We start from the raw sequence: 64,327 nt of genomic DNA, 5'->3' as shown, positions 1-64,327 counted from the left end.
CAGCTTTCACATTTATTGGTTTGACATATCCTTGACCAACCACCTTACCCAAATATGTCACAGTCGCCTTGCCAAATTCACATTTGGCAAGATTTATCGTCCAGTTGGCTTTTGCCAAACGCTCAAAAAGTTCTGTGATTTGTACGAGATGTTCAGACCAAGACGAACTGTACAAGACAACGTCGTCCAAATAAGCCTCACATCCTGTCAACCCAGACAACACACGATTGATTAACCGCTGGAAAGTAGCGGGAGCATTTCGAACTCCAAAAGGCATGACTGTGTATTGCAGAAAACTGTCAGGTGTAATAAAAGCAGATAACTCTTTAGCATGAGATGTTAGAGGTACTTGCCAATTACCTTTCAGAAGATCGAAGTTACTGACAAACTGCGCTAAACCCACTCGATCTACACAGTCGTCGATTCTAGGCAAAGGAAAACAGTCAGGTTTTGTCAAGGTGTTAAATTTCCTGTAATCTGTGCAGAAACGATAAGAGTTATCAGGTTTCCTCACTAAGATACATGGAGAACTCCAAGGACTAAAACTAGGTTCTGCTAAATCATGAGCAAGTAGATAGTCTACTTCTCTCTGCAGCAACTTCTTTTACACGGTACGGATGTTGCTTCACTGGTTGAGCAGCGCCAACTTCAATGTCATGCTCAATGACATGAGTTCGAGTAAGAATGTCGGAAAAGAGAGAAGGAAATTAGTTTATCACATAAATGAGATAAATGAGAACTTAAGTTAGTAAGAACCTCAGAGTTAGTTAGACGACCCTCCACTGCACCTCGAGAAGGACCAATCTCATCCAGATTGTCAACCCTCTCCACGGATGTTTCTGTAACACTCAGATCTACATTATCAGTGGATGTTACAATATCAACAAGCAATGAAGGTATAGGTGTCACATAAGGTTTCAGCAAGTTAACATTGCAAACCTGCATTTTCTTCCGACGATCAGGAGTATTTAACACATAATTGTTATTATGGCAACACTTGATAATGGTATACGGTCCAGCAAACTTAGCCTGGAACGGACTAATTAAAACAGGTAACAAGGCCAACACTTTTGTAGTGTATGGATCATTGAGAGGAATACCATAAACCCCCCCCCCCACTGGTTCCTTGACTGCCATCATCAAAGGGCAAACCCTTTTGCTTCTCCGTGGGGTATTTACTACTCCTAAGCTTCAAAGCAAGCAAAAGGACATATGAGAAAACTCTGTTTGCATTTGTAGTTTGTCCAGAGTCACTTATCAAAATCAAAAGAATTTCAGCTAAGTACCCCCATCACCTTCCACAGACAAAGACAAGTTACTTTCCCTCCAAAGGTGCCACCGTTTGATTGGGTCAGTCACAGCTATAGGGCGTGACCTCCTCACAACTTAAATAAGAGATCACTTCTCTCTTCGCTCGCTCTTCCTTGTTTTTCACCTTTGGACCTGCCTCGACCAGAAACCAGTTCTTGGAGTCTCTTCGGAGATTGCCTTCACCCCCATCGGGGGGTGGGAGAAGGAACAATGGACTGCGGCCTACCACTGAGCCACGAGGCCAGAACTTTTCCATCGAGATCGCATCCTGAAACCAATTGCAACCTTGCCATCCCTCCAAACGCTACGGATACAAATACAGCACAGAGCTCGCAAGTATTCCGTCCTATTCATAGAATAGCTGCGTTAAGTTTGTGCCTCTGTTAAATATGTTTTATTGTTGTTCAGATGCTACTCTCCATGCTACTCTCACAATCTATTCTTCTCACATTTCTATCTCTCCTCTCTCCATATGTGTATTCATGTTGTGTGTTTGTTTGTATTTGCGATCGTTAAGTGTACCATTTAGATATAGTTTAATAAACAACCATATATTCATCTGTGATGGGTTTCTGTGATCAATGCTCACAACGCAAAGTCAATTCAACCGTGTTAGATCCAGGCTACCTCTGCTCCAGCCTCTGTTTAGTGAAGTAACGTAACTTATGGCCATGAGATAACGTAAAGTGTATTAATAACTGATGCATTCGCTGGACGAATGAATACCAATATTGTTATACTGTACATTACTAATCAGAGACTGTAAAATATGTATATTTAATAACGATTATTATACATATTGTACATTGAGCTAAACTAATTCCTTGACTGTACTGATGTTTAAATAACTCAGTTCATTAATTTGATCTAGACAGATCTGGTGGAGAATTTATTTGGTGAGCTAAGCTCGTCATTATTTTAACATGCAGCTAAAACCGCTACACTTTATCACCCACTTGAAACCTTCTAAGCTTGACTTTTCGGTCAAACAACCTCTGCATCTTCTCTTGTGACCTATTAAATTTTCTTAAAGCAACAGCTTTGGCTTCATACAAACTGTAACAAAAACTACCAACATAATCTGACACATTTTCAGGAGGATGTGATGTCCACTCATCCGCCAAGACAGCAATGGGACCTTTAACGGTATGTCCAAATACTAACTCATTCGGACTGAAGCCTGTGCTCTCTTGCACAACTTCACGAATGGCTAGCAGCATCCAGGGTAGTCCTTCCTCCCAATCACTATCAAGTTCAACACAGTATGACCTCAAGAGTGATTTAAGAGTCTGGTGGAATCTTTCCAACCCTCCTTGACTGAAAAGCACTCGAGACATTGTGTTTAACTCTTAGTTGATGCATGGCTTTAGAAAACTGTCTAAACATAAAGTTTGAGCCTTGGTCAGACTGAATAACTTTTGGAATGCCAAAAGTAGTTATAAAATTCGTCAAAGCCTTTAATATCATTTTCGTAGTAATAGATCTCAAAGGATAAGTTGCAGGATAACGTGTGGATTGACACATCACAGTGAGTAGATAAACATGCCCAGCCTTAGAACGTGGTAATGGACCCACACAATCCACAATCAGATGTTCGAAAGGATTGGCCACTACAGCAATAGGCTGTAAAGGAGCTATTGGAATCTTTTGATTTGGCTTACCTGTCATCTGACTTGTGTGACAGGACCGTGTATACTGAATCACATCTCTCTTGAGTCTAGGCCAGCACAGTTTTCCCAGAATTCGATCATACGTCTTCCATACACCCATATGACCCGCAAGTCCTTGATGTGACAACTGGAGGACAGCTTGACGAAAAGAGAGAGGAACTACAATCTGGACTCTAGAATCAAGTGAAGAATCAGAATTAGCTTGTTCCCTTTCTGTCGGTCTCTCGACGTTGTGTCGACAGAATGGGGTTTGACTTGAGAACCTACCTTCTCTGACTGACTTGAACAGGCCAATGAAAATTGGCGAATGAAATTTGCATGCCAGACTCCGCCCCCGGATATCCGGGTATATAAGGGAGCCGGCGTGCCGCATTCATTCACCTTTTGTTCTTCGGAGCCTTCGCATCCTGATGCTGACGACTCTGCAGATACTATCTACGTGTTGCTGGTCTTACGACGTGGTGCAGCAGACTCATCGAGGAAGGGGACGGACACGATGTCTGCCTCAGGTGTCTGGGATCCCAGCACGCTGAGGCAGCATTTGTGGATTCATCTTGCCCGCACTGCGGGCAGATGGTGATTCAGACGTTGCGGTCACGGGTAGCTGTGTTCTTGCGAGAATCAGCCGCCACCTCGAGTGCTTCCCGTTCTGCGGCAGCAGCGGCATCAGCCCTGCCGTCCGCTTCGGCAAGCACTGAGGGTGATCGGGGAATTACCGTGAGCCTCAATCCGTCAGCCACCGGCTCGCGGACCGTTCACGCCCCGCCTCGCTCGTCTGGCCGTCCCGGAAAAAGCGGTACGCCGCCTTGTTCCTCCGTCACGTACTCGGACACGGGGCGTGACGACGATGAGATGTCGCTCGCAGCATCGGAGGGCGACCTCCTGGCATCCGACCTCGACGATTCCTTGGAGCTTCCTCCCCCGGGGGGTCGAGCTCAGGATGAAGCGGACGTCGAGATGTCAGCCATGCTTTCCCGGGCCGCCGCGAGTATTGGGCTGCCAACGCTCGCGGTTGGATACGTGGTATCTTGGGGCCGGCCGTGACTCTAAGCCACGGTCAGCACCGGTACCATTCTTCCCGGAAGTGCATGTGGAGCTCAGTCGGACCTGGAACGCCCCCTTTTCGGCGCGTGCACGTCAGACTAGCTCGGTCGCCCTGACTTCCCTCGATGACGGGGCAGCTAAGGGCTATGTCGGCATCCCTCAGGTGGAACGTGCAGTCGCGGTGCACCTGTGCCCGCAGACAGCTGCCACCTGGAGGGATCGACCAAGGCTCCCTTCCAAGGCTTGTGAGTTTTCGGCATCGCTGGTGTCGAAGGCTTACAACGCTGCGGGTCAAGCTGCCTCGGCTCTTCACGTCATGGCCATCAGGCCAAGGCGTTGAAGGAGTTGCACGAGGGAAAGTCCGACCCGGGGCTAATGCAGGAGCTCCCCACTGCCACTGACCGCGCTCTTCGTGTTACGAAGGTGACGGCGCAAGCCCTGGGTCGTACGATGTCCACACTGGTGGTCCAGTAGAGACACCTTTGGCTGAACCTTGCGCAGATGCGGGACGCTGAGAAGGTTCGCTTTCTCGACGCTCCCATCGCGCAGGGTGGGCTGTTTGGTGATACGGTCGAGGGCAGCAGTTCTCGACTGTACAGAAGCAGACGGAGGCGATCCTGCCCCGCCGCGACCCGGCCGCCTATCGTCCGTCGAGGTCCCGCGCGGCATCTGCTTCCCAGCAGCCCCGCCCCTCTCCGACTCAGACTCCGGCTCCAGCGCCCCCTGCACAGGCGGCCCCCCGGGGAAGGATGTCGAAGAGGCGAGCACCATCCCGTCACCAACCTCCGCGGAAGCAGAAGTGTTCTGACGGGGTGAACCCAGGGAGATCGAGTTCACCGGGCCCGACCCAAGCAACTACATCGCTAGAGGATCGGACTGGGACGGTGCCTGCCCCGTCCCAGCAACACCAGCCGGGCCCCTTTCAGGGCCTGGTGCCCACATTCTCGCAGAAAGAGCTTTCTCTCTCCCTGGGTCTTTCTCACAGCCGTTCTCACCCTCCGCAGGACGGTGCTCGGCAACCCCACGTTGTGCTCCGGCGAGACACACGGTTGGGTGTAACTCTCAGTGGCCACCAGCACCCTCAGTCAGACGGTGCGGTGTGCCGCGATATCGCCCGACAGGCACCTCGGCAGAGCCGCTCTCATCCCCCGGGTCCCCCCCCACGACGACGGAGCCGTACTGCCAGCCATCGAACCACCCCCCACGGTGGCAATGAATCAGATCGAACCTCTGGTCCCCCTGTCTCGGTACCTGGGAGCCTGGTTAGCTCTTCCCAAACCAGCGCGGTGGCTAGAGCGAATGATCCGTCTCGGCTATGCGATTCAGTTCGCCAAGCGCCCACCCAAGTTTCGGGGCATCCTCTTCACCTGAAGGGTAGATGCTCCCGTGCTTCGGGCCGAGGTCGCTACCCTTCTGGCGAAGGGGGCGATCGAGCTCATCCCTCTGGCCGAGATGTACTCCGGGTTTTACAGTATTTCATTGCACCCAAGAAAAGTGGCGGGCTGCGCCCCATCTTGGACCTGCGTACCCTGAACAAGCACCTACACAAGCTGCCGTTCAGGATGCTAACGCAGAAGCGCATTCTGACGTCCGTCAGGCGTCAGGATTGGTTCATGGCGATCGACCTGAAGGACGCATACTTCCATGTGTCCATCCTCCCTCGTCACCGGCCGTTCCTACATTTCGCTTTCGAGGGACAGGCATATCAGTATCGCGTCCTCCCATTTGGTCTGTCCCTGTCTCCTCGAGTCTTTACGAAGGTCGTGGAGCCCGCCCTCACTCCCCTCAGGGAGCAGGGGGTGCGCATACTCAACTATCTCGACGACTGGCTCATCTTGGCGCACTCGCGAGATCTGTTGTGTACACACAGGGACCTGGTGCTCCGGCACCTAGACCATTTGGGGTTACAGGTCAACTGAGAGAAGAGCAAGCTCTCCCCTGTGCAGAGCATCCTCTTCCTCGATATGGAACTCGACTCTGTCTCCATGACTGCACGTCTTTCTTCCGAGCGTGCCCAGTCAGTGCTGACCTGCCTGAGGAACTTCAGGCAGCAGCCAGCGGTCCCGCTGAAACTTTTTCAGAGGCTCCTGGGACACATGGCGTCCTCGGCGGGGGTGGTCCCCCTCGGGTTGATGCACATGAGACCGCTACAGCACTGGCTACAGAGCAGAGTTCCTTGGAGTGCGTGGCCCACCGGCAACAGGCGCGTCGCGATCACGCCCTTCTGCCGGCGCACCCTAACCCCGTGGTCTTCAATGACCTTTCTGCGGCCAGGGTCCCTCTTGGGCAGGTTTCGAGGCGCGTCGTGGTGACGACAGACGCCTCCCTGCAGGGTTGGGGTGCGGTGTGCAACGGGCACGCAGTGTCGGGTCTCTGGACGGGCCCTCGCCTGCGCTGGCATAACAATCGCCTAGAGTTGTTGGCGGTGCTGCTTGCACTGAGGAGGTTCCTTCCCCTCGTGCAGGACAAGCACGTGCTGGTGAGACGCGGCGCTATCTAGCCTCCCCTCTTCCCCCCACGTGGGTGAAGAGTAGGCATTCCATCCATCACTAAGCACTCCTCGGCGGCGGGCCCGGCGGAGTGGCCCTGCCTCCCTTGGCCTGTTTCTGAGCTCTAGCAGTGACTCAAACAAGGCCTAGTGCTCCACACGTAGTAACCCCCCCACAGGGCGGTTCCGTCTATTGTCTTCTCATGAATGGCTCTCAATCGATGGCCCATGGTGTACTCTCCCAGGTGTACTTCACCTGCTCGCGACACCCTCTCGTGTCTGCATGTCTCCCGCGTGCTCTCCCCTATCCGGTGAGACCGTGTGTGAATCTCCACTAAAGCTCCTCCCTGCGGTAGGAAGTGGTCTCCGTAGCGCGTTCCCTCAGGGGGGAATGACGCTTCCCAGTGGCCCTTACGGTGCCGGGCGGCTTCTCGCTGTTAAGAGAACTAGGCCGCCGTCCGTGACGGCCGGTGGAAGGGGCTCCCATCTTTTTAGGAAAGCTCTGGGCTCCTTCCCTTCCACTGGAAGGTTGCAATTAATGCTAAAGCGCTCACGTCTGACACGCCCAGGCCAGTCAGCGTCGCTTCGCGAGGAATTGTGACGCGGCACAGCGCTGTCGCGTTTTCCGAGGAACCCCATTCTGTCAACACAACATCGAGAGACTGACAGAAAGGGAACGTCTCCTTCATGCCACAACACTGGCCGCCCGCTGCAGCAGTCGGGGCAAGATCCTCAGGCTCCTCAGCACAAAAGGTGAATAAATGCGGCACGCCGGCTCCCTTTTATACCCGGATATCCGGGGGCGGAGTCCGGCATGCAAATTTCATTCGCCAATTTTCATTGGCCTGTTCAAGTCAGTCAGAGAAGGTAGGTTCTCAAGTCAAACCCCATTCTGTCGACACAACGTCTCGTTCCCTCCATCAGGGAACGGAGGTTACATACGTAACCGAGACGTTTTCTACAAAGTAACCCATCCTGTAAAAAATAGGAGACGGTCAGAGAATCCTTTTTTCCTTCCCCAGCAACTAAAAGAAATAGTTCTTGGAGTGTTTCATCCACCTGTTGGGCTTTAATCAACTCCTCTCGAGTCACACCCTGAAGTTCTGACAAAGAAAAAGTGTTAGCAGGAACACAACCTGAGCTATCAGGAATGGAATCAGTCTTGCGATCATCAGATGGTACTTCTTTCACAGGACACCCATCTTCAACTTGTCCACACACAGTACTAGATTCAAGCTGAGAAGAATTTGTCACAGCAATAAAAGTATTATTAAGATCACATTCAGTTTCATCTGACATACTTTTCTTTTCTTTGAGTTATTGCACAGGCAGGAAATAAATGAGGACAGACAGATGACCTGTTTAGTTTCTCATCAGCTGAGACTACTACAGGTGGCACACCTCCATCAGATTTCTCCCAGACATTACCTCCGGCCAAATCGTTTCCAAGGATGAAAGTAACACCAGGGACAGGAAGCATGGCACGAACTCCAACTACCACGTCTCCTGAAACAACCTTTGAATTAAGATAGACATGATGTAAAGGAACTTCCATGTAACCCATCTCAAGTCCTCTGACCAGTACATGAGATCCAGTGGCAGTGTGTTCTGACAAAGGTAAAAGTCCTTCCAACAAGAACGACTGCCCCGCCCCTGTATCTTGAAGAATACGAACAGGCACAATTTTATCTCAGCCAGGCAAAGAAACTCTCCCTTCAGTGAGAAATGGCATAATATCATTGTTTTTAACATTCTCAGTCTCATTGCTATTCAGCAGTTCGATCTGTTTGTTAAATTGAACAGGAGCACGATTTACATTCGACATCGCAATTAAACCAACATGTTTAACAGTTCTCTCTTTCTTTTTGAGAATAACACAATCTGAAATCTTTTGTCCTGGTTTTCTACAGTAAAAGCAAACCATTTCACCCTTTGAGGGCATAACTGCAGTATTATCGGTAGATTGATTTAAAACATTCTGGCACGCAACTAGCGGTTTACTTTTACCGGAGACACTCAACTTAGACCGATCACTGAAGTGACATATCTGAAATATGGTCAGTCAGAACAAATTCATCTGCCATAAGAGCAGCATCTGATACTTTAGTCACTTTGTGTTCATTAAGATACCTAGCAACAGCACGTGGGACACCGTTTTTAAACTCTTCTAAAAGAATAAGCTCTCGGAGTTGTTCCTTAGTTATAACTTTTAAAGAGGAACACCAACACCAATGAGTTCTCTAGCGAACTCAAAAAAAAGTGCCCTTCTGAGTCTTGAAATGACTCCTAAATTTTTGGCGGTATGCCTCAGGTGCCTACTCATAGAACAGCAGACTTAACGACATCATAGTCACTACTTTGTTCCATAGTCAACGCTGAATACACTTCTTGTGCTCTACCCACTAATACACATTGCAAGAGTAATGTCCAAAAATCTCTTGGCCATTTCAACGACTCTGCAACGCGCTCAAAATGTTGGAAATACTTCTCTTCTTCCTTCTCTAAAAACGGCGGCACTAATCTAATGTTTTTGCAACGACATCTCGGTAAACTTCACGTTTCGATCGGGACCATAAAGAGGAGAGGTTAAAGATACATCAGGATCGATAACATGAGCTCTTACCTCCAAAACTGGAGACATTTCTGCAAAAGAGGCAGTTGGACAACAACAGATACACACGCGATGCCACTAACCTAGCACATGCGATACCGCTAACCTTAGAGCGTGAAAAATACAAATCCCATCGGCCACCTCGTCAGAAAACCGTCATATAAGCGCTCCAAATCAAAGCCACCTAAGTTATAAGATAAATAAAGACTTACCACAAGTAATTTCCGCAAATTATCTTCAACCTCCGCAGGCATCAAACACAGATACAGAAAAAAACAACAACAATAGTGCCCTCTTATATATGTAAAATTAGAGACTCCAGCTAACTATAAACCCACCAACTAACTAACCTACCTGATCTTCAAAGGTGTACCGGGCTCGAGGCGCATTTAAACTGTCAGGGTTCTGCCACGAAGTGTCAGGTTTTTCTAGTCTTCGGGCAGGATCTTGACAGTATCATGTCTTTTGTGTGCGTCTCGTCTTTGGCCCCGCCCCTCTCGTTCTCTCATTAGCGTCCCTTTAGTGTTTCAGTCCCCACACCTGCCTTGTATTAATTATCCTTGTTAGTCTCCTTATATATTGCCTCTGTGTTTGCTGTCCTGTGCTGAATTGTTTTGTATTACTTTCATGTCGTGTGATCTTGTTGCCTTGCCTTGCCGTGTATCCTGTGTTCTCGTTTTTGCCCTATTGTGGGAAGTCTTTTGTTCTTGTTTATATTTAGTTTGGTTACATCTTTACCCCATCGTGGGCTTTATTTTATTATTAAATACTCCATTTATGCACTGCTGCCTGCGCTTGGGTTCTTCCCCTAAAAATCCCTGACAGAACAATTCAGCCAGAACCGAACCCAGCAGGCAGCCATGGACGGTGCAACCACTTCGCGGTGGCAATGCACTTCCGATCCCGAGTGGTGGGAAGCAATCACCTCTCAGTCTCATGCTGGAGGAGGTCCATTCCCCGCCCAGTGCCAGCGCCCCTTGCTGGACTATGCCCGGGACGTCGAGGCAAGGAAGGCGTCCGTTCCTGACGTGCTGGTCCGGGCATACCTGGTGGCCGGGATGGACGATCCTCCACCCTTTCCGGAGCGGGAGGAAATGGTCTATCAGCCGTTCTCGCACCTGGTGGAGCGGCTGCAGCGTCGAGAGGAGCTAGGGAAAGGCTTCTCTCCCAGTTGCCGTCCAGTCTCTCGTTCCGGTCTGGTGTCCGTCCCGGAGCACTGTGCCCTGGGTGTGGTCACCCTGGGGAGCAATCCACCACCAGCTAGCCTCCGGGGCAGACGCGGACGGAGAAAGTCGTGGGACTCCCCGTCCGACTCCTCCGGAACGGAGGTAACTGGGTCCAGCATCGCCTCTCTGCAGCCGGCAATACGTCCCCTCGGCCGGTCGAAGAGAAAGAAGCCGAGGAGGGGGTCGCGGTGTCCCGTCCAGCAGCCGGTATCCACTCAGGCCGGCGCATCCAGTCCTTTCCAGTCGGCAGAGGTGCCCGCGATCCAGTCGGCAGTCGAGGTGCCGGCCGTCCAAGCGCCGATTCAGCCGGCCGTCCAAGCCGCGATTCAGCCGGCCGTACAAGCCGCGATTCAGCCGGCCGTCCAAGCGCCGATTAAGCCGGCCGTCCAAGCGCCGATTCAGCCGGCCGTCCAAGCGCCGATTCAGCCGGCCGTCCAAGCGCCGATTCAGCCGGCCGTCCAAGCGCCGATTCAACCGGCCGTCCAAGCGCCGATTCAGCCGGCCGACAGCCCAGTGCTGGGCGGCCTTGGTCGGGTCCCGGGGCCTCATGGAACTCTTTCTCTTGCCCCGGGAGCACAGGACATTTTCCCCTGGACTCTAACCTGTTCAAGGTCCCCACGGGCAGGCCACCTCAGGCTGCCCGCTCTCGCCCTATGTCCTCTCGGGCAAAGACATTTTCTCCCTCTGGCCCGCGGACTCCTTTCCCCCAGAACATTGTTGTCCCCCCACCCCCCCTACCCTGTTTGTTATTTTTATTGTGCCATCCTAACCCGTTTATTACCATTGCCTGTTTGCCTTTATTAATTTTTACAATGTTCTGCTGTTTTTTGTCTGTTTCCCAGTCTGTCATGTCTGGTCAGTGATGTTCCCTTAGAGGACGCCAGGGGGCGTCCTTTTAAGCGGAGGGGTACTGTCAGGGTTCTGCCACGAAGTGTCAGGTTTTTCTAGTCTTCGGGCAGGATCTTGACAGTATCATGTCTTTTGTGTGCGTCTCGTCTTTGGCCCCGCCCCTCTCGTTCTCTCATTAGCGTCCCTTTAGTGTTTCAGTCCCCACACCTGCCTTGTATTAATTATCCTTGTTAGTCTCCTTATATATTGCCTCTGTGTTTGCTGTCCTGTGCTGAATTGTTTTGTATTACTTTCATGTCGTGTGATCTTGTTGCCTTGCCTTGCCGTGTATCCTGTGTTCTCGTTTTTGCCCTATTGTGGGAAGTCTTTTGTTCTTGTTTATATTTAGTTTGGTTACATCTTTACCCCATCGTGGGCTTTATTTTATTATTAAATACTCCATTTATGCACTGCTGCCTGCGCTTGGGTTCTTCCCCTAAAAATCCCTGACATAAACGCTGAACTCAAGGACAACTGGTAATAAAACCAAAGCCTGAAGTGTACCCCCAACAGAGATTCAAAACCTCCGCCCAGAATAACCTTCAAAATTAAGAAAAGAAAAATAACAAACGAAAACAACAAATAGTGTCTCGATGGAAGGATTTCAAACCCAGCTGAGAACACTCTAACTTACAGGAGTCTGCTCATTTACACAAGTGAACACACTGAAAATATATTGCATTTACCTAAGCATGTAGCATCTCGGACGAGCCTCCAATTTTATGTTACGACCCGCTCGTTACAAGTCGCAACATAAAAGGGGGATCGGACAACAAAGTCTGATGAATGAAAATTATTTAATTTAATTTAATTTAAATAACACAACAAATAAGGAATAAGAACAAACAGAAGTCTAGGGTAACCAAGAAACAAGTAAATTTATAACAGAAAATAAGCATGCTACATGTCTAAGGAAAACTAAATGCAAACAAAACCAAAAGAGAGCACTTACACCCTGGGGAAGTCTATCCCACAGAGAGCGTCCCTATAATAATATAAATCAGTTTTTATATGTTCTGGTTAATTGGGAGGAGCTTCCGATTGGTCTTCCTGTTAATTGACATTCTGCCCAATAGGAAAACTCAGGGTCGTCACAGTACCATGACTTCAAAAGAATGTATTTAGGATTAGACTTCTTGGAAATGCTAAAAGAGTTACGGTAAAGTGCAGCAACACCTCCCCCTCTGCCTTTTAGGCGAGACTAGTGTTTATAATAATAATCTTGGGGGACAGACTCATTTAAAGTAATATAATCATCTGGCTTTAGCCATGTTTCTGTCAGACAGAGCGTATCTATTTTATGATCTGTTATCATATCATTAACAAAAATTGCTTTATTAGAGATAGATCTAATATATAGCAATCCAAGTCGTATTTTGTTCATGTTTAGTTAGTTTAACGTTAATTAAATTACCTTTGAGAGGTCTACGCATTATTTTATGTTTGCTAATCCGGGGGATAGACACAGTCTCTATTTTATGATGTTTGTGTCATGAACACGGGTGGTGAGACACGGACAGAGGACCCAAGCGCAGACATTAAATAAGGGACCAAATCAAGAAGGGAACAGGTGTAGGGCATTAATCAATAACGAGGTAATGAGAGGATGGGAACAGAGACGAGACCAGAGAGAGTGTATGGAAGGCCATGACAATAATTGCCTCTCTCCACATTAAACATGAGGTTCTGTCATGATCCTGCCACTATACTAAGAGAAACATGACAGAAGCCTCTCCTTAAGGAGCATCAACCTGATGAGCTCTGTGTGAACTGTGCACTGGAGTGGATGCGCTTTGGCTCGGGAAAGTCCTGCACAGAAAGACAGGGTGACACATCTGCAACTTTTGCATTCTTTTTAAGGGTGAGTGGCTTTTCAGTAGGATTTACTATTTTGACTGGAACCCAGCCATCTCCCCATAATGAGGTGACAACTCTCCCCAGTAGAATTTGAGCAGGTCTGGCTTTGGACTGAGTGGGCTTGATGGTGACTGTACTTTCCACTGTAGAAACATCAGATGCAGGGAGTTTAGCCCACACCAAATGTTCAGACATTGGTTGTAGTTTGACACATCTCTTGAGCTTTGCCATGCCAATTTTAAGCGGCGTTGCTCCACATTTGTCAGTGTAAGACAACAGAGATATTAATTGGGGCAAGTTATCAGCATGGGCACTACTTACTGGGGACGTGATATTTTGGCTCCCAACAGTGTCTTTCATCTGTGAAATGAGCTACTTGATGGTGTTACTGCCAAGGATCATGTCATCGGTTTGGCCTGGCACCACTAGAACAGGAATTATCACCTTATAGCCATAAACTGATGCAGTCATACACTGCGGTCATACATGGAAGGTGTGACCAGACAACCCCCACAACCAACAATAACAAAGTCCACAGCAGTTTTTACTTCAATGTTAGGAATAGACTGTGAAAGTTTTTTGTTGGCTGTTTCACTTACTGTACACGCCATAGAGCCACTATCCAGCAGTGCTCTAAGAACATGACCACAATCAGTAGACACATCTGTGTAGAATAGGCTATCAGTTTTTGAAAGTCTTTGCAGGCCTTGCACAATCAGTGTTTTTTGTGGTGGCACTACGCAGCTGTAGGCGTGACACAATGTTTCATAATCATTAATGTCTGTCAAATCCAAGTTGGGAGGCTCACTCACTTGATCTGCGCTGTCCTCCCTTGTGCGTAGATCATTCAGTTTCCCTGCTGAAAATGTGGAGGAGGATGTCTCCCCTCCGGGTGTTACGACAGAGAGACACGGAGAACAGAAGTCTGAAACACAGAAGGGTTTATTAATAAATAAACTTAAGACCTCACGGAGGAGGATTAGGGATGAGCAAAACAGGAACCAGGGAGGACACCGGAGACAGGAGACGAGGCGGATGACGAGGAGGAGGACGATGAGGAAGACGAGGAGATATACCAGAGCTTTGGAAGCAGGTTTGCCGTTTGCAGGAGTCCTTAACATTACGTGTTACGTTAACGAGACCGGACAGGGAGTGAGGGAATCTGTGGTGCTTAAGTGCAGGCAGTGATGAGGTGATGATGAGTTGCAGGTGATCGTGATCAGAATTCGGGGGAGGTTGCTTGTGATGCTTGGGTGGAGCCTGGCGTGTTCGTAACATTACCCCCCCCTCCACGGCCCGCACCCGAGGGCCGAGGACCCCGACGACGTGGTGGTCGGCCTCTGCCTCGAGGTGCTGGTCGATCCGGGTGGGATGCATGAAACTCTTCGAGCAGGTTGGGATCAAGAATGTCATTTCTGGGTACCCAAGATCGTTCTTCGGGACCATACCCCTCCCAATCCACCAGGTACTCGAGAAGACCACCACGCCGCCGGGAGTCCAAGATCTCCTGGACCAGATAGGCTGCGCCGTCCTCCATGATGAGTGGAAGGGGGGGTTCCGGGGTTGCACCAGACTCTGGGGAAACAGAAACAGACGGATGGTGAGGTTTGAGAAGGGATACATGGAAGGTGGGGTGAATCCGATAGTGAGGTGGTAGTTTGAGTTTATAAGTGACTGGGTTGATCTGCTGGATTATTGGAAACGGGCCAATGAACCTGGGACTCAGCTTTTTGCAAGGTTGACGGAGACGGATGTCCCGGGTAGACAGCCAGACCTTCTGTCCTATTTGAAAGGGTGGAGTGTCTGAGCGGCGAAGGTCGGCTGTCATCCTCCGTCGTCGGAGAGCACGTTGCAGTTGTTGGTGTGCTGAGTCCCAGACCCTCTCACTCTCCCGGAACCAGTAATCCACAGCTGGAACATCCGATGTCTCCCCATACCAAGGGAACAGCGGAGGTTGGTAACCGAGTACACACTGGAATGGAGTGAGACCCGTAGAAGGTTGACGAAGAGAATTTTGTGCGTACTCGGCCCAACCGAGGAACTGGCTCCAGGAGTTCTGGTGGCCGTGGCAGAAGGTACGGAGGAAGCGACCGATTTCCTGGATTTTCCTCTCTGTCTGCCCGTTTGACTGTGGATTGTATCCCGACGTGAGGCTGACGGTCACACCTAGGAGTTGAAGAAACGCTTTCCAGACTTTAGAGATAAACTGGGGGCCTCGGTCTGAGACAATATCTTCAGGAATGCCGAAATACCGGAATATGTGGTTAAACAGGAGTTCTGCCGTCTCCATGGCGGTGGGTAACCCCTTCAATGGAATCAGGCGGCAGGACTTGGAGAACCGATCCACCACTACCAGGATGCAGGTATGTTTCTCAGAGGCAGGGAGGTTAGTTAAAAAATCTACTCCTAGGTGTGACCAGGGTCGATTAGGCACAGGCAGAGGATGGAGCTTGCCGGAAGGAAGGTGGCGGGGACTCTTGGACATGGCACACTCCTGACATCCTTTCACGTACCTTCTGACGTCGAATGCCATACGTGGCCACCAGAAGCGCTCTTTTAGCAGCGAGAGGGTCTCATTGACCCCCGGTTGGCCAGTGCCCAAAGAGGAGTGAGCAGAATGAATGAGGGGATTACGACGAGTGCGGGTGACATACTGGAGATCTGGAGGGCAGCCCGGCGGGGCATTTGTGGAGGTATTGGAGGCGGGCAAGGTTTCTTTGGACCAGATAATGGGGCTGACAAAAACTTGGTCTGGGAGAATGGGTTCAGATTCTTCCTTTCGTTCTTCTGGGCTGAAAATACGGGACAGGGCATCTGCTTTCACGTTCTTGGATCCAGGTCGGTAGGAGATGTTGAAATTGAATCTGGTGAAGAATATTGCCCATCTTGCCTGGCGAGGGTTCAAACGCTTAGCCTCTCTGAGATATCCCAGATTCTTGTGGTCTGTGATTACTAAAAAAGGATGTTTAGCACCCTCCAACCAATGTCTCCATTCTTCTAAGGCCAGCTTGATGGCTAGTAATTCTCTGTTTCCAATGTCATAGTTTACCTCCGCCGGGCTGAGTTTACGGGAGAAGAAGGCACATGGGTGGAGTTTACTAGGGTTTCCCTGCTGCTGGGATAGGACCGCTCCCACTCCGGTGGTAGACGCGTCCACTTCTACGACGAACGGGATCTTGGGGTTGGGGTGGACGAGGAGGGGAGCAGTAGTGAAGGTTGTCTTCAAAACGTCGAAGGCTTTTGTGGCTGCTGGGGACCATGACAGAGACTTGGGTTGGTTGCGGAGAAGATGAGTGAGCGGACTAGCGATGGAGCTGTAATTCTTGATGAACCGTCTGTAGAAATTGGCGAATCCTAAGAACCGTTGTAACTGTTTAATGTTGATGGGAGTGGGCCAGGACCGGATGGCTTCCACCTTCCTCTCGTCCATCCGGATGCCACTGTGATCAATGATGTATCCAAGGAACTGTACTGAGGATTGGTGGAATGAGCATTTTTCTGCTTTCAAGAAGAGCTGGAAGTTTCTCAGGCGTTGGAGGACCTCCGCAACGTGACGGCGATGTTCAGCCATGTTTTTGGAGTAAATCAGGATGTCATCTATGTAGACGAGTACGGATTTGTGGAGAACTTCTCGAAGCACCTCGTGGATGAAATCCTGGAATACAGAAGGGGCGTTGGCCAATCCATAAGGCATGACAAGATATTCATAGTGGCCCGTGGGTGTCACGAATGCGGTCTTCCATTCATCCCCTTCACGTATCCGGATGAAATTGTACGCGCTGCGGATGTCCAATTTCGTGAATACAGTGGCACCACGGAGATGTTCCAGCGCAGCAGGGACGAGAGGAAGTGGATAACGGAATTTTACGGTGATCTTATTAAGAGCTCTATAGTCGATACAGGGTCGTAATCCTCCATCTTTTTTTGCCACGAAGAAGAAGCTGGATGCAGCAGGGGAAGTAGATGGACGGATATAACCTTGTTCTAGTGCCTCCTTGATGTACTCTTCCATGGCCTTCTCCTCCGGTCGTGATAATGGATATATCCTTCCACGGGGCACTGGCTCGCCTGGCAGCAGATCAATGGCACAGTCCCATGGCCGGTGTGGAGGAAGCTTGGAGGCACGTGTGGGGCAGAAGACGTCCTTGAAAGGATTATAACAGGCTGGGATATCTATGGACCGCTTCTCAACAGGACTTTCGATTGACGTGGAACAGAGGGATAACATTGTGGGTACAGGAAGCGTCTTGAAGCAGTCTGGAAAACAGCCGTCACCCCACTTTAAGATTTCCCCGGTCCTCCAAGAAATCACTGGATTGTGCTGTTCCAACCACGGGCGCCCTAGAATGATGTCAGCGGTGGATTCCTCCAGAACCAGTAAGTATTGTTGTTCCTCATGTAGAAGTCCCACTGTTTGTTGTAACGGACCCACGAAGGAACGCACTTGTCTGCGGCTGAGAGGTTTTCCAGTTATCGAGTGTACTTGATAGACGGATGGGGTGACTTTCGTCTTGAGTTTAAGCTGGCGGCAGAGAGGTCCCGAGATGAAGTTCCCGGCTGACCCAGAGTCGAGGAGGGCGACAACTGTAAGAGATAAATCAGCAGCAGTAAGCGTTACAGTGGTAGTGAGGGGTTTCATCTGACGAAGAGAAGGGATGACGGCACTTACCACTGGTCGCGAAGGACGGATGGGACATTCAGTGATGAAATGTCCCGATGCTCCACAGTATAAACACAGATTCTGGGTCAGCCGTCGTTGCCTCTCTGCCATAGATAACCGGGAGGAGTCTATTTGCATGGGTTCGTGGACTGGTTCTGGAGGGCTGACAGAATCTGGTCGGCGGAGGACCGGCATGTGGAATTGCTGGCCCTGTTGTTCTTCCACACACGACTGCATACGAGTGGCGAATCGTATAGATAGCTGTATGAAACGCTCTAGCCCGATGGTATCCTCGTATGCAGCGAGATGCAATCGTACCTGAGGATCCAATCCTTGATGATATGACGTCAACAGGGCTTGTTCGTTCCACCCACTCGTGGCGGCTAGAGTACGGAACTTTACGGCATACTCCGTTATCGGGTTAGAACCTTGTTTCAATTGATATAGTTGTTCACCTACTGCTGAATCCCACGAGGGTTTTCCAAACACCTCCTTGAAGTGATCGATGAATCCAGAGAGGGAGCGTGTAACGGGATGGTCTTGAGACCACAGGGGTTCTGCCCACCGGAGAGCCTTGTCAGATAACTGGGAAATGATGAATGCCACTTTGGATTTCTCAGTAGGATACAGGTGCGATTGCATCTCCAGGACCAGCGAGCATTGGAGTAGAAATCCATTGCAATCCTCCGCCGAGCCAGAGAAGGGCGCCGGTTTGGCCATGGGACTGGCGTTCACCGTAGGCGAAGGAGGCATGATGTTTGTGCTAGTGGTGCTCGTTGATGCTGAGACGGGTGGAGTGGTGGTGAGTGTTCGCCGGAGGACTTCCACCAATTCTCGAAAGGGATCAGTGGCACTCATGTCGACACTCTGTTTTTTGGTCCGGTCTTCTGTTACGACAGAGAGACACGGAGAACAGAAGTCTGAAACACAGAAGGGTTTATTAATAAATAAACTTAAGACCTCACGGAGGAGGATTAGGGATGAGCAAAACAGGAACCAGGGAGGACACCGGAGACAGGAGACGAGGCGGATGACGAGGAGGAGGACGATGAGGAAGACGAGGAGATATACCAGAGCTTTGGAAGCAGGTTTGCCGTTTGCAGGAGTCCTTAACATTACGTGTTACGTTAACGAGACCGGACAGGGAGTGAGGGAATCTGTGGTGCTTAAGTGCAGGCAGTGATGAGGTGATGATGAGTTGCAGGTGATCGTGATCAGAATTCGGGGGAGGTTGCTCGTGATGCTTGGGTGGAGCCTGGCGTGTTCGTAACACCGGGCAGTTGCGTCTTTAATGGCCGGGTAAGTGACAAAGGAAACAGCCCTCAATCTGTGGAAGTCTGCTGTGGGTATTTGTTTTTTTATTGGCTCGAGCATAACCTGGGCCCTGAAGCAAAACTTTATCTAACATTCCAATCAACCTCTCTAGAGTAGAGGTGTCTTGACTTATAGCTGGTTTCTGTTATGGGATGTCTGAAACTAATGGAGTGTTAGGGCTAACCTCAACTTTGTTCATGCTGATTTGTCTACTCCTTTCAGTAGAAGACCCGAGTCCCTTTTCCAGGTGGTATTCATCTAGCACTTCCTGAACCTCACGAGCTGACCACTTATCAATCGTTTTGGACTTAAAGGCAAGAGCTAAATCTCTACTGGGGCAGTGTCTGATGAACATACGTGTGACTTCAACACTGGGGTTGTCAAACGTTTTACCCTGCTCTCTAATGCAGATAGCAGCATCATCAGCAGCTCTGTTCAGTCTGAGCCAGTACTCATAGGGTCCTCTTGGTCATTTGGCAGGGTAGAATAAAAATCAGCTGGGGCATTGAGGAGCAATGGCTTGAGCCAAAATGTTTGCAAAGGAGCCCATAGATGGCCTGTGGGTTATTCTGGACATCAATGACGAGATGTGTGATGATAATGAGGATGTGGATGGTGTTGAGGTGGACTTTGTAGAGGTCACAGCTGTTTTAGATGAAGATGATGGCTTACAGTTCCAACTTCCGAAACATCATCGATGTGCCTGCCACATATTAAACCTGGTTTCCACTGGTGGACGCAGCAAAAGCCTGTTCAAATGAAGCTTACAAGAAGTTGTCCCGATCAGCATTCTCTAAGTGTCATGCACTATGGAATAAGTGTGGCAGATCTGCTGCTGCTGCAGAGATTATAGAAGACGCTTGCAAAATTCAGCTGATCCGCCCCAATGCAACAAGGTGGAATTCTTTATTTCTCGCCATTGAAAGAATGCTTAGAATAATTAAAGATCAGGGAGAGGGAGCTATCAGAACCGTCTGCTCTTCACTCAAGTTGCCAATGTAAGTGCTGTTGATGGTTTTTTTTCTTTTAATTTCTTTAAATTCATGTTCCAGTAATGTTAATGGTAAAACTGCTATTTTTTAATGCATTACTTTGAATAGTTGCTTGACTACTCAATGCTCAGTAAGGATCAGATAGAAGTAGATACAGTACAGGGAGAAATACAATAATTTATCTCCTGAGGGCCTAGTAATTCCACTGTTTCTAAAATGACATGAAATTATTAATTGTTGTCGTTTCAATGTGTGATAGGTTGAGTCCAGTTGAAATTGCCTTTCTGGAGGAGTATGCCAGAACCATGAGCCCCGTTGCCAAAGCCCTCAAAATTCTTCAGGCTGAAATTGATGTTCAGATGGGATGGCTTCTGCCAACTCTGACCCTCCTCATCTCGACCGAATTGGCATTACCTCCAGGTACTGCAAACCTCTGGTTGATGCCCTCCAAAAAGGCCTGCAGCAGCGCTTTGGAGACATGCTGGTAGAGCCAGAGTTTATTGCGGCTGCAATCCCTGTCCCAAAATTTAAAACATCCTGGACATCAGATGAAAACATTGTCAAACTAGGTACGATAATTTTTACTTTTGAAAAGTGTCATTAGTTAAAGATTCAAAGAAACTAAGCCAAGTGTTATTTTGTTTTTAAAGATATACAACTAAAATTTTATCTTGACATTCTCAATTTGTTAAGATTAGTTTTAAATGCACATTGGAAATACATGGGGCAATACTGTTCTTTTGATATTTTAATCTGGAGAAATGTATGATTACAGTGAAGTTTTGATTCTAAGCATCTATGGAAATGTCCATTTCAGGCATGGACTACATCAAGGACCATCTGGAGGAAGAGACTTTGAATCAGCTGCCAGTTGATGGTTCCAGTGGCTCTGAGGAAGAGGACTTCTTTGCGAGCATGAAGCCTACTCGTGGTCAGGAAGGTATCAAGAAGTTAGATGGCTACCTTGCCTGCAAAGCTGATGACAAAAACATTCTCAAGTCCTTCCCATCAGTCTGTAAGTTGTCTTTAAAGCTCAATACTGCTTTACCCTGTCTTTTCAGCACAGCAGGGCTTGTTTTCAGTCCCAGGAGGGCAAGACTGGACTCAAACAACTTTGAGAATCAGCTCCTTCTCAAGCTGAATAAAAGTTATTGCAACTTTAGTTAGGAAGTTAAGTAAGATCATCAGTGCCATACCGTGCTAGCATGCTCACCAAAAGCACAATTAATGCTAATTAATAATGTTTACTGCCACATCCTAAAATAGCAAGCCTCAAATGGCAATGAACGCTATTGTTCATTGCCATTTGAGGCTTGCTATTTTAGTATGTCACTGTGGTGACACCGGTCCCGCATCTTATCACTCACGCCACCGGCCCCGCGTCACGGCTCTTGTCCCGCCTTCCTCACCACAGTCACCTGAGTTGACAGGTTATTTGTTTTGAGATGTGTTTTTTTTTTGAGTGTCTCTTAAAGCATCTTATACATTCACATACCCACAAAATGTTTCTCTTTTGTTCCATTGCAAGTTTAAGTTTAAATAAAAACCTCTCAAGTCCTGTTATTTAATTGAGTTCTAAAGGAAATAGTTTGGCTTCAAGGTTTTGGGCTTATGGAAATTTAAATAGACATCAGTGTCTGTCTGACTAATTAATGTAATTGTATTAATAGATTTGTGTGTCAAGAGTGACATTAAAGTCTTCACATAGACTGAGTTAAGCAAGAGTCTTGTGACAAAAATGATAATAGGACATTATAGCCATCAAAAAATCATAGTACTTGGATACTTGAGTACATTTGAAGGCAAATACTTTTGTACTTTTACTCAAGTGAAAGCTTAAAGGCAGCACTTCTACTTTTACTTGAGTAATATTTTACCTTGGGTATCTCTACTTTTACTCAAGTACATGGTTTGTGTACTTCGTCCACCACTGTCCAGTATACACTTTCCCGTGCTCTTGCACTGATATTGTACAGTCTCTTTTATTTTTTAATCGTCCTTGTAAACTTCACAACAACGTTAGAGCTAGAACAAATGAATAAACAATATTTCGTAATTTGGCAACATTTCTTAGGTGGAAAACGTCTCGGTTACGTCTGTAACCTCCGTTCCCTGATGGAGGGAACGAGACGTTGTGAGAGACTGACTGGGGTTTGATCTTGAGAACCTACCTTCTCCGAGATAATTAATTATAAAACGCCAATGGGCTTGGTGAATGGCAGGCGCACTCCAGTCTCCGCCCCGTACATACGGGTATAAAGGAAGATGGTGGCGGTCATTCACTTGCGCTTTGTACTGAGGAACCTGAGATGGCACTCCCGGTCACTGCAGTGATTCGGCACAGCGTTGGGGCATTAAGACACAACGTCTCGTCCCCTCCATCAGGGAACGGAGGTTACAGACGTAACCGAGACGTTCCCCTTCAGTCTGTCTCTCGACGTTGTGAGAGACTGACTGGGGATCTATCTAAACGCCACAGCGCTTGCACCGATATCACAACCTCCAGCGGAGAGCGACCCTGACTAGGCTACAAGTCACAAGAGTGCTACAGCGAGATGTAATCTTCCAGTCACATAGTATTGGTCATACTGAGAAGCCTATACTGACGGCATCACGGACAGTGGTGTACGCCTCTAGTAGCGAGGAGCTGTCCGGAGCCGAACCCTGGGGAAACACTGCTCTCCTCTTGAAGAGTGTGTTACGGAGGCCACATCCTACCCGGAGGGGAGGTTACATGTGGAGACACTAACATGGTCTCACCGGCGGGAGAACCACATGCGACAAAAGGTGTCAGCCCGAGTAGGGGGACAAATCCAGGTGGGATTACCACCAGCGGGGAGGTCACAGATTCACCAATCGGGAAATCAGGAGTGAGGATTACAACACACGGGACGACCCAGAGGGGAGTCACTACGTATGGGGCACTAGCCCTAGTACAGGGGTCTACCTGAGTAGGGATGACTCTACCTATACTGGACCTGGTTCCAACAGACAGCTCCGCTCCGTCTGTTACCAAATGCCAATGCTTAGTGATGGATGGAATGCCTATACTTCGCCACGAGAGGGGAAAGTAGGGAGAATAGCGCACTAGTCTCACCTGGTGAGGGGAGAAGACGCTTTCGCAGGCATACGCCCAAACCAGGAGTCCGTCCTACACGCCGGGGGTGTTAAGGACATGGGCTGCAACTGGTTCCACGCGGAGATTGTAAAATCTCGCGAAGGTACTGGGCGTAGCCCAACCCGCAGCAGTGCAGATGTCTGCCAGAGAGGCGCCCTGTGCCAGTGCCCACGAGGAGGCCACACTCCGAGTGGAGTGGGCCCTCACTGCAAGCAGGCACGGGCGATCTTGGGACTGGTATGCCACCGTGATGGCATCCACAATCCAGTGTGCCAATCTCTGTTTGGAGACAGCCCTCTGTAACAGACAAAGAGCTGCTGTCCTCTGTAACAGACAAAGAGCTGCTCGGAGCTTCTTAGGCTCCGTGTGCGGTCCAGATAGAGACGCAGCGCACGTACTGGACAAAACACATTGGAGGTTGGGTCTTCCTCCCCTGAGGGGAGCGCCTGCAGGTTCACCACCTGGTCCCGGAAGGGAGTGGTGGGAACCTGGGGCACGTAAACGGGACGGGGTCTCAAGACACCATGAGAATCGCCGGGCCCGAACTCTAGGCACCCTTGGGACACGGAGAATACCTGTAGGTCCCCCATCCTCTTGATGGAGGCGAGCGCACTCAGGAGTGCAGCTTTCATTGACAGATGAGGAAGACTAGCAACTCCGAGGGGCTCAAACAGGGCCCTACCAAGGCCCTGCAGGACCACGTTAAGGTCCCAGGAGGGTACGGAGCGTGGTCGAGGTGGATTCACCCTTCTCGCGCCCCTGAGGAACCTGGTGACCAGGTCGTGCTGACCGAGAGACTTACCCTCCATGAGATTTGCCAAGCCCATTGGCGTTTTATAATTAATTATCTCGGAGAAGGTAGGTTCTCAAGATCAAACCCCAGTCAGTCTCTCACAACGTCGAGAGACCGACTGAAGGGGAAAGGCTGTTTTGTGACATTTGAGATGTGATTTCGAAATGACAGGTTGCTGTCTAATATAACGCCTAAATCTTTTACAGTATTTGTTGGAGTAACAGTACATCCTTCAACTTGCAGTTTATAATCAGAAATATTCGGTTTGCGTGTCTTTGGTCTGATAAGTAATATTTCTGTTTTATTAGAATTTAAAAGAAGGAAATTACAGGCCATCCAATGTTTTGTATCTTCAATGCACTCTGCCAATTTGGATAGCTGGGAGGAATCATCTGGTCTTGATTATATATATAGCTGAGTATCATCTGCATAGCAATGGAAGCTTATTCCATGTTTTTTAATAATGTTTCCGAGGGGCAGCATGTATATGAAGAAACAGCACGGGTCCCAGAACCGATCACTGAGGTAATCCATAGTTTACTTGCGTCAGATTTGACGATTCCCAATTTAAATGGACAAATTGATGTCTGTCTGACAAGTAAGATCTGAACCATTGTAGTGCCTGTCCCTCAATACAGGTATAATTGTGTAAGCGATCTAGAAGTATGTTATGGTCTACGGTATCGAGCGCAGCATTAAGGTCAAGCAGGACTAGGAGTGAGATGTTACCGTTATCTGATGCTATAAGCAGGTTGTTATTAATTTTAACGAGCGCAGTTTCAGTACTATGATGCAGTCTAAAGCCTGACTGAAATTTCTGTGTATGTCATTATTTTGTAAGAAAGAGCACAACTGAGTGGACACTACTTTTTCTAGTATTTTGACAGGTATGGGAGATTTGAAATCGGTCTAAAGTTTCCTAGTTCATTTGGATCTAAGTTTGGTTTCTTGATTAGACGCTTAATGACGGCCATCTTAAAGGGTCCTGGGACATGGCCTGGATTAATTGACGAGTTGATAATGTAATAAATGGGCTCAATTGCAACAGGTAGTAACTCTTTTAGTAATTTAGTTGGTATGGGGTCTAATAAGCAAGTTGTAGGTTTAGATGTTGCAATAAGTTTAATTAAATCTTCCTGTTTTATAGGTGAAAAATGCTGTAGCCTTTCTTTTGGAGCGATGGTTGGTACTAATTCATAGGACAGACTTGGAGGTTGAGTTTTTACTATTTTGTCGCGAATGTTTTTGATTTTCTCTGCAAAAAATATCATGAATTCATTGCTACCGAGGTGCTGTGGAATAGCCAGGTCAGTTGATGTCTGTTTATTTGTCAATTTAGCAACTGTGCTAGATAAAAACCTTGGATTGTTTTTGTTGCTTTCTGTGAGGTTACGGAGATGCTCAGCCTTTGCTGCTTTTAGTGCCTTTTTATAACAATTTGCACTCTCTTTCCATGCCATTTTAAAGACCTCTAATTGCGATTTTATCCATTTGCGCTGTAGTTTACGTGTTTCTCTTTTAAGAGAATGTTTCTCTTTTAAGGGTGCGAGTGGTGCTATTGTACAATGGTGCAATATTTTTCTCATTAATATTTTTTGACCTCGTAGGTGCGACAGCTTCTAATGTATTAGAGTAAATAGTGCCCAATTTGCTGGTGTTTTCTGCTTTGCTAATAACACCTTAGAAGCCCTCCAGGATTTTATAAATTTTGGCTTGGAACAGGTTTTGAGGCCGAATGGTAAGCAGTATCTGCCAAATGGAGTTGGAAATGTAGTTAGAATTTGTGATTCTTCATTCAGGTGCATTGACCAGTATCCAGCTTTTGCATCCAGTTTGCTGAATACTTTTTTGCAAACTTGAACTTCTTCCAGGGTTGGAATTTTGTGAGGACACCTCTTTAAGCTTGCATTACATTTTTGTGGATCCAGACAAATCCAGACTCTTTGTGTCGTGATTCTAGTCCTGTCTTGGTTGTGTGTCCTGTGTTGTTGTTGTCGAACTCGTGGGGAGCCGGTTTGAGCTCGCTCCCTGCGAGTACTATTTCTCCCATAATGGGTTGTCTATAGCTTCTCCCGAGAGTGCAGTTGGGTTGAGTCCACTCCCCGCAGACTCTCGTGGTATCGAGGTCTCTGACTCAGATCTTCGGAGGTGTCGTCTCTGCTCGCATTGTAATGCCTTCTCATAAGGGCACTTAATCCCTTTCCCGCTCATTCTCCTTGACAACTCCTTACTTTTGTAACATTCTTCCCAATGCGGTCCGGTCAACCACATCTCTCACAATCTTCAAAAAACTACTTAAAACACACCTCTTCGGCGAATACCTGACAGACAAATGAAAAAAAAAACTTACACTGGTTAATCGGATGCTGTGCAGACATTTTGCGTTGATAGTGATCAAGTAGAAATGTTTTTGGTATCCATACTCATTGTCATCTTTCCACAGTGTTGATGCTGGGCTCTTGATGTTTTTGGTCTTTTCTCTGGTTAGAGTGGCCTTTGTATTTGTAGCATATTGATGACTTGCTCCTTCTGTGCTGGCTGGATGGCTGTCTCTGTCGTCTGCTTTTACAGCATCGTGCCCAATGGCCTCTGATGCCACACATAGAGCATGTATCGTTGTATGCAGGACACTGCCTTGGCTTGTGATTCATATCACGTTTCTGACATGTTCGTCCTCTTCCTACAGCATGGACTTTTTCTGTGTGTGACAAGCTGAGCTGCTGTATTTGATCATTTCAAGCTGCTTGTGATAGACCGAACGTCAAGGTAAGTAATCCACAAGCTCAAATCATAGACGCTTGATAATTTATTTCTTCATCAAAGAAGACAAGGCATAAATACAGATAACACCGACCTTAAAAAAAAGAACTGGACAAGAAACAGGCTCAATCAGACAATGGAGATCTCTTTTCCAACAACATCTACCCCTTTCCTTATAAAGGTGTTAGATGAGACGATTTAACACACCGGGGGGAACAATTATACAATTCTCAATGTTAACAATCAACAATACAACTTTACCATGGGTGTTTATAAAGTAAGCATTTCCGCAATTATCGATCAACTCAACTCAACAAACAACTTAAACTTGATTATATCGGCTTAAAAACTAATCTGTTGAGAGATTGTTCTTGAATCCCCCCCCCCCGGCTCATCAGTAGATGGCACGTCCCGGCGGAACCAAAATCCCATAAGTTCCTTGCTTCCGTCCAGACTCCAATCCTTGTCCCCCCGGAACTCTCTCCAGCATCCACACCCGAGGACTCCGACGCATCACACCGGTAACTCAATAAGAAATACGTATTATTAAAAAGGTATATGGGAAAAGGATTGCAACCAATCTGCGGGCCCTACAAATCTGTAATGATGTGAACCTGTTAAACAACTGAAAAAAACAAAACATAACTAACATCGTCCTGTGTGGTTCTTACAACACATATTCCCCCGTGTTACATACATATATATATATATATATATATATATATATATGTATATATATATATAAAGGATAACTAAATATTTAATGTAATTTATGTGGGGTCTGGATCTATGAATGAGATGTGTGTATCTGAGCTTACAAGTGCGCGCTGCTGTAAATAATTATTTATGCATGCATGCTCAAATACCCACACTTGTGCGGCCATCTTCTCAGGCCGTCACACTGTTAACGCCTCATACTTCCCTTCTCCTGCTAGTACCTCAGCAACGGGATAGCCTTTTGTCTTACCGTACAAGTAATTTTTTAATGCATCAAAGGATGTGATGGCAATAATAAACTCAATAATCGTTCATTAAGCTCCTCATCGGGGAATTGGCATTTCAGCGCTAAGGTTCTGGCTCTAGTCACAAAATCATCTATGCTTTCATTAGTTTTATTTGTCTGTACTGCATTAATTGAAGCCTGTGTATTCTGAAGTTTACGTTTATCTTTAATTGTCCTTCAAAGAATTTCCACAAGGTGTCAGGCTTTCTCTTGTCTGTGTCACTGTTTCCACTTGCATTTAGTCACTTTAATCCTTCATCTCCTCTGCCTCTGCATATTTTTCTTGCTTTTTTCTCTGCATCTGATATTTCTTCATCTTCCAAATTCAGATTTATTTTTTGTTTAAACAACGACATTGCTTCACTCAGATCAGGATCGGACAAGTTCATCATTGGTAGATGAGAAACCATGTTAGGGCTTGTATTTAAAATATACTCACGTTATCAGTAGCGGTTTATGCTCCTTGTTGTATTGTCTTCTTTGGACCGATTAGCACTTATCACACAGACATCGTGCTGCTTCCAGATCCCGCAGGTGTATAAAAGAGCATATCAGAGAATATCATGTGCTGTTCAAGTCAGCTTTTTCAACAGCCATCAACTGTGTCGGCTCACGGTTTCTGCTTCACCAGACACGAACACTTATTAGACGATGCAATAATCTAAAAACTACCCAGTGAAACAGAACAAGACCACCAACGTAAAACCTGGCCAGTGGTCCGAGAGGGCCTCGAACCATCAAATGATTCAGCCAGCGATGAACAATCCATCACAGTAACCAGCAGGCTAACATCTACAGTTCCTGACCTCGGCCACCTAAGAAACTTTTAAAGAAAATGCAGTTCACTTTTTACTCTGGCTGATCTTCCTTACACCAGAAATGATTTCTGGTGTTGGAAATTAGCTTATACAGTATTTCAACCGTAGGCCTTTGTAATAAGCAGGAGACATACAATGGGATTGGTTGGCATATATACAATTGCTAACCACATTGTGTAACCTTAAATTACCAAAGAGAAGAAGTCGTTTCATCAGAAAGCAAGCAAATTTGTTTAATGGAAACAAACCCAATTAGAGGTTTTTAAAATTGCGTGGAGAGAGAGTGCAAACTGTTATAAAAAGGCACTAAAAGCCAGAGGTGGGGGACTCAAGTCAATTTTCAGGACTCGCGACTTGCATTATTAAAGTTAGAAAATGACTTGACTTGACTTGAGAGCAAGTGACTTGAGACTTAACTTGACTTTAAATGGAAGACTCGACAATGACTTGAACTTTTAATATAAAGTAATGGAATTAGCAGTGTTGTAATGTAACGAAGTACAAATACTTCGTTACTGTACTTAAGTAGAATTTTCACATATCTGTACTTTACTTCGTTATTTATTTTTCTGACAACTTTTACTTTCACTCCACTACATTTCCGAATTAAATCGTGTACTTTTACTCCGATACATTTCTCCTAACCATCTTCGTAACTCGTTACTTCAAATTAGAAGAAATGTATGTTGGTGACGTGACGTATTGCCTGTTCGAAGTCATGTCAACCGCCAAGCACGAAGAAGAAGTCCTGCTTGTCCGGACGTGTCACATTATTGATGCCTTGCCATCGTGGAGCACCTGCTGTAGGTTCTGCCTCTAACGTTTCCACTGACGGGCATCTCGACTACAGTGGCGAACTTGGTGGTGGTGACGAAGATAATGTGACACACCCGTGGCCGTATTTGCAAGAAATATTTTCTTACATTCGAGAGAAAATTCATCCTACCGGATTACGTGCCTGTTATTCGTACCGAGAGTCACTGTAATATTGGCATTCAAAAACTCCCCGTCCAACATGAAGAAGCACATCGTAGCTTAAATAAGGTAGGTTAAATACATTTTCATTCAATAAAGCCATAATGCCAATGTTATTTAACATGAATTAGTTATCATATAAGACTGTTCTGATATCTGGCTAACGTGATGGCCACGCTAATGTGTGCTAGTTAACTTTTCTGATTAGCCAATGTGCAGATATTTAACAACACAAATGATTTTCCTGCGAAATAATTCCACACAAAACTCTTGAAGAGATGTCCATAAACTGAAAGGGTTAATAGCGGTTTCTGGTATAGCGGCCGAATATTTCCTTCGGTAAATAAGCGTTACACCGGTGAAGGGATTTATTTTAATATGGCAGGTTACAGAGGAGCGTTCAGGATTACTCGCGTCTTCTAAAGCACCATGCGTTTTGTTAAACTTGAGATTTGCTTTGATTTAATTACCTCAAAACTTGTTATCGACTAATGTTATATCTATTGTGAATGTAGGCTAACATATTGATCAAAGTCAAAGTGATTTTATTGCCACATAGGTCAGCTAGTAACAGACTGGAGACAAACGACCAGTTAACACAACACAATACACAACAGCAATGAATCCAAGTTAACAGTGTTAGTGACTGGGTGGTAGGGGTGGGCTTCCATGAGTGTTTATAATTCTTGCACTTGGTAGCCTAAAGATAATATCAAAAAATGCTCATTTGACTGTTATTGTTGATTCCAACCGTTCACTTTTTTTTAAATACTTTTACTTTTAATACTTAAGTACAATAAATGTCAGGTACTTTAAGACTTTTACTCAAGCAATATTTTGAAGGGTGACTTTAACTTCTACCGAAGTCATTAGTTTTTTAGTTTTTTTATTAGTTCGTCTTTTCTGTGCAAAAATAAACATAAATTGACCTGTTTATTTAGTACTGCGACTTGACTTGACTTGAAACTTATCAGGACTCGACTTGACTTGCTTAGGGTGAACCCTTGACTTGACTTGACTTGCTTGATTTATCTAAACTGTGACTTGAGATTTGACTCGAGACTTGATGGTTAAGACCTGAGACTTGTTGGACTTGACCATATGTCCCTTGTCCTCATCTCTGCTAAAAGCAGCAAAGTCTGAGCACCTCCGTAACCTGATAGAAACGAACAAAAACAATACAAGGTTTTTATTTAGCACAGTTGCTAAATTAACAAATAAACAGATATCATCTGACCAGAATATCACGTCGCAACTTGGTAGCAATGACTTCATGAAATTTTTTACAGAGAAAATCGAAAATAGTCAAAATAGTAAAAACTAAACCTCCAAGTCTGTGCCATGAATTAGTACCAACTATCGCCCCAAAAGAAAGGTTACAGTGTTTTTCTCCTATAAAACAGGAAGATTTAATTAAACTTAAAGCAACATCTAAACCTACAACTAGCTTATTAGACCCCATACCAACTAATTATTAAAAGAGTTACTACCCTTTGCAATTGAGCCCATTTCTAACATTATCAACTCGTCAATAAATCCAGGCCATGTCCCAGGACTCTTTAAAATGGCCGTCATTAAGCCTCTAATCAAGAAACCTAACTTGGACCCAAACAAACTAGGTGTCATGCTCACGTGCCGGCTTCACAAACGCGGAATACCAAGGCTTTACCGAAAACAGGAAACTTTTTAATAGTAGACAGACAAGGTACACGTAATGCTAGACTTTCAATAAACGACAAGGGAACAAAGGAAACACAGGGTATAAGTAGTCTTTTGTGATGATACTGATGGCTGGCAGGTGCGGGAAACGATGTGATTACAGATGACGAACAGGTGCGGATTGTGGTAAATAAAGTCCAGAGGGAAAATAAGCAGGGGAACATACGGGAATGTTACAGTACATCCCCCAAAGGCGCGTCCTCGCGCCAACGAAACAACAGGGAGGGGGGTGGGCAGCTGAGAGACTTGTGCGGGACATACAAGCCAGGGCGGGACAGGGAGTCTCTCAGCTGGCTTCCCCTGGCTTGGGGTCAGGAGGCTTGGGCTCGGGCTGTGGATCCGGAGGCTTGGGCTCGGGGCGCAGGCACGGGAGTGCTTCGGAGCGCAGGCACCGGAGTGCTTCGGGGCGCAGGCACGGGAGTGCATCGGGGCGCAGTCACAGGAGTGCTTCGGGGTGCAGTCACGGGAATGCATCGGGGCGCAGGCACGGGAGTGCTTCGGGGTGCAGTCACAGGAGTGCATCGGGGCGCAGGCACGGAACACCAGAGGGGATCAAACTCCCGGAGTGACAAGGACCGGTAGCTGTGCCCGGGAAGGCCGGAGATTTTGTCCCTCTTGGCCTTCCATATTCTGCTGCGGCCGAATCCCGGATATAGCCTGCGCTGTAGTGCCTGCCGACGTGGATGGCGCCGACGGGACTTCGTGGAGGAGTGGAGCGCGGTCCCGGAGTGAGTTCGAACAACCCCCGGTTGGGGGTTGGGGATGACCGGTACCGGACGTGAACCGCTCAAGCCACCGTCCAGCTCCCCAACGCGGTCCACTGATTCCTCCCAAGGGAGAACCTGATTAATCAACTCCTCCAGGGGAAGGTCGTCCGCGTACGGGAACAGAACGGCGGCGAGCATGTCGTCGTCCAGACCGGTCAAAAACACACGGTTAAGTGTGGGATCGTCCCAACCCACCCGGTAACACAACCCAAAGAACTCCTCCACGCACCTCTCCAGTGGCCGTCCGTCTTGACGAAGATCCACGAGCTCGTCCACTGGAGAGATGTAGATGTAATCCATTTTGGTCATTTGTTCTGTCTTGTCACGTGCCGGCTTCACAAACGCGGAATACCAAGGCTTTGGCGAAAACAGGAAACTTTTTAATAGTAGACAGACAAGGTACACGTAACGCTAAACTTTCAATAAACGACAAGGGAACAAAGGAAACGATGTGATTACAGATGACGAACAGGTGCGGGATTGTGGTAAATAAAGTCAATAGGGAACACAAGCAGGGGAACAGACGGGAGTGTTACACTAGGAAACTATAGACCGATTTCAAATCTCCCTTTCCTGTCTAAAATACTAGAAAAAGTAGTGTCCACTCAGTTATGCTCTTTCTTACAAAATAATGACACACATGAAAAATTTCAGTCAGGCTTTAGATCGCATCATAGAACTGAAACTGCGGTCGTAAAAATGACAAACGACCTGTTTGTAGCATCAGATAAAGGTCACATCTCACTCCTAGTCCTGCTTGACCTAAAGGCTGCGTTCGATACTGTAGACCATAACATAATTCAAGATTGCTTACACAATTTTACTGGTATTGAGGGACAGGCACTACAATGGTTCAGATCTTACTTATCAGACAGACATCTGTTTCTGCATTTAAATGGGGAATCATCCAATCTAATGCAAGTAAATTATGGATTACCTCAGGGATCGGTTCTAGGAACCCTGCTATTCTCAATATACATGCTGCCTCTCGGAAACATTATTAGAAAACATGGTATTAGCTTCCACTGTTATGCAGATGATACCCAGCTATATATCTCATCAAGACCAGATTATTCCTCCCAGCTATCCAAATTGGCAGAGTGCATCGACTATATAAAACCTTGCATGACTTGTAATTTCCTTCTTTTAAATTCGAATAAAACAGAAATATTGGACCAAAGACACATAAACCGAATATTTCAAATTATAACCTGCAAATTGAAGGATGTATAGTTTCCCCAACAAATACAGTAAAAGATCTAGGCGTTATATTAGACAGCAATCTGTCATTTCGAAATCACATCTCAAATGCCACAAAAACAGCCTTTTTCCACCTTAGAAATGTTGCCGAATTATGAAATATTCTATGTGTTGCTGACGCAGAGAAGCTTATTCATGCATTTGTGCCAGAGTTCTAACCAGGTCCAGAAAATACCATCACATAACCCCAATGTTATCAACCCTTCACTGGCTACCCATTAGGCATTGTATTAACTTTAAAGTTCTTTTAATCACTTATAAAGCCTTAAAGGGTTTAGCCCCTACCTACCTAACAGAGCTTCTATCACACTACAAGCCATCACGCTCTGTAAGATCTCAAAACTCAGGACTTTTGTTAACACCTAGAATAACTAAATCCAGGGGGTCAAGCTTTCTCATACGTAGCACCTAAACTCGGGAATTGCCTTCCCGACGCTATTCGAGGATCAGACACACTCGCCCAATTTAAATCTAGATTAAAGACACATCTTTTCATGATTCTGCCGCATCATGTCATGTTTCTCTTGGTTTAGTGGCAGGATCATGAAAGAACCTTATGTTCAATGTGGAGAGAGGCAATTATTGTTGTTATGGCCTTCCATACACTCTCTCTGTTCCCATCCTCTCGTTACCTCGTTATTGACTAATGCCCTACACCTGTTCCCCTCTTGATTTGGTCCCTTATTTAATGCCCGTGTGTCTTCTGTCTTGTGCTGGTTCATTGTGGTTTGTGTGGTGAGTTCATTGTGGTTTGTGTGGTGAGTTCATGTGTCTAGTCTAGTCTAGTCTAGTCTAGTCTAGTCTAGTCTAGTCTAGTCTAGTCTAGTCTAGTCTAGTCTAGTCTAGTCTAGTCTAGTCTAGTCTAGTTATCATTTATTAAATATAATTAACCCCTTACCCGCTGTCTGCACCTGGGTCCTCTGTCCTTGTCTCACCACCCGAGATCATGACACATCTATTCAGCCAGCATTCAATTAATGCAAATATGCTAAATAAACGACCAGGAGACTGCATTTATTAGATATTATTTACTAGAATAATTTAACTTGTTATATTAACACCATGCATAGATATCTATGAGTATCTCCGCTAAAAGCCTCAGTACCGCGAGTCCAAACTCATTTCTGACGGAAAGTCTTTAAAATATTAACGCAGGTCCTAGCTCCGCCTGACTTTTATCCTTCCTTTTATACTTAAAATACACAGACCTTTTATTTAATGTAATAAATAATACATCACACTTAATACAGTCTTTCTAATGCCCGCATGATCTCTTCCCTACGGAAGCCGTAAAGTGCCAAACAAACAACAAATCTAAAAGCCAAAAAACTAAACCTGAATCACAATTACAAAAAAGTCGGAAAAGATTTTTAGATTTGTTGTTTGTTTTGCGATTTGTTGTTTTGTTTGGCACTAAGACGCGTTGTCGCAGCAGACGACATATTTTTGTACTGTGGTGGACACCGTCGTGTTTGGACAGAACTCGTTGCAAATCTATAATACAACGCTAGTGGTCGCTGCAAATCAAAAACTGCGCCTTTACTAACAAGTCAAAGTGGAATTTGCAGTAATAAAATGGATTGCACAATAAATAACCAAAGAAATCATAGTTTGCACATTTTATCTCTAAGGCAGATTAATTGTCTACATTTGTCGACCTGTCTCATCCATAAGAATAGCCTAGAAAGCCAAATCTGTTTATCATTTAAATTAAAGATTACTTTATATGAGCACAAAAATCCATGAAAATTGTATTTTACGTTATGCACATTGTATATTCTACACTACACAGTCTACACACTGTCACTGTTCATGCCTCGAGTCCAGTGCCTGATGTCACCCACGTAAAATGACTTACAATGTGGGCATGCGCATTGACACCATGAGCGCAAGGCTAATGCTATCACATAGGCTACTACTGCGCGGCTAGCAACACAACAAATACAGTAAATAGAATAACTTGAATTCCGCTTTTAATTTGTAACTTTACACCATCCCACGCGAAAACTGACAGTTAAAATAAAATTAAGGTGTGGTGAAAGAATATACTTTATTTTTGTGGGTATTTGTAGTCGGGTGGATCTGGTAAAGTTTAGCTGATGCTTGTTTTACTTTCAACAAAGTTTACACATAAATATGTGCGATAACATGTTGGCCATTATACTCTGATGTTTTGTTTCCCCGGGGATCGAAAAGTAAGTAGTAACTTATTTATTTTATTTGTTTCATGTGAAATGTATTAAATGTTTTCATCTTATTAGCGGGGTGTGTTAGCAGAGCTAACTTAAATGACGAGCCTATATAACATGAGGAGTGCAGTTTATGCTCCAAAATTAAATAAAACAAATATATAAACTGTGGTTTATAATGTCAGGCATTACAGTAAAAACTTCATACAGGTTAACATTTATAGTTTTTAACTACATGACTGGTTTGATAGCATGTAATTTTCTTGAAGGTTCAAATTTATACATTTAAAATATTCACAAATTTGTACTATTATGTCTTTCATTTACTTAGAATGTTGAGCGATAGAAATAGTAATGTGTTTGTCTACTATTGCGTTTGTTTACTGTACAGAGGGGATGGAAACAAACAAAAAACGTGAATCACGTTTTGCATTTGTTTATGCAGATAATTTACCTGCTAGCACATACCCATCTTTCAGATGATCTCAGAGTCTGTAAAAACGGTTTAATCCTGAAATGTAATGTATTGGGGTATTATATAGAATGATGCAGTCAGAATGTTGACTGCTTTATGATATCTGTAAATGATTAATTGATTAGACCAGTGGTTCTCAAACTTTTCAGATCAAGTACTACCTTTAATAAAAGTAGTTGTTCCAAGCACCACCTAATGACCGCCATAGAAAAAAAACACATCAATAAACACTCACATTATTAGTAGAGATGTAAATCTTTCCTCCCCTTATGGTTTGATACACCTCATCCTCCAATTCTAACGTATTAATAATATAAAGCTTTTTTAATTTACAAACAGTTTTCAAAATAAAGAACATGTTTTTACCATCAGCAGTAATAGTGGACACAAAACACTTTACTGTAGTGCACTGTTAACAGGGCTCTGTAAATTTATTAGCTTTGTGCTGTACGATTACTGGAAAAACACTAATTGGAACTAGTGGGGAGAGGGGGACGGAACTTCAGCACGAGCAAGCAGCACATCATCACAACATCCCTTCGTGTTTTGTACATTATGCCCGTACATGCCGATTGCCAACAAAACACAGACGGATAACTTAGTTTGACGTACCACGTATTGTTCATGTCTGGCATCTTTTAGTTTGGGACCGCACCATCTATCAGACGATCTCCAAATCCAGAGTTACACTGTATCCAGAAAGTATTCACAGCGCTTCACTTTTTCCACATTTTGTCATGTTACAGCCTTATTCCAAAATGGATTCAATTAATCATTTTCCTCAAAATTCTACAAACAATACCCCATAATGACAACATGAAATAAGTTTGTTTGAAAAAAAATAAAAAACGAAAAAAGAACACGTACATAAGTTATCATAGCCTTTGCTCAATACTTTGTTGTAGCACCATTGACATAAATTACAGACTCAATTCTTTTTGAGTATGATGCTACAATGCAAATTTCTCCCATTCATCTTTGCAAGATCTATCAAGCTCCATCAGGTTAAATGGGTAGTGTAGGTGCACAGCCATTTTCAGATCTCTCCAGAGATGTTCAATCGGGCTGGGCCACTCAAGGACATTCACAGAGTTCTCCTGTAGCCACTCTTTTGTTATCTTGGCTGTGTGCTTAGGGTCTTTGTCCTGTTGGAAGATGAACCTTTGCCCCAATCTGAGGTCCAGAGCGCTCTGGAGCAGGTTTTCATCGAGGATGTCTCCGTACATTGCTGCGTTGTTCTTTCCCTCGATCCTGACTAGTCTTCAAGTTCCTGCCGCTGAAAAACATCCCCACAGCATGATGCTGCCACCACCATGCTTCACTGTAGGGATGGTATTGGCCAGGTGATGAGCGGTGTCTGGTTTCCTCCAGACATGACTCTTGCCAGTTGAGTCTTTGTTTCATCAGACCAGAGATTTTCTTTCTCATGGTCCGAGAGTCCTTCAAGTGCCTTTTGGCAAACTCAAGGCGGGCTGTCATAGGGCTGGGCGGTATACCGAGTTTGAAAGGAATATATCGATATGTTTACCCAACGCGATGCGGGATTAGCCTATATCGTTCATATCGATATGGTTTGATGCCGTGCACGCGCTCGCTCTGCGCGAACCAGATCGCGCCCGCTTGCCTGCTCCAGCACACAAGGTAGCATGCGACATGGAGGAACACGTGCCGCCGGTCACCACTACAGAAAACTTACTGGTTAGTAAAAAAAAAGAATGGTTCACTCATTTAGAGGTGGTTTGGATTTAATAGTTCAGATGAGAAGCAAAAACAGCCAATCTGTAGGGAATGTAATAAATCCGTTGTATCAAAATGTGGAAGCAGATCAAATCTCTTCCACCACTTACAAAATTACCACAAAGTGCAGTACGATGAGTGTTTACAACTTCGTGCTACAAATTCGGCCACGAAGACCATGCAACTCAAAACATCTGTCCCGAAACAAAGCTCTCTGGAAGCTTTACGAAAAGAAAAGTCGCAAGTGGTGCGATATAACTAAGGCGGTAGCTTATCACATTGCTAAAGACATGGTTCCTATTGCAACAGTGGAACAAGAAGGTTTTAAAACGCTGCTAAAAACCATTGACCCAAGATACCAGTTACCCAGTCGCAAGTACTTGGCAAAAGAAGCTCTGACGCAGACGGAAGCTTTCCGAGCGGCTCGCAAAAGTGTCTCATTTCGCGCTAACATCTGCAATGGTCAAGCAGGACATGCGAGCCATATATGAGTTTGACAGTTAATTTTCTTGAAGATTGGGAACTGAAAACTGCGTGTGCTGTATTTTATTTATCAAATATTTTATATAATTTAAAATATGTTGTGAAGCTGTTTATTTGTAAACAGGGAGGGAAAACCCTGTATTTGCATTTTATTTTGCTCAAAAACTGTTAAAATGAAGGTTTAATAAAGGCTTTGATTTTCGAGTAACCATTTATTCCTTTTGGTAAAAAATACCGGATATATATCGTATACCGCTATTCCTCCTAAAAATACTGAGATATGAATTTTTGGCCATATCGCCCAGCCCTAGGCTGTCATATGCCTTTTACTGAGGAGTGGCTTCCATCTGGCCACTCTGCCATACAGGCCTGATTGGTGGAGCGCTGCAGAGATGGTTGTTCTTCTGGAAGGTTCTCCTCTCTCCACAGAGACATGCTGGAGCTCTGTCAGAGTGACCATCGGCTTCTTGGTCACCTCCCTGACTAAGGCCCTTCTCCCCGATTGCCCAGTTTAGTCCTGATGGTTCCAAACTTCTTCCATTTATGGATGATGGAGGCCACTGTGCTCATTGTGACCTTCAATGATGCAGACATTTTGTTCTGTACCCTTCCCCAGATCTGTGCCTCGATACAATCCTGTCTCGGCGGTGTACAGACAATTCCTTGAACTTCATGGCTTTGTTTGTGCTCTGACATGCACTGTTAACTGTGGGACCTTATATAGACAGGTGTGTGCCTTTCCAAATCATGTCCAATCAACTGAATTTACCACAGGTGGACTCCAATCAAGTTGTAGAAACATCCCAAGGAAGATCAGTGGAATACTTATGTACGTGTGCTTTTTTCGTTTTTTATTTTTAATAAATTTGCAAAGATTTCAAACAAACTTCTTTCACGTTGTCATTATGGTGTATTGTTTGTTGAATTTTGAGGAAAATAATTAATTGAATCCATTTTGGAATGAGGCTGTAACATGACAAAATGTTGAAAAGTTAATCGCTGTGAATACTTTCCAGATGCACTGTATATCCACTGTTTATATAACATCCATTACTGAAATGCTGTGAACAAACAAGACACACCTTAACTTCACTATCGCAAGAGAAATGAGCTGCAGCTCAGCCCATCTTGACACAGCGTAGATAATCTTGATAGTAAGCATGTCTCGCTCATGGGCGGACTCTTTTGCCTTCGACTTGCCGTGCTTTTGGCCAAAAAAGGAATAGGATTTATTTGATTACAACTCATTTCTTAGCAAGTTCACCATGTTAAGCATGAATAGCCAGTAGGGCTGCACGATATGAGGAAAAGCTGCGATGTGCGATATCATCGTTTAATATTGCGATGACGATATGACTTGCGATAAATATTCAAATGTGAATGTTAGCTATACTGTTCCCATGTTTTAGTGCTTTAATAGGTTCTTTGCAAACCTAAACATTGAATAGCCGATTCCCACTGAATAAAGCATATAGTATACTACAGTATTGTTATGTAGACAAAAATATTACTTGGGGATGCACCAGGGCAAAAAAAAAATCAATTAGGGAGCCATAGGCTACTATGGAGAAAAAAACAGGTGCCAAATCGTTTTTTAAGAGCCACATAACATGAACTTGAAACTACTTTTAGTTATCCTGTGGTATGTACATGTTCCCCCTCATAGGTTTTGCTCACATAATGTTTGTTGTTTTTCCACATAAGCGAGTACATACAGACTTTTCATGTTAATTCTGCACTAAAATTTGGGAAAATTCTATGGAATAGTATCAAATGTGTTTACATTTGTCCACAAATATTTTTGTGTTCAAATTATCTTAAAATGCTGCCTGTCTATTCTGTATACTTTAATGCAGTTGATAGCAGATTTGGTTCTGCTTTTTTATTGATTGATGCTAAAACAACTGTTTAAACTCTAAAAACACCGTAACAAATTTGTACTCTGAATTAATTTGAACCAAAAGAGAAATTGTGCATGCCAAGACCATATTAATATATTATATATACTATATGAAAGAGTAAACATTTTATTGCTTATAGAGTTTAAAGCTAAAAGAAAGAGGTTGTGTTAATACGTTACTATGTTGATTTTAGTTTGTAATAATGAACTTTTTCCGCATGTTCACAACACAATGTAACTTCAAATAAAACTTAACAAGAGAATTTGCATATCATTTGTTCTCGCTTTGAACGGATTTTAAATGATCCAGTGTTGTCTCAAGTAATAGATAGATAAATGACGTTCCCTGAACGATGTGTTCATCGCACAAGTTCCAATTGCGATGACGAAGAAAATTTGATGTATCGTTCAGCCCTAATAGCCAGCACGTTTAACACCAGTTTCATACTACACGCGTGAGCAGTGTGAGTGCAAGCAGCTCATATTTTTTCGCCGCACATGTTAATAGATGAAAGCATTCATTCTTGCGAGCAGAAGCGGCGCTTCGGCAACAGTGCAGCGATCCTTTCGGTGCAGAGTCAATTTCAATGCTCCTAGAAATACCAAACATATAAACAGGAAAGACTGTCTGCATTTGACAACTTTCTATCACTGTTTTTCAAGCCTCCTCAGGTATTTTCATGATAATAAAGAATATTTATAATGATACTGTTTGACTGGTGTTGCTTTTTTAAATTCACGTTTTAAGCGACTCAAACAGGCAGTGCTTGCAGATGGAGCAGTATTTCCGATTAATCACAGAGCCGTCCTTTTACAAACGAGCTGCGCATAAAAATAATCTCAGCCGTGCAGCCCTAGTAGTTATTTAAAAGGACACATTCTCATTACAAAAAAATCACAAAAAAACGGATTTTAGTTCTGGACCTTTAACATTTCACTATTTGTTATATTGCAGCCATTTGCTAAAATCATTTGTTATTTTTTTATTATTAATGTACATACAGCACCCCGCATTGACAGAAAAACACACAATTGTTGACATTTCGCTCTGTGTTTGAGCTGCCTGTCACCCCTGAGTTACGTCGACCGATGATAAATAAACAATAATTCATATAACTATATTAAAATTGCACATAGACTATATATGAGATGTATTCTGTTATCGATAGTATCGATCATGTAAAACATTTAAAATTGTATTTAAAACACGAAATGAATTTATAGAGTTTATAATTTCCTATCGTTTCACGTATCACTTGGGGTCTCTTTGAGTACCACTAGTTGTAGCCGTACCATAGTTTGAGAACCACTCGTCCAGAAAGATTTCTCACCTTTTCAGACACGCTTTTTCAGACATTTTCAAGTCATAGTGGGATGAGAGATATTATAGACATCCGTACACCATTATCCATCAGCACCGTCTTCTGTGTTATCTGGATGGAGATGCTACTTTAATCAGTTTGTGTGTTTTTTTAAGGACCTTGGTTCCTTAAAAATGTTTATAAAGGTGTCATAAAATGTCTTATGTTTGTTTTATATTTAAATAGGTAAACCTAAAAAAGTTGCTACAGTTTCAAGTGTCAAAATCCGGAAACCCATTCTACATTCAGAGAATGACTGTTTGCTTTGGGCTGGGAATGAAACCAGGAAGCCTGGTGGCTGGATCTAGGTAGGAAGTAAAAGTCTTAAATTGACTAAGCAATGTATGTGTCATTGAGGTCTGGTAAATGAGCAGGTTGTAATGTTAAACAATGTGGTTATAGGCTGCATTTTGTTCTGGTCCAATTATTATCCACACATTTTATTACCTGGTTTTAAGTTACCGGAGAGACATAATGAGATACTTGTTAAAAGTGTATTAACAGATTAAATTTGTATAGAGATCGTATACACCAAAATACTAAATTCTTCAATGAAGTCACTTACCGTAACTCAAAATCATGCGTTTGTAAAAAAAACCCGCAATAAATAAATCATGCGTTGTAGGTTCATCCTGTGTCAACTCAGCCAGAGGTTTAATTTCTATATTTTTGCAGAAGCAAGACCAACATCAGTAGTGATAATGGCCAAAATATTAAAGGTCATTGATGAATATTTAATGAGTAATCCACTAAATTGTGGAGAAGGGTAAAAATGACCGTTTACTGAAAAGTTTGAGCCATTTTAGAGAGAGTGAAAAATGACATGAGAAATATGCCATCATCATTATTTAATTTTTACTCAGAAAAAACAATGTAACGCTGACAAATTCACAGAACTCAAAAATTATTTTGTAACAGACTACACAACAATATTTTAGTGATGATTTTAAAAGTTTTAAGTTTACATAACATAAAAAAAATGTTTAGTTGCCTTAAATTATCTCAATGTTAACTTAAAAACATTGATATTCCTCAACTTATAATTAGGGAGCAATTCACTCAAAATATTCAATATTTTTCAACTCATAAAATGTGGAAAATACACTAGAAAGTTTTTATATTTTTCAACTAATATAATGTTGGAAATAAACTCAATATTTTCAATATTCTTCAACTCATATAATGTTGGAAATACACTCAAAATTTCTATAATTTTCACCTCAAAATGTGGGACATGCACTCAAAATTCATTCTAAACTGAAATACTGATGACGGCCCACTACACAATTATAATCCGCTAATAACGTTAGAAAGCATGAAAGTGACACCACAGTGACAATTGAACAACTTTTTTTATTTAACACAATGTGCGTTTTAAAAGGCACAAATCAAAGGAGCTCAGTCAAAGCAAAGTGCTTGTCATAATAAATTAAAACAAAAGAAAATTTCTCCATAAAAACTAAATCTGTTTTAACATATATTAAGTGTTAATAGCTTCATATTCTGATAGTGGTCATTGCTACGAGGGTAGATGCAGTATTTTGGGTCTCCATCTCACATTATTCAGTTAACATTATGATTAAAAACTCAAAGGATTCATAATAAGATTCTAACAGTAATGACAACTATTAGGATGTGGAGCCATTTAACACCGTTTAAAAACGTTTTGGCATTAAACAAAACATTCAAATAAAATACTGGTTTCTACTGTACAGTACTTTAACTGGCAATATCAAGGTAGTGCATCAAGGTAGGCATTAGGCAACAGAGTATCAGTATTCAGTTGTGTCATCCGTGATTTCGGTCCGGAGAGCCACCGGTCAGTGAGGTCTTGACCATCTGCTGACTAGAAAACACAAAATAATACAAGAATGAGTTCAGCCCCTCAAGGATACAAATCACTTAGAAATGACAATTGCTAAGAAGTGTTGTTGTTCTTTGCATTTTTGTAATTAAAATTAGTACACAATTTACAAAACTCACCTATTGGCACCTGTCTGATGGTGAAAGATGACTCTCTGTAGCACTCGTTGTAGTCCGATATCGGTACATAACATGCACACAAAGATGATTTGTTAATGTTTAAAAAATTTTTTTTAAATAAAACTATGATAAATAAAATGTAAAAAGTGAATATACAGATAAAAAGTTTTCAAATCTATCAAAAACATTCATTTTACACTAATTTTAGTAAAAAGTAGAATGTTAAAAGATGAGCAAGTTATTAACAAGTAATGCATCAAAGATGTGTGCTTATAGATCTGCTATGTCTGTTGTTGATGTTTTTAACAAAGTATTAATAAAGTGGACCACAGTTGATATAAAAACATTTAAAGAAATAGCAAAAGAATGACTGTGGAAACACAAAATAAAACCAATTGTTAATAACACTATTTCATAATATATCCTACCTGAACTGTTAAAGCTAGCACACACAGCTCGACAATGTAAAATATTGACAGTGTAAAGCGGAGACTTATTAAAATAAGTTTACATATACGTGCATTAATCGCCAGAGAGTTCAAACTCATGGCCCTTCCTTCACGGTCAGTTTCCCGGGCAAACATGCATTATAGAATAGAATAGAATTGAATGAGCTTTAAATGCCAGGTATGTTCACACATACGAGGAATTTGATTTTGTGACAGAAGTTCCACAGTGCAACAGAATGACAGCGACAGAACAAGAAACACAATAAATAATAAAAAATACAAAAGATACAAATACAAATAAGTAAGTACGGAGACAATATACAAATTGACAATGTATGGCAGGTATATCACAATGAGCAGTTATGTATGTACAGGTATATTATGTGCAAAAAATTTAAGTGTACACTGAGTATGTGTGTTGGGTAAACAAGTGTATGTGTATGTAAAAATAAATAGTGTAGTGTATTCCACGGTTATATCAAGTGTTCATAAGATGGATTGCCTGAGGGAAGAAACTGTTCCTGTGTCTGGTAGTTCTGGTGCTCAGAGCTCTGTAGCGTCGACCAGATGGCAACAGTTCAAAGAGGGAGTGTGCTGGATGTGAGGGGTCCAGAGTGATTTTGCCAGCCCTTTTGCTCACTCTGGATAAGTACAGTTCTTGAGTAGAAGGGAGGGTTGTACCGATGATTCGCTCAGCAGTTCGGACTACCCTCTGTAGTCTTCTGAGGTCAGATTTAGAAGCTGAGCTGAACCAGACAGTAACTGAAGTTATGGGAAATGTAGTTCATCCAGGAAACCCGCTGATAACATTTTACCGTTGGTATTTGTCAAATTCAACAACTTCTAAAGTTACAATTACTTGGATTTGTAAACTATTTACAACAAATGTTATCTGTGCACATTGTACAAATGTATTCCCAGTTCCAAATTAAAAACTATTTATCGAAATTCAATAATAAACAAAAAACTTCGCGTTACTTACCAAATCAGCGCTGATGATAAGACGGCGCTTAAGAAAACGGGGGCAATAAGACTGAGGTGTTGGTCGTTAGAAGCGGTGGGATTTAGTGCGCATTGCAAATAAATAAAAACAAATTAAACTGTGTTCCACATCCACACCGGCTGGCCAAAACTTCCCCGCATCAAGGCAAATTCAAGATGGCTGACTCAGCTTTCCTGAGGGAAAGATAAGACCCACCCACCAGAGCGTCATGACGTCGATAACGTCATGACACTACTGCTGGTTTCAAAACTTTTTGAGTGTTCCACACAAATTCGCTATAAAATATTGAGCCCTATTCACTTAAAGTGGCATAAATCTCAACAGAGCTCAAAACTTTATAGTTTGGTCAACTTCTAACAACATTTGACTGTTATGAACGTATTAGTTATGAGCTAGTACAACAGTTTAGGATTACAGTGTATCAATTTGAGCATTTGAGACGTTGTTGCATTTTATGCCAATGGTGACATTTAAAAAATGATGGAAAAACACTTCTTGTGATCTTTTTCCAAGGTTTACATGTAACTCAAGAATTAAATTTAAATGTCCTTTTAGATTCCAGTTTTTGATTAACTTTCTAAACTACATCTTCAAGGTCCTACACTGTAAAGAATTTTAAGTTGTTTCAACTAATAATTATTTAGTAACTAGTTCCACAGAAATTTTACGTTCACTCAATTTTTGTCTCCAAAGTTTATAACTTTGAGTTTATTAAGATTATAATTTTTATTTTTAGTTGGCCCAAATTTAAATAAAATATTAAAAAGTATGCTTTGTCAACTAGTTTTTTAATTAGTTTAATATTTGAAAACATACAGCAAAGATTATTTTTTATTTACCCCACATTTAATCTGTTACTTCAATTATTTTTATTATTTTGGAATTTTTACTAGAAATACCTGTGGGAGTTGTAAAGAATTGCACATGGATGAACTGGAATCTTTCAGTCACAAAAAGTATACCAAGACATAGCTATTTTTATTCATTGTCATAGTGAATTTCTATGGAAAAATCACTTGCTGCCCTCCATCGATGCATGGCTATATCTGTGGTCTGCAATAAAGAAAACATACGATGAAATATACAAATTAATTTATTTGAGAACAGTGTGCATGTGGGCCTCATCTACGTTTGGGTTAATACTGTTAGTATAGCATTTAACTCAGCTTGACTATCATCACTTCTGGATTGATTCTTCCTGATCCGGGCTGCGTTACCCGAAACCTTTATAACGCTTCGTCATTCTTAAGTAACACCTTATGCTGTGCCTTATCGTTAATACATGTTCCCGAAACCTTCTTAGTGAAGTATACCTTCTGTAAGTCATACTTTCGTAAGGTTGGACTGGACCGCTCTTAGCCATACCTTATTACTTAAGAGAATGTAGAACTATTTTATGAAAAGATGAGAATTGGAGTAGACTGTTACATTTTGGTGTTCTGTTCTTAGTGTTCTAACAACAAAAAGTGAACATCAAAATGTTTTTGAAATCCATGACTAAAAATGAAGAATAAAGTGAACGATCCAACTTTTTTCTACACCTCATGGGACTGATTTCTGGTTCAATGTTAACAAATGCTTCTCTGCAGTGTTTCTTTTATTTATAGCAAAATGTGAACATACACACACAGACAGCATTAACGACATCAGCAATACTAAAAAAGACATACATTTCACAATAAATTATGCATATCTCCACTATTCAACATTTAAGTTGAATAATCATACGTCTCCAAATCATTTTACAGGGGAATATTCCTTGCATTACTACAGTTCCTGCATCATTACAGTTAATACTTTATACCTGCAATATACAACAACCTTTGGCAAAAATTATGAAACTTTTGCTTTTAAACTTTTAGTTTTTTTACTTTATAGCAAACAGAAAAATCACAGATATGACACAAAAAGGTTTTTGTTAAATACCTTAAAATTCTGGCTTCATTTTTTTTTATTAATGGCTTATGTTTTTACAGATCAAGTAGAGGAAAAAAGTTTGGAATCACTTAATGTTGAGGAAACAATTAGGAAATAATCTTTACTTTTTGGCCACAGTAAAGTTTTTCTTTTGCGTTTTTGTAAAGTTTCACGTACACACGACAACGTTATCAAAACAATCCGTGTTTACACAATTCCGCAAAAATGACTAAAACATTGTATTACGCATGCAACACCAGAAGTTGGCGACATCACTTTGTAAAGAAAGAATACCAGAGTACATACAATACAAAGCGCTGCATTTCTCCTCATTTATAGTGAAGAGAAGCGTGCACACATATACAAACAAAAAAGATGGCAAAAAGTTTGGACATTCGAAAGTTTTCCTTCCATCTACTCGTCCTCCCGGGTCTGATCCAAAAGCGCTGTTTAAAAAGCCTTCATCGCAGTGAATGAGTGTTAAGATTTTGCTGTAGGTCTCTGCTGGTGGTTCTAGCACTGGTGTAGTAAATCTACACTTTGCTGGAGAAGGGTTAACAAACTATTGCGCAGCACAAAAAACCCCATGTAATCCACCATTGTTGTATTTGTTTCTTCTTCTTCGTTGTGTTTGGGTGTACACGTGCATACCACACCTAATACGCATGCACACGATGTTGTTTTCTCATTCTTGCGTACTTCGGGGTTTACACGGAAATGAGAACGCTGTGGTTTTCAAAAACTTGCACTTTGAAACCCGTTTTCAAAATAAATAATAAAACTCATTATCGGAACTCAATTTGATTTGTTTAGTACATTATCATAACTTGGCTACATTATAACTATGTTGAGCATTCAAATGAACCGTAATAAATAAATAAAGTAAATCTGAGAAATTCGATTATAATGGGAGATTGTTACCGTGAAATATATCTTTACCGTGAAAGTAATATATTCCAGTATCGTGACAACTCTTGTTTTCTAGGTATCAAATGGTCCTTTGAAGAAGCCATGGGAAGCTGTTTTAGCTGTCCAGATAAAGAATCAATCCCTGATATCCACCAAAGTAAATTTAAGGTCAGTATGGATTGTTACATTTGTTTCTGCTGGGATGTGTGAGATGAGGTTTGGACAATGCGCAAATATGAGCCAAATCAAGCAAGACATTTTTTATTTAAATGAATTTTAAAGAAATGAAATACAACAAAGCGTGAGGACAAACACTCTCCACAGAAACATAATGTTTATGTTTACACTAAACGCCAGATCTTCATTTTGATACTGTCAATTTTATTCATCAAAAACACCAGACAGCAGGTAAACTATGGTAACCACTAATTAATCCATGGTTTTTGTGTAAAAAAAATAGTTCATATAGTAAAACTGTCTTGTTTTTCATATTGTTTTACAAAGCCCTGATGGCTTCTGTACTGCTCTGGTTCTGACTGTTTGCTTTGTCTTTTTCTTGTTTTACCTCATCAACATGCTCCGCTTTGACTGGATTAGCTAACAAACAAACCGCTTCAGCTTCCTGACACACCGAAATTCGAATGCATGGTTTTTGCATTCATATATTTCTTTTTTCAAACTTGATTTTTAAAGATTTAAAAAAGAATTAATTTAAAATGAAAATAAAGAAAGAAAAGAACCTGTAGTAACAAAACAGATAGACCGCAAAGAAAAATTATTATAAAATAGAGTAAAAAATAAAAGTCAGTAAGCCATAGTACAAATAAATATGTTTCCCAAACTTTAATTAAATGATATAATTATAAATACATTTTTAACATAAATGGCATCTATTTATCCAAGAAAGTTTTCCATTTCCAAAATATGTGAAAATGTCCTGCTGATTCTTGTCCACATTTCCTCCAGCATTTACCATGTTCAGAATTTTTAGACTGTTGTTCTTTGATCTTTGGGGTCATGAAGTACCTTAATGTATTTTTCCAAGTAAATTCTCTCCATAATTCAAAGCTGGAAGTAGTAGCAACGGTTTTGCATATATTTAGCTAATCGTCTTCAGTTATGTTCGCTCCAATCTCATTTTCCCATCTTTGTTTAATATACATATTGGAAAGCTTTTTTCCAGATTGTAAAAGAGAATATACTGTGGAGACATGCCTTTTGGTGAGCTTCCCTTTACATACATTTACAAGAAGTGCAACTAATGGGATGGTCTCTATGTTTTTGGACCTGATATCTGCATTGAAATAATGTCTTAATTGAAGATACCTGAAGCAATCATCTTTTCTCAAGTAGTATTTTTCCAATAATTGTTGAAAAGTTTCTAGGTCAATATCTATAATTATTTTCCAATATGCCGTAATACCCTTATTGCACCAGTTTTTGAATCTTGCATAATTTTTTGCAGGTGTAAAGTCCCTATGATATGCTAGCCATCGTAAAATCTTTGCACCCCTTTCCACTCTCTTATCTCTTAAATCCGTGAGCCAAATGCTTAATGGTGTTTTTATTCCAAGAGATACTTTGGGTAAAAGTGATTACACTAATTGTTTGTCCCCCAAAATAGAGGGGAGAGGAAAGTGGATCTCATCCTGATCCATTTCTTTCCATTTGGCATCATTTGATGGATCACACCATGCTATCAAAATCTTAAATTGTGCTGCTTTATAATAACTCTGTAAACATGGGAGAGCCATACCACCTTCCTTTTTGGCTAGTTGCAATGTCTCATTTTATTCTAGGTCTTTGTTTACACCAAATAAAACTCGAAATTATTTTGATCCATTCGTTGAATTTCTTAGTTCACCTCAAATGGTAATGCTTAAAAAAGATAAAGTAGTCTTGGCATTATAATCATTTTGACCATTTCTATTCTGTTGCACATGTTCATTGATAATATTAGCCAACGGTCCATATCGTGTTTTATTTTGCATGTTACGGGGACATAATTATGATTATATACTTCTGTCAGTTCTCTAGGAATATTGATCCCTAAATATTTAATTATGTTATTATTCCACTTACTTTTAAAATGTTTTTGTATCTATTTGCTAGGTTTATATTTAAATTTAAAAATTTTAGTTTAATGGAGATTTAATTTGTATCCCGAATAAGAGCCATATTTTTTAAGTAGTGATATTAATGTTGTCAGACTAACGTCAGGTTTGATGAGAGTCATCAAAATGTCGTCTGCATATAAACCAATTTTGTATTCTTTTTAGAGACATATATAGAAACTCTCATCTCACAGAATCAAATGCTTTTTCTGCATCAAGGTTGAGGAAAACAGATTCAGTGGGCTTGATATTTGTGTTAAATCCGACAAATATTTGAATTTCGAATATACATTTGCCAGCCCTACTACAGAGAGCTCGGATGGCGACACAGCTATTTGTGATTGGTCATACTGACGACAATCTGGTAACACCTAAATTGTACTTGTACTCATTAATTCATGATATTATAGAGTTAAAGCTCTAGTGTGAATCTGAGAGTGAATCTTGAATATGCTGCTATGAGTCTCTGACACAAGTTCGCACACGCTCTCATTTTGCACCACATATTTACATTTACATTTATGCATTTGGCAGACACTTTTATCCAAAGCGACTTACATTGCATTGTATTATACATTAGTTTCTGACTATGCCCAATCATATAACGGACATTTTTAGAATGTAAACACAAACACGTCACGTGCTGGCTTAGTAACCCAAGAGACGAAGCTATAACGCCTCTGGTCGCATTCATTAGCACGATTCAGCATGATTAGACAACCGTGTAGAAAACATCGAAACATAACTGTCCGGGCGTCTCGTGTTTTTGCTGCCTTTAGCAGTGTTTACCAACTTCTTCAGCTGAAGCACGTAGATAAAATGTTGCAGGTTTCCGCTCCGCGAGCGCATGGTTTTTCTTCTCAAATATGTAAATGATAACAACTTTTGGCATTTTGTTGTATAAATATACAGCACTCTATGTAACAGTTAAGACATTAATCGCAAGTACGACTAGATTAGCATATGAAGAGATGATTTGCAAAAAAATATGTTTAATGTTTAATTGTGCATTCAAATTAATATCAATGAAACTGCAATTGGGTTCTTTTGAATAAGTAATAATGTAAAATACAGCTAACTATCACAACAAAACACATTAAAAACATGATTTACAAAAATTTAAACTGAGTTGTCCGTTTTTCAAATGAGTTGATTTGTTATTTAAAGTTATTTAAAGCAAGTTTTGTAATAACTTGTACCGGACTTTTGACATTGATGAGAATTCCGATTCGGACCTTTGTATGTCAACTTTGAGAACCTCTGCGTCTAGTAAAACCATGGTTTTGCCAATAGTAATACAAAATAAAAATAAAATCTTTTTTCGTAATGGATCAGTGTTTCTGAAGTTCATGAAAGGTAGCTAGCGTCTGCTCTGTTAAGTTTGCTATTCAATCGTCATCGTCATATTCAACTATTTATTTGTTATATTCTCTTCTGCCTAACTTTCTAAATAAATGACACATCAGTGTGTCTTCGCAGGTGTGCAAAACCATGCCTCGTGGTTTTCTATATGTTTTTATTTTATTTAATGATCAATGAGCACTGTTACCTGACAGAAAGACTGGCTGTGTATCATTCGTTCGGTCGTTGGACGAAGGTTTAGGCTGCACTAGTTAGATCAACCGTAAACAGGAACACTTCCAATAACAACTGATGTATTTAGAGTGCAGAACAGTACTCTACTCTCAGCCAGTCTTGTCCCTTTGTTCCAAGGTTACTAGAGCAGGCAGGACGCAGTCCAAGGTTACCAGAGCGGGCAAGACGCAGTCCATGCCCAAACCTGACAAATGCTGTGATGATAGAGCTGGACAAAGGACGTGGCGACTCTACAAAATTATTAATGATAATCTTAAATCTAATTATTTTTTTATTTTGCCTTGTTGTGCAAGCACTGTCGAGCTTGTGCAGAGGCTGCAGCTTTTGCCAGAGGGGAACTGGAATCTTCTTGTTAGGCCTGGTTTCCCTCTGAGGTTTGCCTGGCCGGGGGGCTTCTAGAATTGTACAGTTTTACTTAATTAACACTGCATATAGGAATTTATAGTCTGTCTGATATTTGACCTGTGTTTTGACTCGCATAACCTTATATGTTTTGCTTATAGTCAATGTTTTCTTGTACAGCTGCTACTTGACTTGACTTGATATGTTGCCTTTAGAAAATCCAAACAAGGACACAAACAAAAGTGCCAAGTTAACTAAAGAATCACCCATAACCTAGCAAATAAATATAGGACAGCCATTCCATCCTAAAAGATGCTCAAAGCAAGCAACAGTGAGCTTATAATGATTTACTCTCAAGATCCTTTTGCTCAGATTAGCTGCCTTCTGTGGCGTGCATTGAGTCTCTTTCAAAAGATAGGACGCCAAGGTTCTTGGCTTTGTCCTAGAAAACACAAAAGCAATGCATATTAGAGCAACAGCTATGACAGTGGGGCATTTTAAATCTACTCTTAACCTCATTGCAGTGTTATGCTATGATTAGTTTATTTGAATGCTAATGTGGCTTTCTAGCAGCTGTACAGTTTGGAGGTGCTAGGCTAACCAAGTAACCAACGCATCTTGGCTCTCTGTGCAGTTTGTTCGTGCTAGGTTAGTAGCTAACATTCACGTTATAGATTGCTGTGTTCTGCAGCCGTAATCTAGTTTATATTCAAGCCAACATTAGATGATAACTAACGTTAAACACAGCTGTCTAGGGGCCAGTAGCACCTAGCACGAACAAACTGCATAGAGAGCTAAGATAGTTAGCTAGCCCCACCGCAGAGCTCAGGCTACACGACACACTATACAAACATGAAATTAATTTAGCCAACGTTAGTACTTACTTGTTATTGTCTCCTTCACAAGTGACAATGGGGTGCCTCCGTTAGAGATGCTGTTTCGTCCTCCATTCTGCAATGTTTTGGTCTCCCACGTGTGTGTGGCAATCTATGGCGACGCGCCTACGCAAAAATATGACGTCACCCTAATTTTGATGTGTCGCTACAGGCCTAGCAAGAACAAATTGCCATGCAGTTTTCACTGCGTTATTATAAAGCTTCAGTCATCGGAGAGAAAAAAATGCTATGCAGTACTGGTTCCTGTACCTCAGGGCCGTCAATGACCCTCCTCTTCCTTCACTCTCACTACGGGCGCTGAGGAAAACGAGAGGTTGCCTCCCCTAGATGAGGCGATGGCCGCACATCTTTGTCCGCCCACTGCCATTGGATGGTTGGCACCCATCTAAGCCGTGCAGAATGCCTTTGGCTGTCGCTGGATGTGCAATCTCATTGGCTGGCCTTTGGTGCTTCATTCAGAGAGCTGCATAACTGCTGCAGCAGGCGTGTCAGACGTGAGTGCTAGCACGGAACTTTAACCATCCAGTAGAGAGGTAGGGGGTCCCAGAGCTTTCTTGGGCGGAGGCCTTGTTTCTCTAGAGGCTAAAAGCCGCCCGATACTGGAAGGCCACTTGGGAAGCGCTAATCCCTTACTGAGGAAACATGCTCGGCAAGGTGGAGGCCCACCTAGGGGAGGTCATGGGTTACAAAGATGGGAACCACATCATGAGGATACACCGGACGGAACCACCCTGTGGTTGAGCTATACACAAGATAACTCAACAAGATATCAGGCCTGAGGAGGCAGGGCTGCTCCACCTAGCCTGCCAACAGGATGTGTTTAGAGATGGATGGAATGCCTATTCTTCACCCGGTGGGGGAAGAAGTGGGGCCGAAATAGCAGACTGACCCACCTAGGCAGGAGGGAAGACGCTTTCGCAGGCGTATGCACTACCGGCCGCCGGTCTCACTTGTTGGTACCATGCAAGACTCGGGCTGACACCAGTTCCACACGGAGGCTGTAGAACCTCGTGAAAGACAGAGAATGCGTAAGTCTGCAATTTACCCTGTTACCTTGTTTTAACTGTTGAACTGGACTGTTGCCTGTTGTTAGTTAAGATTATTTGAGCTTGTTTATTTTATTACTCGTTGATTGAGGCATAATTAAGGTGTTAGTGTTTTTTCTTCCGTTTGGGTACTGTGTAAGTTGCCGTTAGCCGCTTGCTACAGGTAGACATAGTTTTTCACTTAAAAGCACAGAGCAAGTTGAACGCTGTTCGATCCGTGGCTCATTCAAGTCGTTCCGGCTTTGTTTTGCTTGTCCAGAAGGCGTGTTCAGTTCTGTTCAACGACGAGAGAGAAGACCGCTGACTCTACCTGCGCGCCACCACCGAGCAAAGATACCGGCATGGCACATCAGTATATTTAACATACCTTTGTTTTTATTTAATTGTACTTACATCATGTGTTACCAGTTAATTCCTGTACTCCACCGCAGACAGTGCTCTCGCACGTCGTGTTCACTCTCACACCTGTCCCATTCCCACTCCACTTCTACACCTCTGTCTCTCTCTGTGGGTCTCTAGAACTACCAGTCAGCTGTGAACAAGACTGACTTCATCCATGCATTTGCCAGCCAGTCTGACATTCACATTCTGAGACATGGATTCGTCCTGAGGACTCAGCCACACCCGCTGCTCTCTCACACAAACTACTCCTTCTATCACTCTCCCTGCCAAACTGGAAGAGGAGGCGGCACAGGTTTGCTTATCAACAATAAAACAACTCCTTCCTGGTGGAACATTCTTCCTAACCCGGTCCGGTCAACCACATATCTCACAACCTTCAAAAAACTACTTAAAACCCATCTCTTCAATGAATACTTGACAGACAAATGAAAAAAAAATTGTACACCAACCCTCTCTCTTTCTCTCAACAGGTAGTGGTCTAGCTTTTGTTAAAACTAGTAACTTTGTATTAGCATCTATTTTATCTATTGCTCCTGTATGCCATACATGCTTATTGCTCCCTGAACGCTTTGTAAGTCGCTTTGGATAAAAGAGTATGCTAAATAACTAAATGTAAATGAGCGGCAATGGCGGCTAAATACACTTTCAGTGTGGAAGGGGAGAGATTACTCTCCAGCCTCCCTTGCAGGAAGGACAGCACGGTCCCGATCGAACATCTCTGCAGGATGGCCATGGCGTGTTGAGCAGAGACAGCTTGGCCTGTGGCATTGTTAGCTTTCGAACCCAGGGATGCCAAAAACCTACTTGCTTTGGACGGGAGTCTAGGTCGACCTCTCCAGGTGGCTGCCCGTCTGTGGGTATAAATGCACCACGACGGCACGCTCCACCTGGGGCACGTCGACAAAGCCCCACCATCGGGGGAAGAAAGGGAGACAGAGCTAGTCTGACGGAACACGTCGCAAAGCCCAATGCTAATGGCGACCTGGGAGAGCATGGCTGACATTTCGACATCCACTTCTTCCTGGGCTCGACCTTCCAAGGAAGGCCTGGTCCAAGCAATCAACGGGGTTGGAAGCCAGTAGGTTACCCTCTGATGCTGCAAGGGACATCTCATTCATTCACCAATTTCATTGGCCTTTTCAAAACTAGTCAGAAGATGATAGGTTTTCAGGTCAAACCTCATCTGTCGGTCAACCACATGACAATGCTTAATGTCAAGCCTTGCTTTTACGATTAGTGATTAATAAAAACCGCAGACGGGATGATTCTCACAGGCTTTTTCACTGGTGTGTCAGGGCGCCACCTGCTTGGCACCAAAACTAGCACGTTTGGCCTCTGCAAATGCACAAATCACTTTTGCTCCATATCACAAAGATATGTGCTGCAACATGAGAGAGCGACTCCCAGCAGCAGATTCATGCAGTAACTCTTTTGGTGCAGGTGTGTGAATGTTTTGCACCAGCTTTACTGCAGCAATGGTAGCAAAAAAGTGCAAGAGTATCTTAGATTGTGATTTGTAGAATTGGATTTGTGCATGTGCACTGAAGGATTCAAGAAGATGTACATGTAACTGTTGTGTTTGCCGCAAAGACAAAAAAACCTACAAGTTTTCAACTTCAAATTTATCTACAATTTTGAAGATCTCTACAACTAGACATTCCTCTCTCACAGCCGCTCACTTGTTTTGCACCAGATAATACCTTCATAAGTGGGGTTTAATTAGTTGGGTTGTCCGCTAAAATCTCAGCCAGTTCTGTTACATCCGGTGCACACATCATCCATAGGAAACAATGCCGTTTTTCACTCAGTTGCATCAAGATGCACATAGGATAACGGTCAACGACGTGAGTCAAATGATCCAAATACTACATCATACTTCGACAACCAAAAAGGAGAAGCGCTTCAGGCTATTCAAGTTACATTCACAAATATGAAAAAAGCTAAGTAAACCTTTGCACTTACTCGAGGCATGATGACAAAGACATATAGCAATGTTCACCCTTAGTGTTGTCAGTTCGCTGAACTTTGATAGTTTTCTAACTAAACACATCATTATCACAGATGTGGCTTAGCTGGCTGGGATTTAAGCAGAAATATGTCGTCATGTAACCTATTGGATGTGGATTTTTGAGCAGGGTTTGGTTTGATGTCTTTAGGTGGTGAACGTGGATGATGATGGGAATGAGCTGGGAGCAGGAATCATGGAGCTGACAGAGGACGAGCTGGTCCTACGCACACGGAAATGTGATGCTGTGAAGTGGCCTTACCTGTGCCTGCGTCGCTATGGCTATGATTCAAACCTATTTTCCTTTGAGAGTGGCCGTCGTTGCCAGACTGGTCAAGGTAATTGTTTATTACAATATATTTCTATGCTTGTGCATATCATTTCAAATTAGTTCTTTAGTGCCTTCAATCAATGAGAAATCACACGGTTTTCTGTAATAAATGACGATCAATCACACCTAATATTCAAATTTGTAATTATACATATACTTAATCATAAAAACAACATAAACACAGTTGTTTAAAAAATATGTTTGTTTGATTTTCATCTATTTACTATGTACTCTGAACCAATAAAATAGTTATAGCCATTCAACATTACAGTCTAATTGTAATGTAAGTATAATTTAAACAGTCTAACCTCTTTTTTTTACCTCAGGGATATTACCGGCACAGCAATGTTATTGTCCGAAATTGGATTGCTGGCATTATGTCAGTAAGGGTGTGGGGATATGATGATATTAGATCTTGAACAATTCTAATGTCTCCACTAGGGCTGGGCGATGTGACAATGTTATCGTATATATCGCTCATGTCTCGCAAATATCCCGGTGTCGATTACAACAGACAAAAACCAGACGATAATCAATAATAATGGAAAACACGCGTTATAACATTCTCATGCGATGTAGGCTTTAGCGTGAAGGTTCATGTTCATATGCTCTGGCAGTCAGTAACAGTGACAGAATTTTGGAAACTCTGTTTTGTATGGTCAGTTAAATGTGCTACAGTTTTCTGCCGGTCGCTGTACAGATAGACCAAGAGAAAGACTAGCTTTGTCGGCAAAGCAAAACCTCACGCTCGCGGGGTTGTACCGGCAAAATGTTTCAACTGCATTAAAGCTATGGTTTATCTACGCGCTTTATCTGATGAATGTAGTCTTTGCAACACTGGTTTGTGCACGTGGCGTGCCTGCGTGCGTGTTTGTTTGGCACATACATCAGTGTATGACAGCAATACGCCGAACGTCTGCACAGCGTTATGTGAAGTCAAACACACCTGATATTATCGGATTTCGTGATGATTTTTAAGTCGATTATCAATATATTTTTAAGACACATCATCCAGCCCTAGTCTCTCTACGATCCACTTCAACAAAGAAATATTTAAAGGCTCAATGCGGTCGGTAATTTTATAAAGTGATATTAGATGTGTTCTGAGTTTGTCACACCATATAATTTTTTTTAATTAATCACTCGGCCAAGTTTGAATGATTAACAAGCCTGCTAAATAAAAAAAAAGATATCAGAATCTAGAAAATATTTGCAGTGCACTCAAACGCTAAGGATGTGTCTACTGTCTGTGCCGAAGCCACGCCCACTTGCCTCTCTCGGCCTAAATCTCCAATATATGTGATGAGTTTTACAGGAGGATTTGAATTTAAACATGTGCGATCTTTATCGATAATAATCACTCGCAGTGATCCCCCTCCATCCGTTTGCTGCCTGCGTTCTTCCCCTGCGTATGCATTCGCTTGTTACCTGGGGTGAGATTTGTTTGGGCAGAGTGAGAACGTGAGATGGAACCTGAAAGTGTGTGCGTAAGAGCAGACAACCCTGAGCTCATGATTAAGCAGGCGGTCTAATGTTCTATATAGTGTGGAGGGAGGGGCCATGCATCCTCTGTGGCTCCAGTGCGTCATCGAGACATGATTTCACCCAAAATATCTGCAAATAAGTCTTGAGAGTGTTCCAATGTACAATTTAAAGACCTACACAAGATAAGAGGTCCACTTGCGAACTGTTGGGAATTGCAGTAAAACAAACCAACAAATTATAATAGCATATCAAATAAGGATTCATATTATGGGTTTTTGGGAATAATTGGTCTAATAGACCAGCTGATTGAGATCACAGTCTCCAAAATGTCGGTGACATAAGCACTAGCAATCGTTGACAACCGGTTTGGCCGTATCTAGCGACGGTACAAAGTTGAGAAATATTAAACTTTATGCAAATGAGGAGCGAATGAAACGCTAATGAGTGGTCCAAAATGTCTCCCAGAACAGTATGAGAAATTGGCATACAGAAGACGATTACTAGAGTTATTGCTACAAAAAATGATATCTACACGCAATATTCACTCATAGCTACGGATGTAACAATATCAAAAAACCTTAATATAAAGTCCACGATATGGTATTTATTGCAATATTTATAAAGACAAAATGAGGACAAAAGCATGCAAATCAACCTCAAATGGGTGCTCGACTAAATAACGGATGAAGGATTATATATAAAAAGTCAGCACACCAAAGCTCCAAAACATAACAAAATTTATTGATTTAAAGACTTTAGCATGGCATGTAAAGTTTCGAGCACACAAGGCTCTTCATCGGACGAAACAAGCTTTTTTTTTATTGTGCCGACTTTTATATATAATCCTTCAATATTTAAAATGACTTTGTAATGTGCAATAAGCATCCACTTTTCTTTATTCTCTAATCATAACTGGTGCTTAGAGGTATGAGTTATAGTAAGAAATGGGTAAAATGACAAAAAATCCCTTTTATAAAATGAAATAATTGCACCAGATAGACCTTGACAAAGGTAATAATTTTTTCTAACATTCTCCATGTTAGGCCTATTGTTTCATACAGTCATGTGACCACGATAATATTGAGACTGTGTTGATATTGCAATAACACGGCAATGTAGAGGTAAGGCACAGAGGTTGTTTAAATGAACGGAAAATAAGTATGGACAAACTGACATTAAAGCTATAAAACTTAAAAAAAAACAATAGAACACTGACCAAACACAATAGAAAATTCAAGAATTTATTATAATAATGGGAATTGTATTTGTTTTAATGGAAATTATAATGGTGTCTACTGGTATGTGATTCTATTGGCAGGATGTTAAAAAAAATACCTCAGGTGGTCCACAGCAAGTTGTATTATTTTGTATTTTCAGTTCTAGGTCCATATAAAAAAAAATATTTTAAAGTATTGCATTATGTTTCGTATCGAAATATATTGCAATATGTTGTTTCGTAACTCATCTGTCATGATATGTATCGTATCGCAATGCCCTTGCCAATACACTGCCCTAATAACTTATAGTAAAGCCTATAGTAAATACATGTAACCTGCAACAAGTGCACCGTAAAATAAAGTATTAATGCATGTCCTTACTTTATCACATGACTGTATATGGTTTCTATTTAAAATCATTACCGCCCTGATGTTTCATTGGTTTCGTGAGATTGACCCAGCTATCTGTACAGTTATTAATGTGAGACTATTAACTTTAAACCCAATGCTTTCAAAAGGATGAGCTTGAGTTTTGCATGCTTGTTCAGGTAAGCATGTCTGCTTGCTGTGATGTCAACACACTTTGATGCACTACTGCAGATCCTTTGTTATTATTAAATTGAAATATTTCAATTTTTCTGGTTGTTGTATGTGTTTTTTTCTGTCAATAGTTTGCCAGTACTGGCAAACATTTTGTGTTTTTGCCAGTATACATAACTTTGTGTCCACCAGTGGTCAAGGCAGGTATTTGTAACACTTTTTGTTTACTGTCTGTAGGGATCTTTGCCTTCAAGTGTTCACGCGCTGAAGAGATCTTCAACATGCTGCAGGACATCATGCATAATAACAGCATCAGTGTTGTAGAGGAACCTGTGTTTGAGCCCAACCTCGCACAAGCTGAATCAGACCTTCCAATAACTCCACACACTCCTAACAGTATGTCGATCTTCAAATTGAAATAAATACAAATATGTATCAACAATTTATAAAGAAGATAGTGACATGCTTCAAGATGCTTTGCTTTTGTTTTAATGTTTAGGTGTTTTAACTTAAACCAAAATGTTTTGTTTTACCAGCTTAATAGCTTGATGACAAGAACAGGTAACAGGTGATCGATAAAACGTTTTAGAACACTTGAGTAAAATGTCATTATCTTAAATAAAGGTTTGATCTGGAGGTGTATGCTTAAATGTCTAGTCAAAAATATATACTTTCATTATGAAGTGAAATTTTGAAATGGATGTTTCTCATTGAGTAATGAAATAAGAGCACGAGGAAACTACTTTAATGTTGTTTAAAAATTATCTTGGGGTAAGACCCCAAGAAACCGATTGATGAAATGTCAAAGGAACATTTCTGCAAATTATAGGGAAAAAGGGTCTACACTGAAGATGCTTAAATATAACACGTTGCAACATAATTGTCACAGTTCCTTCTGTGTTATTCCAATTTTATGAGATTACAATGTATAAATGTGGAAAAAATATGAAAAAGTAAGTGTTCAAAAACCTAAGGTAGTGTAAGTACAATTTATTTTGTCTTTTTTCTGATTTAGCTCCTGGAAACATACTCCCTACTATACCCAATGGCAGCTTAAGGTATCCTTCTCTGGGGGATGTGTCCTCTCACCCGTCAAGTCGGCATCCATCTGTTGGAAGCACATGTCCGGCCTCACTGGGCGAGGAGACCACACACCCTCTTTTAGTTGCAGAAGAGGCTGTTAGAGTAAGTGGACATGAACTGAAACATTAAAACAGATTTCAACATTCAGATCCAGTTACAGCTAATCATTTAAAGTGATCATTATATTTCCTTGTCCATAATCAGCATAGTAAATGATGCTTGAGAGTATGTTGTTAATGTGTGCACATCGTGTTGCATTGTGTATATGCTATAGAGATGCTGTAAAAATGATCACCTTCAATTTGTTCCAACTCTGTATACATTTCTTTGTTCTGACGAACACAGAGAAAGATATTTGGAAGAATGATCTTGACTCTCATTGTAGGAAAAAACCTTCTTTTTTGTTCTGTTGAAAACAGCAAACCGTTCTGTGGCACTTTTGACTACCATTGTATTTTTTCCTACTATGGTAGCTAGTGGGTTGCAAAATCTTTCTGGTTATAATCATGGTGCAGAACAATTTTCCGAAAGGATAAATACATTTATATCATATCATATTATCATTCTTCCAAATATCTTTCTCTGTGTTCATCAGATCAAATAAATGTATACAGATTTGAAACAACTCAAACGTGAGTAAATGATGACAGAATGTTTTTGTGAAGTATCCCTTTAAGAACCATAGCACGAATCAGAAACGCATTTACACAATAGTTGTTAAAGCATGTTTTATGCTGTTTTATCAGGGGCACACCTATGTAAACACCTCCGAGCTGCTGGAGCAGCACAGCCCGAGCCTTTCTGATGTTCCTCTGGACACGAGTGTTTCATTGCATAACGGAGAGGATGCTCCCCCTCAGGAGGCACCGGAACCAGGGCCTCGAGTGCAGCTGGAGCCTGAATGTGTTCGGTTTGTGTTGGGCCCAACTCCTGTTCAGAGGCAGAGGCAGAGAGAGACGACCGTGTCAGGACAGCAGTATGCTGGTGCAGACAGCAGGCTGAGCAGTTCAGCCCAGAACTATGTTGGCAGTATTTCACAACATAAGAATGAAGGCAACACAGATGCGGTTGAAAGCAGTAGGACGCATGAGAACACATCCGCATCTTCAGATAACCTCAATTGTTCGTCGTCATCAGCTCTTTCACGCCGTAGGGGTAGACCAACACCACTTACTCCTGATGCCAATGTCAACAACTCAGCCCAGCGGAGAACAGCATTATTAGACTACGAGAATCTCCCAGCCCTACCTCCTTTACGAGAGCACCCGAAGGGTGACTCTGATGATGAGGACAGTGATGTCCCCACAGAACTAAAATCACAGCCCATCAACGGCTTCCACAAACATCGGCAGTACAGCCCCGACCCAACGCACTACTACATCAACACAGAGAATGTGGTGGCCCCACTCAGCGCTAACAAGGTGGAGTCGGCCCGCTGGCGGGACCGCTCTTCCACAACATTCTTTAACTTTGATTTTCGCCGACCCTGCCTAGAGTCCCACAGACTGAACTACATCGAGGTCGAGACTGAGACGGAGAACTCCAGCAACCCTCAGACCCCGAAGACGCCCACTTCACCGCTTCCTCAGACCCCCACCCGTAGGACAGAGCTGTATGCAGTCATTGATGTAGAGCGCACGGCTGCCATGTCCAGCCTGCAGAAAGCATTACCCCGCTATGACGGTACCTCCAGGAAAACACGCCATAACAGTGTTGACCTGCCCATGTAACCTGAAACTGCCTGAAGACACTTCTGTGTTTCTAAAACTGATTTCTTTTTTTCACGCAGTTATGAATGTTATTGTTTTTTGTAAGTCATGGAGATTACCTGTAACTAAATGGTGTCTCTCTGTCTCATGCTCGCTTGAGAAGTTAACGGAGAGAGGAGCTTGTCATGTACCATCGTTTTATTCCTATGGTAATATACTACTACTTTTCTTACACTCGTTTTCCAATGCCTGTTTGTCTTTATTATGTTAATAACACGCTGGACAGCATTCCAAAAGATAATTCAGTAAGGCACAAATCAGTATTACTGATCAAATGGTGTTTTTATTCATTCCTTATATGCCAAATTTTCAGAGTTGTTTTGAAATTCACATTTAAAGACGTCACACACTACATTTACATCTTTAAGTTGCAAAGTAATAGATTTAAGTACTTGGCACAAAAAAAGTCTGTTTTGTGATATTCATATGTTTAGTTCAGATGCTGTACACCATAAGCATACATTACATTGTATTGCATTACATGCATACAGTACAGTAAAATGTTTCAAATATTGTGTTTCCATAAGCAACCAGTATAAACAACTTTATCTGAATATGACCAGTATTGAACTTATTAGTGTCCATTATTATGGTAGATTTAAGATTTGGGAACAGGACTAACTTTACAAAGGATTTCAACATTCAGACACCATTGTGTATCAGTACTATTGTTCATAATAATCACAATAAACAATAATTTCCCCAAGTAATATTTTTAGTCTGTAATAACGATTGTAGATATTTAGATTCTTTTTTATTAAACGAGAGTTGAACTGAAGTGCAGTCAGAGTTGTGTGAACCTGTAGTTAATGTACTATGTATGAATGTCATTCTGCATATATTTACTCAATGATCTACATCATACAGCATATTTAAAAAACACAAGAGCTATGAACAATATAAATATTTGTCATAATCTTTTGTGCTGGGTAAATGTTTAGTTTAAGCACATTCTCACAACACAAGGTCCTTATGGGATATACTGTATGTGAAACATCCACACAGCCAAGATAATGAGATCATCACAATACAGTGATATTAAAGATCATTGTGACAAATTTAAGGCAATTATGAATATTTGAACACATTCTGAAGACTTTATAGATCAACTGAATGTCTGAGTGGAGAATAGGATATCATTTTTGCTCGTGCATGTAGACCCTACATTTTAATCTGAGATGGGATCAATACTACTCTGTAAAGGCCCCTTATTCTAGAAAAAGTGTCTTTATTTACAATCGTTCTCATCAGATTGACTAGAATCCACAGATTGATGTAACCAGATATTTCTTTTCTGCATGACAATTATGATTTCAATGAGAATAAATGAGAACATCTGTGAAAAAATGTGTTTCAGTATTTTGACATTTATTAATTTAAGACTCAAGTTTCTATTTCATGTACAAAATACTAGAAATGGTGTGCACAACCAACTATGCTAATTTATGAGGAGAAATAAAAGAATTGCCGTCAGATTTCAATCATGTCTTATTAGAATAAATCGCATTAACTTTAAAATCTCACTTATTGCCTATAAAGCCCTGCATGGTTTAGCTCCTCACTACTTGAGTGAACTTCCCTTGTATTACAGTCCTTCACGTGCTCTCAGCTACGCTCTCGGGCGTCCGGTCAGTTGGTAATACCCAGAATTTCAAAATCAAGTGCAGGTGGTAGATCCTTTTCCCATCTAGCGCCTACACTTTGGAACAGTCTTCCCCACACTGTCCTGGAGGCAGACACACTGTCAGTTTGAATATAGACTAAAGACGCATCTTTTGAATCTTGCATACATGACTACACTATCATAATATAAGTATTCCG

General features: G+C 42.5%; 1 protein-coding gene across 2 annotated transcripts; it reads left to right on the top strand.

The window, feature by feature from the left end:
* Positions 1-35,135: 35,135 nt before the first annotated feature.
* On the top strand, positions 35,136-63,985 carry frs2b (fibroblast growth factor receptor substrate 2b). 2 transcript variants are annotated; one of them, XM_079450601.1, is made up of 7 exons: positions 35,136-35,469; positions 41,606-41,727; positions 47,757-47,848; positions 56,233-56,419; positions 59,892-60,050; positions 60,670-60,839; positions 61,484-63,985. In XM_079450601.1, the coding sequence occupies exons 3-7, from the start codon at positions 47,783-47,785 to the stop codon at positions 62,465-62,467; spliced, it is 1,566 nt and encodes a 521-aa protein (XP_079306727.1). In that variant the 5' UTR covers positions 35,136-35,469; positions 41,606-41,727; positions 47,757-47,782; the 3' UTR covers positions 62,468-63,985. The 2 variants fall into 2 exon arrangements, with proteins under 2 accessions (XP_079306727.1, XP_079306728.1); XM_079450602.1 differs by lacking the exon at positions 41,606-41,727 and having other exon boundaries at positions 35,146-35,469; positions 61,484-63,848.
* Positions 63,986-64,327: the final 342 nt, after the last annotated feature.

This window comes from Barbatula barbatula, assembly GCF_947034865.1.
Source record: "Barbatula barbatula genome assembly, chromosome: 25".
Classification (NCBI taxonomy): Eukaryota; Metazoa; Chordata; class Actinopteri; order Cypriniformes; family Nemacheilidae; genus Barbatula; species Barbatula barbatula.
The sequence above is the reverse complement of the archived record's forward strand: the minus strand, read 5'-3'. Positions and strand labels throughout refer to the sequence as shown.

What these genes read in the sequence shown, in the direction of transcription:
- frs2b (XM_079450601.1), top strand. Translation starts at nt 47,783, where the DNA reads ATGGGAAGCTGTTTTAGCTGTCCAGATAAAGAATCAATCCCTGATATC. An exon ending in AACTCCACACACTCCTAACA is followed by an intron (nt 60,051 to 60,669) that starts GTATGTCGATCT and finishes TTTCTGATTTAG; the next exon opens with CTCCTGGAAACATACTCCCT. An exon ending in TTGCAGAAGAGGCTGTTAGA is followed by an intron (nt 60,840 to 61,483) that starts GTAAGTGGACAT and finishes CTGTTTTATCAG; the next exon opens with GGGCACACCTATGTAAACAC.